At 35.0% G+C, this 71,606-nt stretch overlaps 7 protein-coding genes across 9 annotated transcripts; 4 read left to right on the top strand and 3 right to left on the bottom strand.

The window, feature by feature from the left end:
• On the top strand, window positions 9,989-11,661 carry LOC109721919 (F-box/kelch-repeat protein At1g23390-like). The gene has a single exon (XM_020249739.1). The coding sequence runs from the start codon at window positions 10,176-10,178 to the stop codon at window positions 11,391-11,393; it is 1,218 nt and encodes a 405-aa protein (XP_020105328.1). The 5' UTR covers window positions 9,989-10,175; the 3' UTR covers window positions 11,394-11,661.
• LOC109722012 (uncharacterized protein At4g08330, chloroplastic-like) lies at window positions 26,753-27,476 on the top strand. The gene is made up of 2 exons (XM_020249853.1): window positions 26,753-26,863; window positions 26,950-27,476. Exons 1-2 carry the CDS (start codon window positions 26,832-26,834, stop codon window positions 27,320-27,322), a joined length of 405 nt encoding a protein of 134 aa, XP_020105442.1. The 5' UTR covers window positions 26,753-26,831; the 3' UTR covers window positions 27,323-27,476.
• On the top strand, window positions 31,264-33,082 carry LOC109721977 (pentatricopeptide repeat-containing protein At2g13600-like). The gene has a single exon (XM_020249814.1). It carries the CDS (start codon window positions 31,264-31,266, stop codon window positions 32,752-32,754), a length of 1,491 nt encoding a protein of 496 aa, XP_020105403.1. The 3' UTR covers window positions 32,755-33,082.
• On the top strand, window positions 35,666-36,370 carry LOC109722541. The gene has a single exon (XM_020250632.1). The coding sequence runs from the start codon at window positions 35,749-35,751 to the stop codon at window positions 36,295-36,297; it is 549 nt and encodes a 182-aa protein (XP_020106221.1). The 5' UTR covers window positions 35,666-35,748; the 3' UTR covers window positions 36,298-36,370.
• On the bottom strand, window positions 40,423-45,746 carry LOC109722552 (short-chain dehydrogenase TIC 32, chloroplastic). The gene is made up of 7 exons (XM_020250644.1): window positions 45,604-45,746; window positions 44,809-45,040; window positions 44,616-44,695; window positions 42,405-42,558; window positions 42,231-42,309; window positions 40,854-40,925; window positions 40,423-40,750 (listed from the first exon to the last, which is right to left on the bottom strand). The coding sequence occupies exons 1-7, from the start codon at window positions 45,743-45,745 to the stop codon at window positions 40,574-40,576; spliced, it is 936 nt and encodes a 311-aa protein (XP_020106233.1). The 5' UTR covers window position 45,746; the 3' UTR covers window positions 40,423-40,573.
• Window positions 48,590-57,080, bottom strand: LOC109722550 (pentatricopeptide repeat-containing protein At5g40400). The gene is made up of 4 exons (XM_020250643.1): window positions 57,063-57,080; window positions 53,421-55,925; window positions 51,592-51,931; window positions 48,590-50,672 (listed from the first exon to the last, which is right to left on the bottom strand). Exons 1-2 carry the CDS (start codon window positions 57,078-57,080, stop codon window positions 54,504-54,506), a joined length of 1,440 nt encoding a protein of 479 aa, XP_020106232.1. The 3' UTR covers window positions 48,590-50,672; window positions 51,592-51,931; window positions 53,421-54,503.
• LOC109722505 (farnesyl pyrophosphate synthase-like) lies at window positions 57,056-64,952 on the bottom strand. Of its 3 annotated transcripts, XM_020250596.1 has the most exons (13): window positions 64,770-64,952; window positions 64,444-64,539; window positions 63,105-63,129; window positions 62,905-63,020; window positions 62,710-62,796; window positions 60,316-60,432; window positions 60,141-60,229; window positions 59,867-59,918; window positions 59,011-59,106; window positions 58,867-58,911; window positions 58,628-58,717; window positions 58,470-58,541; window positions 57,056-57,601 (listed from the first exon to the last, which is right to left on the bottom strand). In XM_020250596.1, the coding sequence occupies exons 1-13, from the start codon at window positions 64,791-64,793 to the stop codon at window positions 57,473-57,475; spliced, it is 1,038 nt and encodes a 345-aa protein (XP_020106185.1). In that variant the 5' UTR covers window positions 64,794-64,952; the 3' UTR covers window positions 57,056-57,472. The 3 variants fall into 3 exon arrangements, with proteins under 3 accessions (XP_020106185.1, XP_020106184.1, XP_020106186.1); XM_020250595.1 differs by lacking the exon at window positions 64,770-64,952 and having other exon boundaries at window positions 64,444-64,613; XM_020250597.1 differs by lacking the exon at window positions 64,770-64,952 and having other exon boundaries at window positions 62,905-63,036; window positions 64,444-64,552.

Below are 71,606 nucleotides of genomic sequence, written 5' to 3'. Positions count from 1 at the left end.
CCGATTCAGGGATGAATGACAAATAGAATTAGTAATGAGAGATTCTTGATTCACGATTCTGATTCCGTTTCCGATCTCATCGAACAAACGCCCATAGAGTAGGAGTACTATACTCTTATGATACAGGGCCCTTCCGTTGCTCCATAAGTTTATTTTTTGATGCATAGAGCTTTGAATCGCGATTCTTACTCGTGTAAATATGATCTAGATAAATCTCTCTTTTACTTGATCTAGTATATTTGAAGTATGTAGAAAATAAATTTTGCGATTTTTCGATATCGTTTACTCAGTGATCGAAAAGATTCAAAATCAATAATTTTTAATGGTCAATATCTGCCGTTTCAAGTTTAACGGCGTAGAAGTATCCAAATCAGATGAAATTCTGATAGAAAATTCTTTATACTATCTACAACAAGTTCAATATCTCTGATCGAAAATTTTAGTACTATATCACCACTTTTTATGAGATTTTTATTTTCAGCCATTGATTTTGAACCCTTTCGATCACTAAGTAAACGATATTGAAAAATCGCAAAATTTATTTTTTAAATACTTCAAATATGCTAGATCAAGTATAGCAGAGCCGATCGTCGATTCGGGAGTCTCATCATCGAAAACGGCTCAGGAGCACGGAGGGCTCTGTGCTCTTGAGAGCACAGCAACCCTGCTCTCTCTCTCTCTCTCTATATATATATATAATTATACATTGGCTACTGTAATCATATATTGAGGACAATCAAGATACCTGAATTATATTAAGAGACATTTACTGATATACATTACCTTGTCCAATTGTTCTGAGTTTGTTCATAAAAAAAAAAAAAGAAAATCACTCGTATGAAGTAATAATTTAAAGAGTATGAACCAACTATCACCCAACTTGACCAAATAATAATAATAGATATTTAGTTACACAAACTAGTTAATTAGGCATTCATCATGTATGTCTGTTTTCAAATAGCATTAGGTTCTATATATAATATATAACATTAACAGAAGAAAATATGCTGACATAATAAAAGCAGGAAAAAAAATCATTTTGTGGCCCTTGTTGGTTAGTACGATATTGGCCAATTAGATAAGGAAAGTGAAAACGAAACCCTAAAAGCCTGAACCGTAGATTAATACTATGTAGAGACAGAGTGAGAGAGAGCACCTTCCATCATCCATGAGCTGAAAATAAAATCTCATAAAAAATAATGATAAAAGACTCGAATTTAAAATCAGGGGTACTAATCTTACTCTAAATAGTGAAAAAAATTTCTATAAAAAATTTATCAGATTTGAATTATTTTATATCGTTAAATTCACAAACGAATCACATCGAACATTAAAATTGTCAATGTGGAGACCTTTCGATCACCGGCCAAATAATGTCGAAAAATTGTGAAATTTACTTTCTAAATACTTTCAATAGTATATATTAAGTTTAATAGAGCCAATTATTGATTTGTAAGTTGCATCATTAAAAACAATTTGGTAGCACGGATGCCGATAGTATACCAACCTAGCACTCCCTTCCTCTCTCTCTCTCCCTATATATATATATATAGAGAGAGAGAGAGAGAGTCCTGCTATGGTGCTTTTAAAAGTATCAAATATTTCGTGTTTGTAAGTTTTTCACCGTTATATCTACTTCTTTGACTATTTTCATATATTAGATCATAGTATTCAACTAACCATCCATTCAACCCTGAGGGACGTTTATCATCCTAACCGCACACCCCTTAATTCAAGGACCGAAAACCTACAAGTAGGCATGGCAATTTTGACCCAAATCCGCGGGTACGTGTTGGTGGGTTTCCCGCAAATTTGCGGGTATGAGTACCAACTTTTTCAATCCAAAAAATTACGAGTAAAACAGGTGGGTAATTATTAAGCTGTAGGCATTTTGGGTAACCCGCGGATACCCGCACATATATTTTTTAGTTACAAAATATATTTTCTTAATTAAAAAATATATTTTTATTTATCTATCCTAAAAATTCTAACTCTAATTTTTTATCGCGTCTTTTATATTATGAAATATTTTTTGTTTTAAGACTTTAATAAATATTTTTATTGTATGTTATGATATTTTAAATAATGAATTATGTTACGTTTTTCAAACTTATATATATTTTTTGCATTTAAAAAATATAAAAGCAAAAAAAAAAAAAAAGCTGGTAACCTGCATACCCACCCGCTCACCCGCGGGCGGGTATGGATAAAGATATTAGCTGTCCAAAAATTTGCGGGTAAATTTAATCCATGCCTAAGTAACTCGCGTGTACGATGACCCGTCCACATATTACTCAATCCGTCCGTTTGCCAGATCTACCTACAAGCATCAATAACTTGCTATTTTTAAAAGCAAAGAAGCTGAATTATATATAATAGAAAAGAATTATGTAAAGTATGATTAGTTGCCAAATTTGGCAGTTCTAGATTAGATTTTACTTTTTTCCTTCTCGTAGATTTGAGTCTATCTTAAACCTCTCTTTAGATGTAAAGCAGCCACCGTGAGCTTTGTTTGAACAAATACCGCAACAAAAATCTGATTGTGATTAAAATCTAACTAATTTGTGATAAAAATAAATAAATCAAACTTACAGATAGACGCAAATATTTCAATAAAAATTTGATCTTATCCGGAAGCGTGCGAGGCACTGTCCTAAGACGTATTTCCGTCCTTACGTGCGGGATTAACCGAAAAATAACACCCCAAGCTACGACCGGAATTCCTCCTCCTGTGAGTACGATCGTGAAGGAGGTTGACGGAAATTCTTTCAACACCCAGTGGATAAAGGAAATGTTCAAAAATGAAAGATCAAAGAATCAATAGATAGAGATTAACCAATCATCTAATATCTTTTCTACCTGCTCTGTCTTCAGCAAGAAGAAAAAGAAAAAAATGCATAAAAGGAAAGAGAATTTCACGTTCTTTTTTGTAACGAGAAAGAAGTGGAATTCGCGCAACGGAATGAGATTCCTTTGGTGCAAGAAACGGAACGGAACGGAACGGAAAAAATATCCCATTAGTTTCTTTCTCATTAAGAAACATAAATAAATAAATAAATAAAATAAAATAAATAAAGTAATAAATAAATAAAATAATAAATAATAAATAATAAATAATAAAAAATTTAAAGTTCAAATAAAATAAATTCAAATTCAAAATTTTGAGTTTTTCACCAACAAACTTTACCAAGCACCATAAATTTCTAGATGCTCACAGAACAGCAGAAAACTTCAAGGTTGACATCTTATGAAGTTACAATGCAAAATGGTTATTGATCAGAGACAGGACGCCAACATATATAGTTTTTGTAGTTCATAAATTTCATTACCTCCGTGACTGAAAAAAATGAAGAAGAAGCAGCAGCTACTGTAGTAAAAGTATAAGAATAAAAATAAAAGAAGATAAAAAAAATAAAGAAAAAATGTATAAGGATGATAAATTATATTGTAGCAATAATAAAAGTTGAGGGTTAAAATACCATATGTTTCATAGTTCGAGCCAGAAATTACAATTAATTAAACTTTTGGAGGACTAAAGTGTCGTATGTCTCATAGTTTGAGTAAGAAATTGTAACACATGAAAGTTTAAGAACTGAAGTTTCACACGTCTTATAGTTTGGGGACCAAAAGCATAATTTAACTTTTTTTATATTTTATTTTTATTTCAACGACGATAGAATTGAGCATTGATCGGTTTTGTTCAATTATCAATTTCATGTGAAGTTTGATATTAAAATAGAAATAAAAATATATAAAATTTTTTTTAAGTATGAACCATTTTGAATCAGCAATCTAACATTTCAAAATTTTATTTTTACTATCCAACTTTTTATATGTTAGATTTAAGTCAATCAATGATATTATAACTTTAAAATTTGAATGTATCATTTAGTTTTACAAGTTTAGTTAATATACTTCATGCGATTCTAGCGACTAAATTTATTAAAATAAATAATTAATTTAAACTATATATTAATCTCTATTTTATTTTTTGTTTATAATTTATATTTAAATAATCAATATTATAAAATTAAAATTTATATTTAATACATGTAATCTAAACTATTTAAAAGAATTACGTTAAAAAAATTATAATTTTAAATTTTATAATAAATAAAAAAATTAGATGGAATTCAGAGGAAAAAAAAGACCAAATACTCTTTTAGAGAGAGAAAAGTTAAACTGAGAAAGAAAAAAAAGGGATAATTGCCTATATACCCTTCATACGTTCGGATATATTCGATCTACCCCTACTTTTTTTTTTCTTTCTAAAATGCTCCTCATATGTTCCACCGTTATTCTGAAATATCCATGCAGTTATCCTCTGTTAGCTTAACTCGGGTTAAACATGGGTTAAATGTATACTAGAGTTAAAACCTAAATAAAATACCTATTTTGCCCCTACCATATTATACTAATTTCTTAATTTATCCTCCTCATCCTCCTCGTCATTCTTTTTCTCCCTCCTCTCCCTATCGCCGTCCCCAACCCCGACCCCGACCCCATCGTCGCGGAGAGGACGGCGACCCCTTCGAACCCTCGCTCCTCTTTCCCCCGCCCCGCCCTCGACTCTCTCTTGTCCCTCCGCGACGTTGTCCTCTCTGGGTGCTTCCGCTGGGGCGACCACCTCCGCCCCTTCGTCCCCTGCCCGCGCGCCTCCACCGCCGCCAACCTCTCCGCCCTCTTGAAGCGCAAGCTCCGTGTCCTCCGGGAGCTCCTTCCTTCCAGGACAGGCTCCTCCAGGAGCTCCTCCTCCGCTCTCGTCGTCGTCGTCCTTCTCCTCCGCTGCCTTGGCCGGCGCCGGGAGCAAGAGGCCTGCAGTGACGATCTCACCTCGCCCGAGGCCGTCCACGTGGCGGGAGCAAGAGGGCGTGGTGTTGTGCGCGGAGGGGAGTAGCGTGTGCGCGGTTGACCGGATGAGAGGGCTCATTATATATATATATATATAAAATTTTATTTATAAATATATATTTATATAGTATTTTATTTATATAATAGAAATATTATTATATAATATTTTATTTATAATTTTGTAATTATTTATTAATATTTTTAAATATATAACTCTTATATATTATTAATATATATTTATTATAATTTTAAATATATTTAATCTATATATAAAAATTATAATAATAATATATATAGTATATTAATTATTATATATTTATTATATAGCTGAATTTTTTATCCCGAATTTTTAATTGGTGAACGTATAATATCCGTATAAATCACGTATCTGAATAATTACCGAATTCATTTTTTAGCCGTATTTTTCAACGAATTTAAAAATTAAAAATCGAATTTTATCCGAATTATATCCGTACCGAATTTTTGCCGAATCCGAATTAACTAACTATGCNACCTCCAGCCACCAAGGTTAGTTTAGCTGCGATCGATCTCATCTGTTCATCTGCTCGCTCCCGATGTGCTTTATTAATTAATTGATATTTGAAGGGCAAATTAAAAAAGTATTTGCTATATGAAGGATATATAAAAAAAGTTAGTTACGGTACAAGGGTATATTAGAATGGGCAAAATGGTAATTTTCCAGAGATAACGGCAGCTCACTGACGGAACTTAACTACAAGGGTATATTAGAAAGAATTGGAACATAAGAAGGATATTTTCAATATTAGCCTTCTAAGAAGGGTAAATAAGAAAACCAAAAACTTTTCAGAGGAATATAGGCAATTGCCCCGAAAAAAAAATGGTTGGCCCCACCCCCCAACCCGTCTGGGACCCACCGGTACCCCCGCACCCACCGTCTCCTGCGCTTAGAGCCACGTGTATTGAACTGAGGATTCATTATTTTTTATAAATTATACATACTAGTGAAGGCCCGCGCTTCGCGGCGAAAAATTTAAGCAATTTTTCAAATTTTTCGAACAAATTTTTTTTAATTTTTTAATTTTTAAATATAAATTGAAGAGAGAGGAACATTAAAAAAAAAATTTTACATAGAGAGGGATAAAAAAAACTTGAAGTTTGAAGCGCGATTTATTATATGTATTATTAATAAACTAATTAATTATATTATATATAACATTACTAATAAATTAATAAATTTAATTAATTTTATAGAGTAAAAAAATCTAAAATTTTAAGCCGCTTAAATTTGAAATAAATATTATATGCTAACATCTAAATTTAAATTTCAAATATAAAATATAAAATTNCCCGCCCCGCCATGTGCGCGGGTCCCCTCTCGCGTGGGCGCGCAAGCAGAGAGAGAGAGAGAAAGAGAGAGGGAGAGAGAGAGAAAGAGAAAGAGAAAGAGGGAGAGCCCGCCCCTCCCTCGAAACTGAGAAAGAGGGGGGGTTGCTGGGGAGGCGACGCGTGGCAGTTTAGAGTTCACCTTTTATTATATGTATAGATGTATAGATAAGACAACAAGAAGATATTTTGGGTAATTGTCTCTTTTGTAAAAACTGACAGCAGTTTTAAATGATTTTTTTTCCCCTTCTTGAGCAGAATTAATTGGTTAATTGTTCCACTTTCCTATTAATCCAGATTCAACTCATCAGCATCTTCTTCTTCTTCTTTCTTTCTTTCTTTTCAAGGAATGGAAAAAGTGGATGACAGTAAGGGTGTGTTTGATTCGCATTATAAAAGATTATTAGGAATAAAAAAATGTCCGAAAATTTTATTTCTATTCATTCTATTACTAAGAATGTGGCATTCTTGTGTTTGGTTCTAATTTATTTATTTTTTTAATTAATTTTAGATAATACTACTAAAAATTTCAACATTTTTTTAGAAAAAGGGGAGAGAGAATATAGGTTAGAGAGAGAGAAAGTATAATTAAAGAAATAGAAAGAGAAATAGAGTTGAGATTAGGAGAAATGAGAGAGTTGAGATTTTAGAAAAAGAGGGAGAGAGAGAGCTTAATTTAGAGAGAGAGAAAAAGTTGAAGTTTAGAGAAAAAAAGATAAGTTTAGAGAGAGATATGACATTAGAGTGTAAAAGAAAATAATACCGACTAGCCGGTGGGTAGGGAGAAAGAAAAAAATTAGACATATTATGATTACCCTAATCCATTAATATGAGAATACTCACCCTCCCTCAAGATCACCCTCCCTCAAGTAAATTCAATATTACCAACTAGAATACTTAGTGCGTTTAGCCAAATACCGTCATATTTTTTATTCCTATTGAATTACTAGGAATCTTAAAAAAATTGCGCGAACCAAACGCATCATAATAGTTTTGGTGGATTTTTTTTTAGAGAGAAAGATGGTATACTATTTACTTCGTTTATTTTTTTTTATAAATAAACTTAGCTAAAAATGTGATTAAACTAGGATTAGAACTTGGGACTTCGAGTACCAACCATCAAGTCCTTTGCTATTTGTACTAGGAACGGTCGGTGCATCGGTGGATATTGTTAGTGAAATTCTGCAAGATCCAGGCATTTTTTGGAGGCACATCATAATAAATTTGATCATTATAGACTACAGAAACTCAAACAGTATGTTTGGTTCCCAAACGGCATTTTTTGGCATTTTTTGGTAGCGTTTGGTTCGGGAACAAAAGGGGAATAAGCCCTTGTTCCCCCCTTTGTTTCCAAACGGTATGTTTGGTTCCCGGGAACAGTAGTTCCCGGATTTCTGGAACAAGCGGGTATAAAGTTGGAACTGCCGTTCCACCCGTTTTCTAGAACTAGCTTGTTTCTTCATGAGAACAAGATTAATTAAAATCTAAATTTAATTTTAATGGCAGTAAATTATTAATTAATCTAATTAATATATTTAAATTATTATTTATTACTTTAATAATTAAATAATTAATTAATTTATTATTTATAATTAATTATTAATAATTAGAAATTATTATTATTAATTTATTATTTATAATTAATTATTAAAAATTATTAATAATTATTATTCTTAATAATAATCATTATTATTATTAATTTATTATTTATAATTAATTAATAAGAATAATTAATAATTATTATTATTTATTAATAATTAATAATAATTATTATTATTATTAATTAGATAATCGTTATTAATAATTAATTTATTATTTATAATTAATTATTAATAATAATTATTATTTATAATTAATTATTAAAAATTAATTTATTATTTATTTTTAAATAATATTTTGATGTTAATTAATTACATAATATACTCTTATTCCTCTTGTTACAATCTAACCATCAAACACTATTTACCTTATTCATAGGAACAACCTAATTTTCATCCAAACGTAAAATTGGTCTAGGTCCTACTTATACCTGAACTTGTATCTATCCCTGGAACTAGCAGTTCTTACTTATACCCAAACCAAACGCAGCAAAGGTCCGTGAATTTATGACTTGCTGTAGCGCGACCTTTGCTCGTGGCTGTGAAAGTGATAAAGAAAGCGATCGCAGTGGTAATTAAGGAGGGGTAAACTTCAAATACTACCTCTATGATTTCGCACTATTTCTCTTTAGTATTCTGTGGTTTAAAATGTTTCAATTTAGTACTCTATGATTTTATTTTTCTCTTTTCGTCAGCCCTTCGTTAACTTTTCATTATATCGTATACAAAAAACTTTAGATACCTTGTCTATAGTTTATTGAATATTTATTTTAGTATCCTCTAGTTTTAACTTTGTTACTGATTTAACAAAAAAATTAGTGAAAAAGATAACAAAAAGAGAAAAATAAAACCAAGAGTATAAAAGTAATATATTTTAAACTATAGAGTACTAAAGTGAAAAAGTGTGAAACTACAGAAATGGTATTTGAAGTTTTCCCATTAAAGAAAGACGGCTCCGTTATAATAATGTGAATGAATTGTGGTTGGATGTAAGAAATATTTGTGCCGGACAAAAATTTTGTGGGCATCCGTCCCCAAACAACTCGTTTGGGGACGGAGCCGATGGGCATTGCGTGTTGTGCGGACGCCCATCGCGACCGTCACCCGCTTCTTTCTTTCTCTCTCTCTCTAAAAAATCAAAGACCACAATTTTTATTTTTCATTTCCGAGGGTCGCGATGGACGCCGGCACAGCACGCGGCGCCTATCAGAATCTTCCCGAAATAAATTGTTTGGGGACGATGCCCACAAAATTTTTATCCATTTATGCGGTGTGGATAGATGCCCTTTAATTTGAGAATGAATGCATTGTGAGATAGAGATATTTGCTAAATCTGCAGCATATAATTGAGCCTGATCTGATCCGAACCTGTATTCCTGTGGATCTTTCTCTCCACATGCATGCTTTTAATGCTGAAGTTTTTTGTTTTTTGTTTTTTGGAATCAATATTAAGTGGATTAATTGTTGTTTCAGCGAGGAAGGCGGGTTCGTTGGTCCACAAACTAAGAGGAGTGTGATATTTTGGTCCTCAAACTCTCATTCGTTGTAATTTTTGGCTCAAATTTTTTAAATTATATTATAATTAAAACTATAATCTAATTTAGTTCGCTAAATATCATCAAATTGTTAATATAGAAGTAATGTATAAATATTGTGATTAATGATGCGATAGTAATTAAGATATTATATTTGATTTTACATTGATAATTTGTTAATATTTAGAAAATTATATTGAGCGGTGGGATTTGATAAATTCGTATATTTGGTAGGTGAGAAGTGTGGTTAAACATTTAAAATTAGACATTATATTCAGCTTTCAAATTAATTTTTGAATAAAATAAATTATCGTGTAAATAAAATATACTATCCTATCAAATCATGAATATTAAAATCTTGGGAAGAGTAAAAATGGATTTGCCCATTTCAAAACAGCCGCCGCTCTAGACAGCTTTTCTCAAATTATTCTAATCAGGCACAACATTTTATTTTAAATAAAAGTTTCAAATTATTTTGATCATGATTTTAAATTAGTTTTAGCTCAGGTGAAAGATACGTCGGCAAAAGCAACGATATCAGGCATGCTATTATTCTATGGATTCGGTGTATGGACCAAACTAATCGGTTGTGTAAAAGAAAGCTGATAGGATAAGCATAAAGTAATTGAGGGAGGGCGGGCCCGCTGAGGCCAACTGAAGAAGGCTCTCTTCTCCCAGTCTGTCAACGTTGGCTGCCTCCAGTTTCTCTTCTTCAGTTTTTCCTCCCACTGCTGAGTCTTGACTTTCCGGCTTCCGGCATTTCTCTTCTTTATATATATTCTCACAATCCCAACCAACTGAGCTTGCACAACCACCATTAACTATTATGGGAAGTCGAGCGAAGGCGGAGGCAGAGGAGGAGGAGGAGGAGGAGAAGTTTGACTCGTCTCGTGACCCGCGGGCGCTGTGTCTGTACGGGGACGTGCTGGAGGCGGTGGCGTCGCGCGTGCCGACCCTCGACCTCGTGTCGGCCTCCCGCGTCTCGCGGGAGTGGCGCCGCGCGGTCCGCGCCGCCCTCCGCCGCCGCCCCCGCCGCTCCCCCTGGCTCCTCCTCCGCCTCCACCGCCCCACCTCCACGTCCGCGTCCGCGCGCGGCACCCTCCTCGCCTACGACCCCCACTCCCGCACGTGGCTCCCCCCGCTCCCGCACGTGCGCGGCCCTCCCCCGCCCCCGCACCTCCCCCTCCCCCGCGCCTCCCCCGCGCTCCACGCCGCGTCCCTCTCCGCCATGGCCGTCGCCCGCGACCCCTTCGGCGCCACGTGGCGCGCGGTGGAGGCCCCGCGCGTGTGGCGCGTGGACCCCGTGGTGGTGCGGGGGCCGGGCGGATCCGACGGCTGGGAGCCCTGCGACCCGATCCCGGCCGCCTTCGACGGCTCCAAGTCCGCCACGTGGCTCTCTGCGGCCACGTCGGACAGCCGCGTCTACATCACCGACAAGAACCGCGGGTGGACGAGCTGGTTCGACCTGGAAACCAAGAAGTGGGGCCCGACGCGGCAGCTGCGTCCGGACCCCGCCGCCGCATCATTCGCCATCGGAGTATTATCCGGCTACAACAACAACAACAACGATCGCCACCGCCACCGCCACCGCCACCGCCTGGTGTTGGCTACGGCTGGACGAAGAGAAGGAAGAGTCGAGGTGAGGTTGTGGGAGGCCGACGCGGAGACGCTGGACGTGGTCGAAGGAAAATGCGCGGCGGCGGAGATGCCGAAAGAGTTCGCAAGAAGAATGTTTCAAGAAATAACAGAAGAGGAATCAGACGAGGATGATAGATCATGGGGGAGCAGCAGTTTGAGTGTAGGATTGTGCAGCAGCGGCGACGGCGGGTACGTATACAACGGCTCGGATCTGAGGAAGGGGATGGTGAGGTTCTACGATTACTACTACTACTACCACGACGAGGACGGAAGGACAGCGTCCTGCAAATGGGAATGGATAGGAGTTCCGATGATAATGCAGAAAGAAAAGGTCGTGGATAGGGTCGTGGTGGTGGGCTGCACCGTCGTCGGATTGGATGACTTGGCTCTGCTCTTTCCTTATTAATTAGTCCTGCAGTATCAGAAATATAATCGCCAATTTAATTAAATTATTAAATTATATGAAATAATCGTTGTATTTATGAATATATTTAAGCAATCAGAACTATATGCTAGCATCTGGATTGAGCATTACATTCTCAGTTTTAAACTCCATGTAAACTATTTTAAATTTATTTTATTTTTGTTCCAATTTTTTTTTTTTTTTCTCTGATAAGAGAAGCGTAATCATAAGGTGATGAAAGAGTTGCTAATAAAAAATTGCTTCTTGTATATTTCATATGCTTCTTGTATATTTCAGATCAGAATGTACAAGATACACTTCATCCATCCCCCTAGATGGGTCGGGTGTATGTAAATGGTACACCTCCCCGACCGGGTGTACTATTCCGGGTGTACTATTTACACCCCACCCATCCATGGGTGGGGTGTATGTAAATGGTACACCTCCCCGACTGGATGTACTATTCCGGGTGTACTATTTACACCCCACCCATTCATGGGTGGGGTCTAAACAGTACACTCCGATTGGGATATATCACCAGCATTTGTCGATATTCTTTAGCAGTCTCAGGTCAAATTGCTAAAATAGTAGTAGTACACTAGCAATTACTGTATTTCGCAAAGTACCAAAGAGTTGATATTTTCGACTTCTAATTTTTGGATTAAGAATTATGAGGTTAGAATAATATAATAGTAATTTTCTAAAATTTAGCGGTCTTCTATAAAAATAATGTTAATCTAAGAACTAAAAAATATCAAAAAATTAATTTAAAGATTAAAAAATTAGAAATATCACATAAATGATACATCGGGAAGCATAAGATTACAATTTATTTTTAATTGCATGCCTAAGCTTGTAATTAAAGCGCGTCGCATTATTTTATCCTAAATAAAAACTAATAGTGTACAATGAAACCTTTCTCAATTTTCACACAAATTGCACGTGGAAGGAGATTTTTGAGAGTGATGTGCAATGGGTCCAGTAGAAAAAATTCTTTAATGCACCGGTACAACTTACGACGTAACGTCTCCAATCAATTACATAAATTTTTTAAAATTTATTTTTTTCCTTATAATTATAAAAAAATATTTTTTTTATTTTTTAATAAATAAATATAATTAATTTATTATTGATAATATAGTACAAGTACTGTAAGTACGAGATAATAAATTTTCTCCGTCCAATAGAATCGCTCATTGCGCCAACTAAGATGGTACTATTGTATTCAATTTTGACCAGCAATAATTGAATTTATTTATGATGGGCGATTTGACTAAACAACGACAGTGTGTTTCCAAATTATTTATTTTTTTGAATTTTCTTTGCTACTATTTTTTTTTTTTTTTTTTTCTAATTCAGAGCAACGGTGTCTTTCCAAATTATTTTTATCTTTAAATTTTCTTGGCTACTATTTTTTTTCTTTTTCTTTTTCGTTATTCAAAAAGTCCTGCTTCATCTAATATTGTAGATGACTAACTATCTTTTCCTCAAAAAAAAAAAAAAAAATAGTAAATCGGTCTAGGAATGCAAATAGATTTGGGTTGGTGGAGTTTCTGTCCTGATCTGTTCCGAATAAAGCGATAAGTGAAAAAAAAATATAATAAAATATAATCCGTTCTAAATTCACTCCGATACGCCAAATAAATGAAACGGAAGGTGGGAGACCCTTTTCTTTCTTTAATCTGTTTCGATCCGTCAAAAATCCGCCTCGAATGGAATTCGCCCCGAATGGGGTGGTAAATGGGAGCAAAAAAATAAAATAAAAATAACCCGCCCTGAATCCGCCTGGCCCCGACAAGAAATGAAGCGAGAGATGAAAAAACCCTCCCGCCCTCCCTCGGATCCATCTCGTTTGCATTCCTAAATCTATTTGAATTTATTTAGTAAAAAATGAAAAGAAAATACCATCATACTAAATTGGTATTAATAATTCCAGCAATTTTAAAAAGTAGACCGAATTTATTAAATTAGATTATATTTAATTAACAATAGTGATAAAATTTAATAAATTTTATGGATTAGTATTTAGAGAAGAGTACTCCCCAACTTTAGAGTGTACACAACTTTACATATGAATGCGTGAAAAGAGTGGTTCACCTAATGGTTTTAAAATTGGATTAATTTCGTAAGTTTTCCTGCAAATATAATGAATAACAAATATATTTCTACAAAGTTTAACTTTCACATATTATTTCTACAAAAGTCCTGATGTTTTCAAATATGTTCATATCGTTAGAATCCGTTAGAAAAAACAAGTTAATCATAGGTTAAATATTTAACCCTAGTTAGTTTTTAATATTTTACCCATTTATATTATACTAGTAGGGCTTTTGAAGAAATATATTTATAATGGCAAAATTGAAAATATAAATGGTTCTTTAACGGTAACAAATCAGAGGGACATATTTTAAAATATTAGGATTTTTTTAGGGACATTATATGAAAGTTGAACTTTGTAAGAATATATTTGTTATTCACTATATTTGTAGGGATATATGTGAAATTAATCCTTTAAAATTTGTGCGTTTAGTTTGACCAGGTACATGCTGCTGCTACTGCTGCACCCAAACACAGTTCCACAATTTGATGCCCAACAATAATATTCTAATAGGATAAATTACACATTTTTTATCCTCCTCAAATTATGAGATATGTGACACTTTTAGCTCTTAAACTTTAATTTTATTATAATTTTTTATTTAAATTTTCTTAATTATTGTAACAAGTTCCACCGTGCAATTTAAGTATTAACAAATAGTTACAAAAGAATATTGTTATGTAGCGGAAATGTTCTTCATTCTATTTTCATCGATCTATATAATAGTAATAGGTAAAATAAAATTAGAATAAAAATATATAAAAATATTTTTTATATTTTTTAATGAAGCTGTAGAAAATATATTATCACCGACTAATTCTAACACATAAAATGCGATATTATATATAAAAATAAGTAAGTTATTTTTTTATCGTATTTTCTCACTGCACGTAACATAATTTTTCTGTAATTCAAAACGGAGCCTTATTGCAGATGATTTGTGGGTTCTCTATAAATACATAGCTGGAAAAATTACTAATAACTTCCGGTTGGCAAATTTTTCAATAAGCAGTTGGTAAGCAAGCATCGTATTCATTTGCTAACTAAATGAAGCGGTTTAAGGTCAATTTTTGATTAAAAATAAAAAAAGATAAAAATATAACAATTGAGTTACCTTTGTTGACTCGGGTTCGGCTAATTTACGCCCCCACTTGCACTTGAAATCAAACATGTTATATACCCCTTTGTACTTCGTACTCCTAAGTTATTTTTAATGATGCGGTTTTTAAATCAACGATTAGCTTATTTGATTTGATCTATACTATTAAAAGTATTTGAAAACTAAATTTTATAATTCTTCGACGAAATTTACCTATCAAACGAGTAGTTTAAAAATAAACGGCTGAAAATAAAAATATCATAAAAAATGATTGTAAAAAATTTGAGTTTAAAATCAAAGGTATTGATCTTATTCTAAATAGTGAAAAAAAATTTTATAAAAATTTTATCAGGTTTGGATTGTTTTACACTTTTAAATTTACACTCGAAGCGGCAAGCACCTCCTTGACAATAATCTCATCGCCTTGGTCTGCTCCTCCCTCATCTGGGTCTGCTTCGAGTTCTTCTTCTTCAGCGTCGGTGAAGGTGGAGGCTGAGGCTGAGGCGGCGCTGCCCTTGTTACCGTAGCTAAGAGCTGCCGGCGTCAGCAGAGGAGGAGATGAAGAAAGAGGATATGGCACTGCCCTTGTTACCATCGTCAAGGACCGTGGAGACGGTGGAGGCCAAGCCGATGAGGGTCGGAGAGGGTCGAAAGAAGCTACAAGAAAAAAAGAAAAATCAGAGAGAAAAGAAGAAAATAATAAAATTATATTATTTCAGAGGAACGTTATATTATTTTAAAGAAAACTTACATTATTTGAGAGAAAAATTAAATTTTTTAAAATAAAAGTTGCACTTTTTGAACTAAAGTTGTACTCCTTTGACGAAAATTATACTATTTCTACTCTTCCTCCTCCTACTTCCTCCTTATTTCTGTGTGAAGGAGGAGAAATAGTGTAATTTTCATTCAAGAAGTGTAAATTTCGTTCAAATAGTGCAATTTTTGTTCAGAAAAGTGTATTTTTTTTTAAAACAGTGCAATGTTCATCTGAAACAGTGAATCTTCATCATCATCTTTTTTTCTCTCTAATTCTTTATTTTTTTTTGTAAAAAAAATATATTTTTATATTTTATTCTTTATACTTTTTATTTTATTTATTTTCTATTTTTTTTATTGGCTTCGCTCTTACTTACGCGCGCTCCAAGTCCTCTTTTTCTGGCGCTGGTGTTGGTGCTTGCACAGACAAAGGTGGAGTGAGCGGACGCGGCGCTATATTCATTATCATCGTGCAGAGTCGCGGAGGCGATGAAGGAAGGTCGAAGAGGAAAAAAAATGAGAGAAAAAAAGGAAAGGAAGAGGACGTGGTGTTACCCTATTTACTGTCGTAAAGAGCAGGAGAGGCTACGGAGGAGGGTTAGAGAGGGAAAAAAAAAAGAGGGTCACGGCGCGGCCTCGACGGGGTTGGAGGCGAGGAAGGCGAGAAATGTGAGGGCGAGGGTGGGGGTGCGCTAGACAGAGGTGAGGCGGGAGCCCTCTGTCTCTGCCGCCCTCTTGGGAGAGAAAGAAAAAAAATATAAGAGAAAAAAAAAAGAGGAGAGAGAAAAAGGAACAATAATATTTTGGTCAGCTTTTTAAAAATTCGGTCCGAATTTATATAATCCAAAAAGTCGGCATACTTTTGCAAAAGTTCAAAACTAGTAAATTTTTTTATACAAATTGACCTATCTGAATATTGAAAAATATCTTTAAAAAAAGTTTCATCAGATTTGAATTATTTTACACCGTTAAATTTACAAACACATTACATCGACCATTAAAATTATTAATTTTAAGACTTGGATCACTCAACAAAATATATCGAAAAATTATTTAATTTAGTTTTTAAATACTTTTAATAGTGTAAATCAAGTCTAGCGAAGCCGATGGTTGATTTGGAAGCCGCATTATTGAAATAACTTGATGGCACGAATGTCTCTTTGCTACTGATAGTATTACAGCCTTAAACCCATTTTGAGTCGAATATAAACTAATTAAGTTGAGAACAACGAGTTTTCTTGTCCATCAAGTGAGCGTAAAAATGAATGGCTGAAAATAAATATTCTCTAAAAGGTGATAATATAAATTTTGTAATCATGATCGAGAGTATAGATCTTATTCTAATTAGTTTAAAGAATTTTCTAACCAAAATTCAATTGATTTGGATAGTTTTATACCGCGAAACGAGAAAACCCCTCATATCAACCATTAAAATTATTAATTTTGAAACCCTTTAATCATTAGGTAAATGATGTATCAACTGCTAAACAAGATCTAGACTCTCGGACCAGCATATTCTGGAGCTTCTTTTCATCTTCTCTAGGGTTCTCAGAAGCAAGCACTGCTGCAAAGTGCAAACAGCTAGCTAGACATAAAAGAGCCTGTCAACTTGCAATTATTTTATTTTATTTTATTTTATTTTCTGCATTAAATGTGCTGTCCTGCAGGCTGCTGCAGCCCACTTGCAAGCTGCCCGAGCTGCCCGTGCTGCCCTAAACCCTAATCTATACCATGTCTTGGAACAACTCTTCTTCTTCTTCTTCTATCCATCCCATCTATATAACTAAATAAGAAGAGCTTCTCACAAGTCCCTCAACACCCTCTTCCTCACCCCCATGGTTAATTTTCTCCCTTAATTTTTTTTTCTTTGTGTTTATATAGTAATTCTTTTATTATGTTTTTCTTTTTATTTTTTTTCCTTTTATGATAGCTAGCTATATATCTAGTTGGAGTATATATATATATAGAGTTGAGTCGAATACTCTCAAAAGCACCATTGAGGTGTTGGTTTTGAATTTTTAGCCATTGGAGAGATGTGAGGTTGAGATGATGGTGATAGATGGTGGTAGGTGGAATAGTGTTTGATCCAAGGGCTATTAGTAATCAAGAATTAGATCCAAGGCTAAAAACCTAATAATACCATTGGAGTGATACTTCTAAAAATATTATAGCTTAATTTTATATATATATATATATATATTATTATTATTATTATTATTATTTTGAGCTTTTATTTGCAGTGCAAAAACTTCCAATCCGAGTGTGATGCGTGTAGTGAGCAACTCGGCCACCCTTTGCACAAATTAAAACGTAGAATACTAATAATAATATTATTATTATTAGTGTGCGACCTCACTTAAAATAGTAGATGAGAGTGTTGCACTTGTCTATATATATATATATATATATATCTACGGAAATTTCTCTTTTTTTCGTCTGGTTTCTCTCTCTCTCTTTGGTTAAATTTTAAATACCAATTCTTATAGTTTGGTACTTTTTTCATTTTAGTAACATTGGTTTAAAATGTATTAATTAAGTATTCTATAATTTTATTTTTCTCTTTAAATTAATTCTTCCGTTAACATTTTGTTAAATTATATATAAAAAACTTCAGATACTCTATTTAGATTTATCGAATATTCACTTTAGTATCTTTTAATTTTAGTTTTGTCACTTTTTTAATAAAAAAAATAATGGAGGCAAGGGATAATAAAATAAAATAAAAATTATGGGGTACTAAATTAATACACTATAAATCATAGGGTACTAAAAAAAAAATGCAAAACAAATAGGGGTGGTATTTAAATTTTTTTTCTTTTTTTGTTGGGGGAAGGGTGGGGGGTTGTATAAAATGCACAAAACTTATTTCAATATGAACTATGTTTAGTCGACTATCTATTTTTTTTTAAAATTTAATTTTACTACCTAAATTTTCAATGTATTTAATTTGAGTTAGTTAATAAAATTTTTAATTTAAATTTTAGTTAATTGCTTATTATAATGAATTTATATTTATGAGACTTATATAAAGTATGCTAATTAAACATGTGAAGATAAATAGTATATTTAAATTTTAAATTTGAAGTCCTTGGTTTGATCGGTTCGTCCATATTTTTTATTTTGTTTGGCCTAATCTCTATTTTTACTTGCACCAACAACATTTCTATGTGATTGATATAATAGTTACAGTAAACATTTTCCATCAAATGAAGGTCAAATAAAATACAATATTACTAATTTTATTTTAGAAATATATGCTAAACAAATTTATTTATTTTATTTCTATACAAGATATATGGCAATATATTGTTGGGTGTTATTAGATTTAGAATAATCCAAGATTTGTAGATCATATGGAGAATTATAACTTTACATGCAACTCCACAATGAGTCAATAAATGATAGATTATCAAAGACGAAAATTAATATTTTTATATTTAATAATAAAAAATTTTAATAGATGTCAATGAGTCAAAAATAAGCGAGTTAGGACCATCTCAAGATCGACTCGAAACTATTTATTTGGCTCGTGATCAAATTATAATTTAACGAGCTAGCTCATATTCGACCGATCATTAGCTTGGTTGGTTTACCAAGCTAGCTCCACTACAACAAAAACGATCTATAGCGACACTTTTAAATGTAGGTACATGTCAANGGTTTACCAAGCTAGCTCCACTACAACAAAAACGATCTATAGCGACACTTTTAAATGTAGGTACATGTCAAAAAAGTGCTGCTAGCTAAAATTACCGACACTTTTAAAAAGTGTTGCTATATGTGGGGTCGCTAGGTATATAGTGACAGTTAAAGAGTGTCGCTATAACCTAAAAGAGTGCTGTTAATTTATCAAAACTTATTTAAGCATTTAGCAACCGTCGAAATTTTATCTCGTCGGCTGAGGTAGTGGAGAGGACGACAGGGAAGGCTCTTCATTTAGAATTTCAGTGGATTGAGTGAAGAGAGAAGAAAAGATGGTAATTGATTTTTCTTTTTTTTTTTTTCTTTTCTGTTTGTAATCGGGCCAAATGGACTGGGTGTGGTGAGTTGAGTAGAATAATCTTTTATTTTTGGTTGGATTGGGCTTTATATTTAGGCATTAGTAGATGTTTTTTTAAATTTTAGTATAAATGGGACACTTATTCAAAAGTGTCCCAAACTTGTGTCCCTATAACCTAATTCTGTTGTAGTGCTCATATATAATTAAAATTGTTTGCAACTAAATATTTAAATTTTAGATTAATTAATTTAAAATTTTATCAGTTTTGCATGAAAATTTACTTTAACATGAGATAACAACTTACAGAAATTAACTAAATCAAAATTCAATCTACAAATAAATCATTTTGTAGACAAACTAACTTATAAGCATGAAATATACGTATGTGCACTATATTGAGCCGGAACATGAGCCAATTGGTTCAAGCTCATGTTTGGCTTCTTAAGATATCAAATTAAAAACTTTGAAATGTTTGAAATAATATTAAAATTTTGAAAGATTGTGTAATTAATTCGAAAAGGTTTATAGTTTAGCTAGGTTTCATATATTTTAGTATTTTTTTTAAAAATAGAAGCCCGTGGTCCATGGGCATTCATTATTAATAAATGATGAATATTACTGCAGCAAAATACAATCACTTGCAAGAAAAATTCCCCTTCAAGACACATTTTACAATTTTATGTGGTCGAAAAATTCCAGATATGCCAATTTAAGAGATGGCAATGTCTAGGCTACTATTAGTAGCAAAATTTTATTGTTGCTACCAATTTTTTAGCATTTGGATCAACTCTTTTTATTATTTCTAACAATTGGATTAAATACTATAACCCTGTGGGGACCACTCAACTCTAGTGGTACCACTCAACTTTAACTGACTAATATCATCCTAACCCTACAATTTTTCATCCAAGGGTTAAAAACTTGATAGCAAAAAGAACGTTTTACTATTACTAGTATTCCAGCCTAATTCATATATAAATATATAGTTCATCTACTATCCTATTAATAGGATTGAGGACATTGTCCTATCAAGCCGTTTTAAATGATCGGAACTTCAAATTGATAATCGGCACCGTTGAAATTGATCTACACAATTAGTAATATTTAGAAACCAAGTTTTGTAATATTTAAAAATCATTATCAAGTTCATCGAAAAGTTGAAAAATGAACGGTCATAAATGAATAACCTTCTTAAAACAGAGGTTAGACTTTTTCAATTCATAATAAGAGTTATCAAACATTACCTAAATAGTATAAAGAATTTTCTGTCAAAAATTCAAGCATTTGGATTGCTCTACACCGTTAAACAAGCAAACGGCTCATATAGGCCGTCAAAAATTATCGATTTTATGACACTTTGATCACCATGTAAATAATTTTTAAAATTTATGAAATTTAGTTTTTAAATATTTCAAATACTCTAGATCAACTTCAACTGGCTTCGATCATCGTTCGGATTTTTCTCTAAGAGACAATTGGATAGTAAATATAGTGCTCTTCTATTTAATTAGAGATAGTTAGCCCTAACTAATATTCATAATAATATATATATTTAATATATACTATATATTATATGAGGTACTATGCTATCGTAAGCACGAGCGAGCTTCCGTGCTTTCAGCTCGTTTTCAACGTTGCGACTTTCGAATCTGTCGATGCGCTCCATTAAACTTGATCTAGAGTATTTGGAATACCTAGAAAATAAATTTTATTATGTTTTTTATATATTTGCCTAGTGATCGAATGGGCTCAAAATCAACAAATTTCAATGGCCGTTAGTGAGCGGTTTGCAATTTAACGGTGTAGAAATATCAAATCACGTAATAATTTTGGATAGAAAATTCTTTATACTACATAAATAAGATCAATATCTTGATTTAAAAAATTTTATATCATTTATTATTATATTTGTAAGATTTTTATTTTCAGCCTGTATGATTTTGAGCCACTTCGTTCACTAAGGCAAATGATATCGTAAAATCATAAAATTTTCTACCTACTTCAAAACTCTAGATCAAGTTTAACGGAGCGATTGACGATCTTCGAAGAGTCGCAATCGAAAACGAGCTGGAAGCACGGAAGGCTCCGTGCTTCCGATAGATAGTAAGCCTCACTACATATATATATTATATATATATATATATATTATATATATATATATATATATATATACTATATATATATATATATATTATTATATATATTTATAATTAGGCTACCTATACTATCTAGAGTATCGGAGCTCCGGTACGATAGTCTTGTTTTTCGATTTAGGGGTGCAAATTTAACTGATCCACACGCGTTAAATATGATCTTAAGATATATGAGTTTTAGGATAAAATTTAGTTTTTTCGATATTGTTTACATTGTAAATAATTATTCAAATATGAACGGTGGATAATTGATAATTCTTTAAAATTTGATACATGACTTTAAATTTTTTATACTTATATAAAACAAGATCAATATCTTTGATCAAAATTTTATGTCATATTATCGCGATTTTGAAAGATTTTTATTTTCAGCCTGTTGATTTTGAGCCCCCTTCGTTACTAGGCAATAATATCGAAAAAATCACAATATTTTACTTTTCTAGCTGAACTTTAAATAAGCTCTTAGATCAAGTTTAACGGCAGCTGATCGATGATTCGAGAAGTCGACATATGGAAAACACCTGGATTCCAGAAGGCCTATAGTAGCCTTCTTATTATTTAAATATTATATGATAGTAATAATATATTATATATATATATATATAGAGTCCGGTACTATGGCTATTATAGCACGAAGCACTTGGTGCTATCAAGCATTTTTCGCCGTTAGATTTATCCTTTTGATCATTTTCCCACGTTAGATCATAACTATTCAAACCAACACACCACTCACCCTGGTGGGGCCACATCATCTCTAACCACACATCTCTTAATCCAATCGCCAAACTTGATAGACCAATGCATTGGTGCTATTAAAGCTATTATCGCTAGTTCTATATATATATAAATATATATATAATATATCATATATATCATAAGTTGAGTAGAATACTCGGATAGTTACACGGGTGCGTTATTACTATCAGACGTTGTTTTTCGAATGACTCAGAGCTCTTCCAATCGGACGAATCGGCTCCGGCTTTGCAAATGATCTTACCACTTTGAATGTTTAGAAATCACATTTTCAAATCTTTCGACATATTGCCTAGATATCAAAGGGTTTCAAAAGTTGGTATTTTAATTGGTGGATAGAGACGTCTTTCTCGTTATAACGGTTGAAAGTAATATCAAATCAATTGATTTTTGTTAGGAAAATTCTTTATATTTAAAACAGGGGGATCGATTATATTCTGGATCTTGATTAAAGAATCTATCATCATCTTTTTAAAGAATTTCATTTTTCGAGCCATCATTTTTGTCACTAGATGGATAAAAAAAATATCGAAGTGGCGTGAAATTTGTTTCTAGGGTAGTTTAAAATCGGGTTTAGATCATATTTTATCGGGGAGCCACTGTCATTTGAAAGCTCATATCCAGAAACAGACATCGATGTAAAACGCCTCCCCGTTTACTAATCGAGAGTATATCTAGTCAACTCTCTCTCATCTCTCTCTCTCTCTCCTTCTCTCTCCTCCTCTCTCTCTACTCTCATATATATATATATATATAGTAGAGTTATTATGCTATCGGAAGATAAATAGTTGTGCTTTCGATTTTTTAGCCTTAAGATCAACTCATTCGATCATTTAACCCTTGGATTAATATTATTAACCAATGGGAACCATCAACCTAGGGGGACACTTCAACCCTAAGGAGGACGCTATCATCCCACAGTAGAATCTTTGACCAAGGCTAAAAATCGAGAAGTCGACTAACTTACTTTTATATTCCGATAGCCAAGACTATACAATTATATATATATAGTATATATATATAATATATATATAAAGTATATATATATTATATATATATAGAGTCCGGATGCTATAACTCGATAGCACCAAGTATTGGTGCTTATCAGTTTTCTGCTGTTGATTAAGTCCTTTGATATAAGCCATTAGATTCATACTATTCAATCCAAACCCCCAACTCAACTCTAAGGGCCACATCTCCTAAACCGAACATCTTTTAATCCAAAGGCGGAAAACTTAATAGCATCAAGTCATTTGGTGCTATTAATATAGGGGTTCAACCTAGTTTATATATATATATCCTAGCTAACTCTATATACTAATATACCTAATATATACTATATATATAGTATAGGAGGTCTGTGTCTATTAGGAGACATCGGAGCTGACGTCGCTAAGCTCGTTTCGATTGATGGCTTTCCGAATCGACGATCGACTCCGTTGACTTGATCTAGCATATTTGAGTACCTAAAAAATACAATTTGGGACTAGTTGATATCATTTACCTAAACGATTCGAAGTTCAAATCACGGCTTAAAATGAAAATCCACAAAAATGGTGATGTAGCATGAAAATTTTCGATCAAAGATATTGATCTTATGTGTAATAGTATAAGAATTTTCTATCAAATTTCATCTGTTTGAGATACTGTTCTACACCATTAAACTTGCAAAGTATACATCAACCATTAAAAATTGTTAATTTTGAACGCCTTTCGATGTTAGGAAAATGCAACTTAGAAAATCACAAAAATATTTTCTAGTATAGTTCAATATCGCGTAGATCTAAGCCTAACAGAGCCGATCGTCGATGTCGTGAAAGCTTATCATCGAAACGCTTAAGTAGCCGAGGAGACTCCGTGCTCCAGAATAAGCACCAAGAGGAATCATATATATATTATTATATATATATAAGAGGACGAGATTAGAGATGTCGAGAGAATGAGAGAGAGAGAGAGAGTAGAGAGACGGACGAGAGTAACGAGACGAGAGAGTGGGATCGCTTGAGAGAGAGAGGAGTTGAGAGAATACTCTCAAAAGCACAAAGGATGTGGTGCATTTGAGTTTTTAGCCATTGGATGGAGAATGTTTTTTAAGGGTTGATATGATGGTGGTAGTATGGTAAGGTGGAAAATTTTGATCCAAGAACATATTCAGTATGAAAGGGTAGAACAAGGGCTAGAACTTAGAAGCACCAGAGCTTTGGTGCGTTCTAAAAGTATTCTAGCTCAATTAATGTATATATTATAGTCCAAATCCCTCTGATTTGCTTTAGAAAGTACCGGAATCTCCGTGCTTGTAAGTTGTTTTTCGATGATAGGACATACTGATCTGCGACGATCGCTCCGTTAGGTATAATTACCTATTGAAACTATCGTAGAAACCAATTTCTAATTTATTTTGACTCATTACTAAGCGATCAAAGGTCCCAAAAATGATTTTTGTAACGGCCGATGCGGCACGTTTTTAAGTTCAACGGCTGTAGCCAAAACTATCCAATTAATGAAAAATTTAATAGAAAATTCTACCCTTAACGTATAATAGCCAACTCAATACTTACCGATTGAAATTTGAGTCTTTCATTACCTTTTTTATGAGATTTTATTTTCAGCCCCCGTGCTCTTTGCAGGCCTACTCGGTTCACTAAGGCACAACGAAGTAAAAATGTGAAAGTTTGGTTTTAAAATAGTTCCAATAGCTTAGATATGTATAACGAACAGATGTCGAATCGGACTACCCATCATCAAAAATAACATTACAATTACGGAGGCGCATGATACTTTTCAGAAGCATAGGCCTACCTCTATATATATTTATAATTATATATATAGCTAGTCTCTTATATATCTATAGTACTGGAGCTCCGTAGCTTAGTTTTTCGATCGTTAGGGTATTCAAATCACGATCCACACGTTACAAACTGATTTAGGGTATTAAAGTTTTTAGAAATTAAAATTTTTAAATTTTCGACATTAGCTTACTTTATGCTCCAACATTTCAAAATTTGTTCATTTTCACATGGGTCTACTATGGCGAGTTTGGAGTTTAAACGTGTAGAACAATCTAAATTTTTCAAATTTTGAAGAAAACTTTAAACAATCTTAGATCAAGGTCAGATCAACTTGATCTTGAATTAACACAGTCCTATGCTCAACATTTTAAAGATTAATTTAATTTAGCCGTCCATTTTGACATAATTTATTTATAAGTAAAGCATGATCGAAAAAAACTAAAAGTTTTTTCCCTAAGACAGTTATATACCTCCCAATCATATTTTACGGTGCTGGAATACGTTAATTTGAACATCTACAATCAGAAACAAACTACAGTACCGGAGTTCTGGTACTATAGCTAGTATGTACTCATTCTATATATACTATATATATAGTAGAGTTACTCTCTTATCGGAAGCATAAAGTGGTTCTTGCTTCCGATTTTTAACCCTTAGATGAACTCATTGTACATTCTAACCATTGGATTAATATTGATAACCAATGGAGACTCATCAACTACTAGGGACAATCAGCTAAGTGAATACATTTATCCCTAAACATAGAATTTTTGATCACAAGGCCTAAAAATCGGAAGCACTAACGTCCCTTATGCTTTCCGATAGCATAATAGGCTCTACACTTTTATAGTAATTTTATATTATATATATATATATAAATATAATTATATATTTATATATATATATATAAGTGTAGAGCTACTATGCTATCGGAAGCATAGAGTATCCGATGCTTATAACTTTTTGACCATTGGATCAAATATTATACTGTTGGGGGAAGCACCAGATCCTCTAATCTTCCGATAGAATAGTAGCTCTAAATAATGTTTAATGGTATGGATCATCGATTCGAAAGCTCTATCATCGAAAACAACTTATGAGTACGATGGCGATCGTACTCATAAGAGTATAGTAGCCGGACTCATATAAAGTAGGGCTAGTATACTCTTATGAGTATTGGGCCCTTCGTACTCATAAGTTGTTTTCGATGATGGGGCTTCCAAATCGACTATCCACTCCATTAAATATGATCTAGAGTATTTGAAACTTCTAAAAAATAAATTTTGTAATTTTTCGAAATCATAATAAAGTCCATCAAACGAGCATAAAATGAACGGTCAAAATCGAACGACGTCCTAAAAATGAATGATCGGATGCTTCAATTTAGGATCGGAGTTATTGAACTTTATCTAGGTAGTGAATAAAATTTTCTATCAAAAATTCAACCTATTTCAATTCTTTTACACCGTTAAACTAGCAAGTATCGCATACCGACTATTAAAAATTGTCAATTTTGTGAGCCTTTGATTGTAAGGTAAATGAAGTCGAAAAATTATGAAATTTGATTTCTAGAAGTTTTAAATGCTCTAAATAATGTTTACGGTATGGATCATCGATTCGAAAGCTCTATCATCGAAAACAATTTATGAGTACGAGGGCGATCGTACTTATAAGAGTATAGTAGCCGGACTCTATATATATATATATATATATATATATATATATACGAATCTCAAAGCACTCTCCACGTTCCACCTTTGTCTCTCTCTCTTATTCCAATTCCCAACTCCCAAATGTCCCACTCCCTCTCCAACGTCGCCTACAGGTATGAAACTCTCGATTCGCCTTCAAATTCCGAACTAATTTGGTCGATTTAGGGGTTAAAAATCGTACCTATTGGATCCAATGCAGCTGCGGATCGTGCGGATTCGACCTGTGTTTGAGCTCCTCGGATCGGAACACGGCGAGCATCGGATCGGCGAAGTATGGGAGGGCGATGAGGAAGGGGATCGTCGCCTTCTCCGCCATTAACGAGAGCAGGTTCGCGCGCGCGGAGGGGATCCGGTGCCGACCCTACTTCGAATCGAAGGGCTCGTGGGGGTTGTTCAGGCGGAGGACCGAGCTCCGGTGCCGCAAATGCGGGAGCTCGATCGGGTGCGCGTACGCGACGTTAGGGTGTGGATCGGAGAAGGGTGCGGTGTACTACATTAAGATCGGCGCGTTGCGACCTTCGTGTGGCGAAGACGACGATGGCGGATTCCTTGGTTCGCGTGATGCGAGGTAAGGTTTAAGGGAAAGCTTATGGTGGGGGGGAATAGTCCCGTGAATGTAAATTGTAAAGATTTTTTTTTTTTTTTTTTGACTGTGGAGAATTATTCCGTGCTTTGTTTGTAATTTTGTAGTCGAAAGTTCATGTACAAATGTTTGTTTCCAGCGTATCGTCGGTGTTCTCTCCTGCAAGTTATGTAATCGAATGCTAATCCATGATGTCGGAGATAAAGTCTCTTCTTGCTCGTTTACTAGTAAAGCGTTTGAGGCCCAGCTCCGTGATGTTGATCCATGGTGTCGAAGATCAAGTCCCTATTTGTGCGTTTACTAGTGAAGCGTTCGAGGCGCAGCTAAGTAGGGGCAAAAAATGATTCTTAATCCTGAACTGGAAAATATAAATATTTGAATTATAAGTTGCTGACTCGAAGGCGTTGTGATCTGTGACGGCGAATGCAGTAAAAGATACCTTAGTCTGTTTCCTTGCACCACAGGGAGAGCCCAAGAAGTTCATCACTTCATCATACTGGCGCCTCTTTTTTGAAAAAAGACCTGGTAATCCGCCGTCGTGTGTTTGAGATGCAAAGACGATTCTACTTGGTACAATTGTCATCTCGAACAGTTAACTATAAAATTTACACTTGAAGAAATGGTTATTAAGAATTTGCAGGTAAAACAGCTAATGATAGCTTATTNTATATATATATATATATTCGAGCTTTTCGAGCCTAATTCGAACGAGCCGAATAATATTCAAGCCCGGCTTGAAATAAATTTCGAGCCTTTTATTTTATTCAAGCTTGGCTCATTTAATTTCGAGTCGAGCTCGAGGGAGCCGAATATCGAGCCGAACACGAGTCGAACGCGAGCCGGCTCGCTCGTTTGCCAGCCCTAACTGCTGTGCTCTCAAGAGCACGGAGGCCTCCGTGCTCCTGAGCCGATTTCGATGATGAAATTTCCGAATCGACGATCGGCTCCGTTAGACTTGATCTAGTGTATTTGAAGTTTCTAGAAAATAATTTTTGCGATTTTTCGATATCATTTACCTAGCAATCGAAAGGATTTAAAATCAACAATTTTTAACGGCTGAAAATAAAAGTCCTTAAAAAAGTGGTGATATAGCACTAAAATTTTCGATCAGAAATATTGATCTTGTTGTAGATAGTATAAAGAATTTTGTATCAAAATTTCATCTGATTTGAATACTTCTACACCGTTAAACTTGAAAACGGCAGATATCAACCATTAAAAATTATTGATTTTGAATCCTTTCGATCACTAGGTAAATGATATCGAAAAATCGCAAAAATTATTTTCTAGAAAGTTCAAATACCCTAGATCAAGTCTAACGGAGCCGATCGTCGATTTGAAAATTCCATCATCGAAAACGGCTCAGGAGTACGGAGGCTTCCGTGCTCCTGAGAGCACAGCACCTGCTATTTATATAGTATATTGAGCAGGATGCCGTCAGGGGGGAAAACGGCCGGAGCTCGAGCTCTAAACGATCGATTGAAATTCTCGACATGCTATGATAATCAATAGTTTAATTTTTATAGAACTACCTAAATTGATGAACCATGTCCAATAGTTCAAATTACTAAAATAATTACAGAGAAATGTAGTCCAGGGTGACTGCTGACCTGGTGAGGGTCTGAGAAGGAGAGAGAGAGGAGATGAGAGCGGTTAGGGGGGGGGGGGGAGATTATGGGATTTGAGAATTTGGAATATTATCATGTTTTAGGGTTATGTGCAAACATGTTAAAGTCTGAAAGATAGAGTTATTGTATTAATTTAGAGTTTGCTCATTGCAGATTGTCTTGTTGGTTTATTTTACAGCCAACAATAATAGCCAAATTAAATTAAGCAAATTAAATAGTTTATTATAATATGATATAATATATTAATTAATATATATATATTATATAATATATAATATATATATATATATATTATATAATAATATGTGGCTCTGTATGCTTATGGAAAGACGGAGCGCTCGTGCTTCCACTTTGTTTTCAATGTTCGGACTGCGAATAGACGATGGCTCGTTAGATCTTGATGCTTAGAGTAATTCGAAGTATCTAGAAAATAAAATTTTGCGATTTTTTCGATATCATTTCTGCCTAGTGATCGAAGTGGCTCAAAATCAACAGCTGAAAATAAAAATCTTACAAAATATGATGATATGACATTAAAATTTTATATAAAATTATAATCTTATTTTATATGGTATAAAGAATTTCTATCAAAATTTCATGCGATTTGGAATTTTTTCTACATATCCGTTAACTTGCAACCGGCTCACACGGCATTAAAATTTATGATTTGAGCCCTCTTCGATCATTAGGCATATGATATCGGAAAAATAAAAAATTTATTTTTAGGTACTTCAAATACTCATAGATCAACTCTAACGGAGCGATCGTCGTTCGATCGAAAGTCCGAACATCGAAAACAAAGGGTAAGCAACGGAGGGGCTCCGGTTCCTATAAGCATGCCAGCCTACTATATATATATTATATATATATATATAATAATATTAGTTGACTGGGCACTATTAATAGCAAATCCTATGTTGCTACCAGTTTTTAGGCCCTTTGGATCAACTTTTTCTTATTTCTAAACCGATTGCTTAATATATAACCAGTGGGGACCACTAATCCCTAGGGAGACCATTCAAACATCTAACCGACTAATATCATTCCTGACGTCCTACAATTTTTAGTCAAGGGTTAAAAACTTAAAGCAAAAGAGCGTTTGCTAGTTAATAGTATTCCAGCCTAATATATATATATATAATATTATAATATATTATATATATATATATATATCGAGCTTTTTCGACCTAATTCGCACGGCCGAATAATATTCAGCCGCTTGAAAAAATTTCTGAAGCCTTTTAATTTATTACAGCTGGCTGCATATTAATTTCGAGTCGAGCTCGAGGGAGCGAATATCGAAGCCGAACACCGATCGAACGCGGAGAGCCGGCTGCTCGTTTGCCAGCCCTAATGTGTCTCTCAAAGCACGGAGCCTCCGTGTCAACTGACGATTCGATGATGAAATTCGAATCTGACCGATCGGCTACGTTGACTGATCTAGTGTAATTTGGAAGTTTCTAGAAAAAATTTTTGCGATTTTCGATAATCATTTACCTAGCAATTCGAAAGGATTTAAAATCAACAATTTTAACGGGCTGAAAATAAAAGTCCTTAATAAAAAGTGTGATATAGCACTAAAATTTTCGATACAGAAATATTGATCTTGTTGTTAGATAGTATAAAAATTTGTGTATCAAAATTTCATCTGATTTGAATACTTTCTACACCGTTAAATTTGAAAACCGCAGATTAATCACATTAAAAATTATTGATTTTGAATCCTTTCGATCACTAGGTAAATGATATCGAAAAATCGCAAAAATTATTTTTCTAGAAATTTAAATACTAGATCAAGTCTAACGGAGCCGATCGGTCGATTTGAAAATTTCTCATCGAAAACGCGCTCAGAGTAGGGGGCTCCGTGCTCCTGAGAGCACAGCACCTGCTATGTATAGATATATAGTATATATTAGTAGTATATTATAAGTAGGGCTCTGTTACTATTAAGAGCACATCAGTCCTTATGCTCTTAACTTATCTATGCACCCAATCAAGTTTTGATGGGATCGTTAGAAGAAGAGGAAAGAGATACTAGTTGAGTATACGTAACATGCATGTAACAATTTTTTCAATTTATTCTAAATAATATTAAATTTGCACATTAATATTATTTAAAATTTTATAATTTATAATTTGATATGTTATATTTTTTAAAAAATATTTGTAATATTCTATATATATTTTTTAATATACATTAAATATTTTTATATATTATTTGAGTTTCTAAATACTGTGTTTTAATAAAAAGCATAAATTTTAATTCATATTTATTCCAAATTTAAATTTATTTAATTTCAGAATGGGCGATTTCTGGTCGGCCATGAGGGTGTTCGACGAGATGGAGGAAAGGGACGTGGTGTCGTGGACCACTCTCATCGACGTGCACGCCGAGATGGGCGATTTGAAGGGAGCCCGTCGGGTATTGGATGAAATGCCTGAGAGAAATGAGGTCTCGTGGAGCACCATGATCGCGAGGTACGATCAGAACGGGCATCACAATGAAGCAATCGGCTTGTTCGGCCCGATGCTAGACGACGGCTGTAAGCCGAACATGTCTTGTCTCTCTAGCGTTCTTTGCGCTTCTGCCGCACTCGGGGATTTGCAATTTGGGACTCAGATCCACTCCCATGCTATAAAGATTGGCTTCGAGAGCAATGTGTTCGTCGCGAGCTCTCTAATCGACATGTATTGCAAGTGCGGCAAATCTGAAACCGGGCGCCTAATTTTTGACTCGCTCCCGCAAAAGAACGTAGTTTGCTGGAACTCGATGGTTGCGGGTTACAGCAGCGACGGACGGATAGAAGAAGCCGAGCAGCTGTTCGAGCTAATGCCTGCGAGAAATATCGCATCCTGGAATGCGATCATCTCCGGTTATGCACAAAACGAGCTTTTCGGCAACGCGGTGGAATTGTTCGATGCCATGTTGGCTTCAGGGCAGAGGCCGAGCCTAATGACCTTCTCTAGCGTTCTTCATGCTTGTGCTAACCTGTCTTCTCTAGAGAAAGGGAGAAGCGTTCACGCTAAGATCGTGAAGCTCGGAGTACAGCGTGAGGTTTTCATGGGGACGGCGCTCTCTGATATGTACGCCAAGTCGGGTGATATAGAGAGCTGTAAGCGAGTGTTCTCTAGGATGGCCGAAAAGAACGAGGTTTCGTGGACCGCAATGATCCAAGGGTTTGCGGACAATGGCTTGGCGAAGGAGTCTATACTCTTATTCGAGGAGATGACAAGTGCGGCGCAAATTTTACCGAACGAACAAACGTTTCTGTCGGTTCTTTTCGCTTGCTCTCACTGTGGCTTGGTGGATGAAGCTTTCCGTTATTTCGACTTGATGCAAAGGGAGTATGGCGTTTCGCCAAAAGAGAGGCATTATACTTGCATGGTCGATCTACTTGCTCGAGCCGGTCGCTTACGAGAGGCCGAAGAGTTCCTCCGTGCAATGCCGATCAAGCCAGAAGCCAATTCCTGGGCGGCCCTCTTGAGTGCTTGCGCCGTTTACGGTAACGAAGAGATAGGCGAGAGAGCGTCTACGGAGCTTCGTGAATTAGAAAAGGAGAACACGGCGGGCTACGTCTTGCTCTCGAACATGTACGCTTCTTGCCGGAAATGGAAAGATGCGGCTCAGGTGAGGAGACTGATGAAGGGGGCAGGGCTCAAGAAGGGCGGAGGGTGCAGTCGGGTTCAGATACGGGACGAATTCCATACATTCTTCTCTTGGGACGTAAAACACTTCGAGTCGTCACAGATCTACGAGGTTTTAGAGCTATTGATGTGGGAATTGACGGCGTAAACGGAAAAGATCTGCAGAGTGGAAGTAATTAGTTGAATTGATCCATTATTTCATTCCCTCATTTGTTCATGTTAGCAACTTAAAAGTGAGGGCCCTGTATCTATCTTCTGCTAAGATACCCTGATACAAACACTAAACTGATCACTTTTGTTGTTGTTAATGTTATCTTTTTCTGAATCGCTTGTCTTATAAGATAGCAAGTCATTTTCATAGGCTGACACTGCTGCTTGTAATGTGAGGAAAGGAAACTTTAGGAGAGTTTCCTCTGATCAGATTAGCTAGAAAAAAACTTGTATTTATGGTTAATGCATTTGTTTTTTTGCCTTAAGAGTTCCACAAGGTCTTCTGGAGTTGTTGAAATTTGTAAAGTTACTGGAGTTAAAAAGCTACAGTACTTCTAGAAATAAACATGACCATTTAGTTCCACGTCATTTTCAAAGTTGGGACATCCGAGTCGATGATCAGTACTTTAAACTTGACCTTGACAATTTGAACCTTCTAAATTTTTGAATTCTACGATGCCTTTTCGACATTTATTTACGTAGTATTCAAGTGATCTCTTATCCGCTAATATAAAGTAAATTTGAGATTACTTGCTTATCAGGCAAATAATATCATAAAATTATAAAATTTGGCTTGTAGGAAAGGGGTGAGAGCTCTTGAATTAACGAACCAATCCAAACTAATTTGGCAAAAAGATACTGTTGCGATGAGCGCATAAACAGGAACGATAAAAGGCGATCGCAAAGAAGACAAAAAAAACCACGAAAACGGTAAAATAAAGGGAACATAAAGATTTACATGAAAAATTCTTTATCAGGAAAAAATCACGGGCGAAAAGAAGAGAACTTCACTAAGAAAAAGAGGGTACAAAGTTTGTGAGTACAATATGCTGTATCGCGTCTAGGGCAAAAAGAAAAAAGAGATTTCTTAACCGGTTTCAATCCGATCCGTACTGCATGTAGAGGGCGGAGGCCCCCGCACCCCCCGTCCGACGTAAGTGGTCGGCTATGAGCTCGGGCTTATCGGTCTAAGCCCTTTACTATCCACCACAGACATTCAATTTTTCCTTCACATTTTTTTTTTCAAATTTGTCGCACCGCGAAACTGTTAACAGATGGGGGGCTCAAAATTGAATTCGATAACTAAATTTTGCGGCACATCTAACAGATAGATACGGTTTGACCGGTATTTCCGTTTAAAGTGTTTCGATTTGACCTAAAAGTTTGATTTTTGGTGTTCGGTTCGGTGTCTAACTTGAAATCCGAACCGACCAAATTAACCGATTAAATGAGACAAAATATTCTTTTGGGATAAAAATTGAATTACATATTGTTTTTTAAAATATTTTAAAATGTAAACTAAAATTTTCCATTTAGTCTAATAAAATTTCTACTATGATTTCTTTTCAATTCTTTAAATATAAATTAAATTTGAATATAAAGAATTTGGATTCTTTAAACCAACGAATATAAGTTATTGGCTATATTATAATTTTATTGAAGGTCCAATTTAGGGCATGTTTGGTTGCTCGTAAGTGAAACAATAAAAGTCGTATTTTAGCGAAGTGGGATTATTTTGATTATTTGGATTATAAAAGTAAACATGCAAGTGACTTTTGAAGAGTGTGAACCCGTGAAGTAGATTATAACTAAAATTCACTTTTTTGACTTCGGCAAAAAAAATTCCGAAGTCGATGAAAGTGGGCCGCCTACTCCACATGACTTACGAACCGCATCCAAAAACTTTTTTTCATACCATCTACAAAAAATAAAAAATAAAAAATAAAAAAAAACCACCCTATCTTAATAAAAAAAAAAACCAACATATCTTTTTTTTTAAAAAAAAAAAAACAAAGAAAGAGAGTGCCTTATTCCATACCATCTCCAAAAAAAAAAAAGAAAAAGAAACTACTCATCTAAAAAAAAATCATTTTATTTTTTTATTTTCTTATATAAAATCAAACAATAGAAGTCACAAAAATACACTCTTTCATTTTTTTGAAACCAAACACTTGAACTCAAAAATGACTTCTATAAAAGTTACTTTTGAAAAATAACTTTTTTCACTTCGATCACTTACGGACAACCAAACATGCCCTGAAAAGACCCAAACCGACCAAACTGGCCAAACTGAATCAAACAATTTTGGTTCGGCCGATTTTCAGTTTGGAGTACTAGTTCAGTTGATTCAGTTCAAAAAATAGTAAAATCGAAAAATGTGATTCGATCTATATATCATTCCACAATAACCGAGCGAACAGACCGAATACTCTCCCATATATAAAAAGTTCAAATAATCTAAATAAAATTTTATTGTACTGATCATCAATTCATAGATACACCACATATATTTAAAATTAAGGCAATTGCTTATATATATACTTCTGAAAAGCTTTCGAATTTTTTATTTATTCCTCTTAAAAGTTTAATATTAAAAATATCCTTCTAACATTTCAAGTTATTTCAAATATACTTATAGAGTTAAATTCTATCAATGAACTGTTACTATTTTATGCTTTCAAATATACTCTTTTATTTATCCTTAAGTTATGGACAAAATAAAAATTTCGACTGCTCTAGTAGAAATCTAATTACTTGTGCTTAACTAGAGATAACATAATAGGCACTAATAGTGGAGTTATTTTTGAATAAAAAATTAAAAAGTATATAAAATATTTTAGAAATTTGAGAAGTATATCAGGTGTTATCCGTTTTAAATTTATAATCTCAATTTGATTTAGCTATATATATGGAAATTGCAGCTAAAGTTAAGGCGAGGCCACGAACCATTCGTGGACGCACACGCCTCTAACATCGCAACACTCCCAACGACCCTAACGGTCACAACCCCTTTTTCTATATATTTTATTTATTTATTTATTTTATATTTATACTTGTAATTAACAACACCCTCATCCCTCTTCTTCCTAGCTCTTTGGCTCTCCCTCTCCCCCCTTCTCGATCCCCTCCACACCACACAAAAAGAAATAGCATGGCGCATTTTCGCCGCAGCACGCTGGTTCCGTTGATCCTCGCCGTCCTGGCGCTTGTTCCGGCGGGCGAGGCGCGGCGGCTGCACCGCGTGAGCCGCGCTTTCGACGCCGTGGGGCTCTGCCGGCAGACGCACTACGCCAAGCTCTGCCAGGCGCTGGCGGCTTCGACGGCGGTCAGCTCGCCGCAGTCGCTGGTGGAGGCGTCGGTCGAGAGGGCGGCGCTCAAGGCGGAGCACGCGCAGGCGGTGGCGGCCCAGCTGTCGGCTGCCCCGGGCGCCGAGAAGGTGCTGCAGAACGTCCTGCAGTCGTGCCGGGACAGCTACGGGTCGGCGGCGGACGCCCTGCAGAAGGCACTGCAGCTGGTGCGCGGCGGCGGGCGGGCCGCAGACATCAACAGCGAGCTCACGGCCGCCGGCACGTTCGTCGATACCTGCCAGGACTCGTTCGACGAGTTCCCGGACGTCGACGGCTCGCTCCTCACAAACGTGCAGACCAATCTCAGCAGGCTCGTCAGCAACAGCCTCAACCTCGCCGCCGCCTTACACTAACAAACTAGCAGTATATATATATATATATATATATATAGCAGCATGCATGCATGCATGCATGCATGCACTTGATCGATATATATATATTCGTGCTATATATATATATATATATATATATATATATAGAGCTGCATATGCATGGGTAATTATTTCTATGTACGAGGTCGATCGAGTTGTAATGAGTTAATAAAAGTGGAGTCGAGGGAGGAGAGGAAATTAAACCAATCTTAATTAATTAATTAATTAATTTCTCTAAGTTTTGAGGTTTGTTAATTTGAGCTCTAGCTATACTATATCTATTTATTGTTATCTACTATCTATTTATAATCCACAATCTAGATATATATTATATATTTAGAGAGAGAGAGAGATGGACTGGACTACTATTAGTAGCAAAATCCTATTATTGCTACCAGTTTTTTAGCCTTTGGATCAACTCTTTAATCGACTAATATCATCATGACCCTATAATTTTTCATTCAAGGGTTAAAAACTTGATAACAAAAAGAGGATTTTACTATTAATAGTATTCCAGCCTAATTCTATATATATATATATATATAAATATATATATATAGAGAGAGAGAGAGAGAGTGTCCGGCTATGGCGCTTGTAAAAGCACCAAGCATTTGGTGCTTGTAAATTTTTTACCGTTAGATCTCTGCCTTTAATCATTTTTATCCATTAGATTATACTATTCAACCAACCACCCACTCAACCCTAAGGGGCCCACATCATCCTAACCGCACATCAATTAATCCAAAGGCCAAAAACTTACAAGCACCAATAACTTGGTACTTTTAAAAGTATAGGAGCTCAATTATATATATATATATATAGTGCGGCTAGGATGCTTATGGAAGCACGGAGGGCTCTGTGCTTCCACTTTGTTTTCGATGTTCGGACTTTCGAATCGACGATCGGCTTCGTTAGACTTGATCTAGGGTATTTGAAGTATCTAGAAAATAAATTTTGCGATTTTTCAATATCATTTGCCTAGTGATCGAAGTGGCTCAAAATCAACGGCTGAAAATAAAAATCTTACAAAATATGATGATATGACATTAAAATTTTAGATCAAAGTTATTGATCTTGTTTTATATGGTATAAAGAATTTTCTATCAAAATTTCATGTGATTTGGATATTTCTACACCGTTAAACTTGCAACCGGCTCACCACGGCCATTAAAATTATTGATTTTGAGCCCCTTCGATCACTAGGCAAATGATATCGAAAAATCACAAAATTTATTTTCTAGGTACTTCAAATACTCTAGATCAACTCTAATGGAGCCGATCGTCGATTCAAAAGTCCAAACATCGAAAATAACTTAGAAGCACGGAGAGCTCCGTGCTTCCATAAGCATACCAGCCCTCTCTCTCTCTCTCTCTCTCTCTCTCTCTCTCTCTCTCTCTCTCTCTCTCTCTATATATATATATATATATATAGAGGGCTACTATGCTCTCAAAAGCACCATGAAAGTTGTGCTTTTGAGCTTTTATCCATTGAATGGAGAGATGTGAGGTTGAGATGGTGGTGGTAGGTGGTGATAGGTGGAATAGTGTTTGATCTAAAAGTTATTAATAATCAAGGAGTAGATCCAAAGACTTAAAACTTAAAAGCACCAGGAGATGGTGCTTCTAAAACTATTATAGCTCAACTCTCTCTCTCTCTATATATAGAGGGAAAGTTGAGCTAGAATACTTTCAAAAGCACCAAGGGAGTGGTGCTTTGAATTTTTAACTATTAGATGGAGGGCTAGATGTAGGGTTGAGATGATGGTGATAGGTGGTGGTAGGTGGAATAGTGTTTGATTCAAGGAGTATTAGTAATTAAGGAATAGATCCAAGGGCTAGAAACTTATAAGCACCAAGAGATTGGTGCTTCTAAAAGTATTATAGCTCAATTATATATATATATATATATATATATATATCTGAAAAAAAAATATAAGGAAGTATATGTACAAAAACCCATTAAAAAAACTCAACATTGAGGAAACTATTTTCATGAACTACATGAAATCACAATAGTGTCCTTAGAAAACTAACTAACTTTACAGTCGTCGTGTATCTAATTAGCATCTAGTTCAACTTACTTTACGGTCATAGAGTAAACTTAACAAGCATTAAATTTACTTGATGCAAATAAACAACAGGATCAAGCTAGCTTCTACTTTAGAAATTTCAGAGGCCAAAAATCATTAAAAAATTACTTCAAATTGAATCATGCACTCACCTTGAGCAGCTCCGCCTCCAAAACACTAAACGAATCGACTTGATCAAGCTAGTTCCTCAGATGTTCTTCGCTTGCCAGATGATGGATCGCGTTGCTATTGCGAATAATCAATCACAACAACCAAAATGATGAAACATTGNATATAAAGATAGAGAGAGAGAGAGAGTCCAGCTCGGATACTATCAATAGCACGGAGCATTTGGTGCTATCAAGTTTTCTACCGTTAGATTTATCTCTTTTATCATTTTCATCCATTCGATTATACTATTCAACCAACCACTTACTTAACCCTAGAGGGTCCATATAATCCTAACCACACATTTCTCAATACAAGGGGTAAAAAACTAATATAGAACTAGACTGGAATACTATCAATAACATCAAACTATTGGTGCTATTAGGTTTTCAGCCTTTCTCCCCAAGAGCTCTCTTGGCAAACCTTGGGGGGGGGGGGTGATTCTTGGTCAAATTTGCCAAAGAATTTTGGTCTATTGGACCAAAAGCTTAACTTTTAAAAAAAAATAGTAAAATTTTAAAAATGTGTTATTTTACAGTTATTTTTATAAATTTTAAAATTTTTAATCAAAGTACCAATTTAAATAGAAATAATTTATTATTATTTTTTTCAAAATTTATATATTTTTAAAAAAATTTAAGGGTTCAGCTTGGAGCACGGCCCGGCCTGTGACTTCCAGGCCGAAAAGCCGTCCTAGGCCGGGAGCTAGTTAGCTCTGGCCGGCACGGCCTGGCTTGGATTTAAAGACGGTGACTGATTTCGTCCCTAAAAATGTGGGCCGTGCCAGCCCTAGGTGAGCTAGAAAGAGGTGTTGACCTTTAACTGCCTAGGATTAGTGCCTACTAAGATGCATCATAACCAATGACTACCCAACAAAAATAGAGAGAGAGAGAGAGAGAGAAAACAAAAAGAAAAAAAAGGGCTGTTTCTAGTGCAAGTGGTAAAATAGTTGGTGGTTGGTATTCGAAATTTTAAATTTCAATACTAGTTGATTTATATTTCCAGCTAAATTTATTTCTAAATAAAATAAAAGAAACGAGTAGCATGCTACCTTTCTCTCTAAACTAGGCCTTCAAGCCAAGATGAATTAAAGAAAATTGGGTAAACTTCAATTTCTCCCACATGGTATAGCTTATTTACATTTTATCATACTGTTGTTCAAAAAATCATACTTAATTATTTCGTAATCTTATTTTTATTTTTATGGAAAAAAAATCTACAATCAAATAAGATAGCAAGGTAATTTTTTTAATAATCACAACATAATTTAAGTATAATTTTTTAAACAACAAAGTGATAAAATGTATATAAGCTAAACTACAGGGTATTTAAATAAAATATTTTGAACCACATATTGCAAAATGAAAATGAGCTAAATCATATGGAGCAAACTGTGGTTTACCTTAAAAATTAAGGACAATTGTGACAGAAAGGTGAAATAAAAAAATGTTAAACCAAACCAAAAGAAAAATGAGCACACATTAAGCTCGAGAAAAGGAGGGCCTAAACACAAGGACAAATCAAAATGAGATACAAAAGAGAACAAGATAGTTACAGGGGAAAAAAAAAAAGAAAAAAAAAAGAAAACAAGAAACTAACATGGAAAAAAAAAAAAACAAAAAAGTATTACTACTTTGACAGGGAAAGAGTATATCAAGAAAACATTGAATATTTCATCCCTATCAAAATCACATCTGTTAATATCAACCCATAAATTAATACGGAGTGAAACCATTATGTTTTTCTTATGCCTGCACTTTGAATTTGCGTGTATGATCCAAATTCCAAAATCTTCACAAGAAATATATATACAAACTTTGGAGGGAAGGATTGTAACTCTTGGATATAAGCAAAACTGACACATGGCGGCTGATCGAGATCTCCTCAACGAGGCTTTGTTCGGGAGCTCCCCACTAAAGTTTTTTCCAACAAGAGTGTTTACATACAAATTATACTCTTCGTACATCCAAGAAAACCGCTATTTTTTTAATTATTTGTATTCTTTTAAATCTAAAAACATATTACGGCTTGCTGATTAATCTGCGAACGAGCGTACGCGTTTCCTTCCAAAGATTCTGGGCTGCGATCTCATCATCTGCTAGGCTCGAGCAAGAACTTTCATTGCAATCAACGAAGTATTTTCCTGATATTCCTTGAACTTGTGGGTTCAGAGCAACATAACATGTGGTGGAAGCACCCTAGAGGAGAGAAATAAACCATGTTTTGTGATATACTTTTGTCGTAAAACCAAATTTTTACTTAGAAAAAGTTATTGTATCATCTGAGAAAGCGAAAACAAACCTGTGATGGTGTTTTCAGTAGCCTTGATGTAAGGAAAAATATACAATCTGTTTCACAATGCATCAGGAACACACACACACACACACAAACACACACACACACACACACACACACACACAAAAAAAAAAAAAAAAAAAAAAAAAAAGGTGTTAGTCATCAAATGAAGCTTCCCAATTACATCAACTCATGAGCTTAAGTGGTATAATTTGGTTTCTTTCAATAATTCAATAATGAAATGAAGTAATAGCTGAAACAAGAATCAAACATAGGTAAAAACGTACAAACTTATCTGAACTATGGGTCATTTTAAATCAGCTACTCAGCTTTGTAAAATTCTGATTTTACTGTCTAAAACTTTCGATTTGTTTGATATAATTAAGTTAGTCAACGACACTTCAATTTCAAAATTTAAACTAATTGCTTACTTTAATAAATTTATAGTTGTAAGAATTGTATGAATTATACTAACTAAATATATAAAGATAAATGATGCATTCAAATTTTGAAGTCAAAGTGCTATCAGCTAACTCAAATCAAACAAATTGAAAGGATGGGTAGTAAAATTAAAATTTTGAAAGCTTGGATAGTTTATTCAAATGATTATTAAGTTCAGATTAAGGTATGTTACGTTTTTCGCCTTAAATATTTTCAGATATATCATAGAATTTCTATATTCATAAGTGGCCAATTTAACTGCATGATTATATTTTCAAAGAAATTTTTTTTATTCTTGGGGTTATTAGTTTTTAGACTATTTTTCAACTAATGAAAACATTAGTAACTAAACCTACACATATATTATATATATATATATATATTATATATATATATATATATATATAGACAAGTTAAAACTTGCCTGTGCATAATCCTTTGTGATTCTCTAATTATTCCTTTTCAAATCCCTGAGGTGAACTGTGTTGAGTGGTATACGTCCTTTCTGCCTGGAAAATGCTAAACAAAAATATTTTACCAAAACATATAGGCTAATTATTATTAGGTAGTAACACACACCACGACACACACGCAAATATATATATATTATATGATATATATATATTATATTATATATAAAGATTGACTGGAATAATATAATAGTAAAACGCTATTTTGCTTATCCAAGTTTTTAACCTTGGATGAAAAATTATGGAGATCCAGAATAGATATAGCAGTTTAGCAGTAAATGTGGTCCCCCTTTAGTAGTTGAGTGGCACTGGATCTATAGTATTAATACACATCGTGTAAGAAATAATAAAAAGAGTTGCATCCAAAGGCTAATAAAACCAGATAGCAAAGATTTGCTACTAAAGTAGCCACAGTCCAACAATTATATATAATATATATATATATATATATTCTCTAAGTGTTCAATTGCACCTTCAATTGCCTTGCTATTTCCTTTGCATGCATAATGTTAGCCAATTTCGATTGTGCATAAGCAGTGGTAGCATTATAACTGCAAAAATTTCATAATTAGTTATAAAATTATAATAATTAATTGTGACTACGATAATCCAAATTTGCAAATGTTAAAAAGTAAATATGTCACACTCTTTGGGCTTGAGCATATTTGAAAGGCGAAATCCGTCTCTTTTGACCCATTTATGAATTATCGACGAGACGTTGATTATTCTCCCCTCTATTCCAGTTTCCCTCGCCGTCTCGACCATTTTCTCTATCAAAGTCTCTGTCAATATAAAATGACCTGCAGCGCAAATTATCATCTACGAAATTTTTCGACAAACTAGTTAACACCATCGGGTACAAAAAGTCACTACAACAAAAACGGTGTATAGCAATATTTTTAAATATCGGTATAAATAAAAAAATGTGATGCTGACTAAATTATCGACACGTTATAAAAGTACTGCTATATGTGGGGCCGCCTCGATGTTTAGCATTCATTCCTACGGCGATGCGGCGGAGGGATATGTAGCAATCGTAATCCTCTACGGTCTCTATAAGATTCTCGCGACCAAACTCCAGCTGCCGGAATCCTACCTCGTCGGCTGCGGAGGCCGAGGAGGAGAAGGGGAGATGTTGATCAATTTTTCATTCTTTTTCTTTTTTATTTGTAATCGGGCCGAGTGGACTGTGTTTGGTTGGTTGAGTAGATGAACTTTTTTTTTTGAGAGATAAGTAGTATTGCTACCCGCTTCGTTTATTTTATTTAGAAATAAACTTAGTTGAAAATGTGAATCAAGTAGGATTCGAAGTTGGGATCTCGAGTAAAGGAACTTTTTACTTTTGATTGGATTGAACTTTATATTTAGGCATTAATAAATTTTTTTAAAAAAATTTATCATAAATAAGACACTTACACAAAAGTGTCCCAAAAATATATCCATATAACATAATTTTGTTGTAGTGATTAGTACAAAAATTAGAGATCACTTGGTAATAATTTGACGAATGCTCTAAATCATGAAGAATTAGAATTAATTAGAACATAAATGAAAAATGCTCTACCATTAACTTATTGCCAAACTATTGTTTTTATTCATGTATGTATATGGTTGTGTTGCATTTCGTACTAGTTTACTTAAGAGGTTATTGGTATAGCCCACAAGAGGCAGTTAGACGAAACCAGATGAGAATCCGAGGAAGCCAGATTGAAATAGGATGAAACTGTGGATTGTAAGCGCTAACCAACTATTCTAAAAGTACGTGGTATCGTATTTAAGAGATCGACCACATCACTTCGATCTGACTAAACCCAACCAGACATTAGATCTATTGTTGGACATCTTATCGTTAGGTTTATAGTGGACTGCATACCTGTTCATGCTCTTACGCTCATCCAATTCAACTTATTAATCTCCGTGACATATTATTATAGGACAGAAAATTGGACATATTTTAGTCGAAAACAGAAGCAACCCTAATTCCGAAGAAAGAAGAGACAAAGCCCGCACCCGGTGCATCCGTACATCTCGTGCACCGCGCTCGAGAAAAGAGAAAAAGTTTGTAGAGAATGATGGAATTACAGATGAAATAAGAAGCATCTTCTTGGACCACAACAATGCAGCATCATGTGGTCATGGCCATATCTCTGAATCAATTTTTGCTGCAGGGATAAGGACAAGTCTCAGTTGTCTTGCCTTCTAAGTGCAAAAAACAGAGCACCAATTCCCCTTTTCCCCTTTTCTTTTTTTTCTGTATCATGAAAACACCAAAGGACCACCCAAAAAAGAAAAATAAAAAAAAAAGAAAAAAGAAAAGAAAATTGAGGCACCTCCTCTGGTTAACACATGCAAATTATGATGCATGGTCCATTGAAGTGCATTTACACAAATTAACTAATTAAGTTGATGGTTGCAGTATTAAGCTTTTTGCGTTTTTTTAACACTGTAACGACCTAGGCCCAAACCACTAGTTCCAAAATACTTAAACCCAGTTATTATTACTAAATACTTGGCCTCTTATATTCTCAATCAGAACCTCTTTCCCACCTGATGTGCGTCTAGGATACTTGGATTTAGACACTAACATCTTTGTCAGATCCAATTTCGGGATACGTGGGTTTAGATCCTAGCATCTTCGTCAGGTCCAAATCCAATTACAGACATATAGATCAGAATTATCAGACGACGACGACGTAAGATTCTAAAGCACTACTTACGGCTATAGTATTCAGTTTTGATACCAACTATAATAATCCGATCCACTAGCAATAATAATTCAGAAAACTCAAATAACTAGTCCAAAATACTTAAGCCAAGTTATTAATGCTAGAAATGAGTTTTTAAGGAGATTAATTACCCAAGTAATTTGTAGCAAAAGTCATCTCATATTTGTCGTCGGTAAACTGCGGCCTTCGGCAGAACTTCCCAGCATTATTTCTACCAACACATGTTTAAAATTTAAAGCTAGTTAATATATAATTAGCTACCACATAAATTAATCTTGGAGACTAATTAATCTCACATAAATTAAGCTTAAATTTGGGACTCACATGAGGATGTTGAGAGGCAATCCAAGGGCGAGGAATCGAGCGCAGAATCTCCGAATCGAGGCGATCGAGCTCAAGTCCATCTCGATCACGACGATCTCGGCGGTCGGCGACTCTCGCCGGATTCTCTCTCTAACCTCAGCTGCTCTCTTCACATCCCTTGCAGGGATTATTAGCCTCAACCCTCTCTTTGCTAACACTCTTGCGGTTTCTGCACCAATACCTGATGTTGCCCCTGCAACATACAAACATACATTTCATATATAAACATGATGAAGATATATACTCTATTTAAGAAACTAATTTGGATTAAAAACCAACAAAATAAATAAAGGCACTAGCTACATGAATTGGATGTGATATATTAAAAACCGTTTTTGTCCGTAAAAAACTTAAATCTGCTGTAGACCAGTGCAATAATATTTTGTATTATGTAAGATTTTGGTAGACACAGATGTACGTACGTATTTCCTGTGTAAGTATTAATTTCTCTTTTCTGACGAGAAGTTCTTACTATAAACATCACGCGAGAGAATATTTTTGCATGAATTGAATGATTTGGACCTCACGTACTCTCGCGTACATATAAATATATAACATATAATTGTGTTCAACAACACGTATACTAGAGGCACTGTTTACTTGGCAAATCACTAGAAAACACAAACAATAGAACTAAATATAAAAGTTGCAACAACAGGAGAGATAGAGATAAACTAAGTAGAGAGATGAGAGAGAGAGAGAGAGAGAGAGAGAGAGAGAGAGAGAGAGTAATAGAGTGATTAGTAAATTAATTACCAGTGATAATTGCAGTGAGATTAGGAGGGATTGAGTGAGAGGAATCCTGAGCAGTGACTTGATCAGCAGTTGAACTGGAACCAAAACCACTTGGGCCAGCAAAACCCATTAAATATCTCAATGCTTCCTTTATGGACTGCATCTCCATGAAGATATATATTATATATAAATATATATATATATATATATTGACCATGCATATGCTAAATTAATATTCCAAAGCCCCCCTCCCCACCTCTGCGTGTGTGTGTGTATATATATATATATATATCCATTCTATTATATATTGCAACAAGGTATGGAATATGTAATATAGGAAACATGCAACTGTTTCCACAATAATTGCAAGGGTAAATTGCCTGGGTAGTCCCTGTACTATTCTGATATCGCAACTTGGTTCATGTTGTAGTACTCTTCACTTGTACATTTTAGATTTTGTTAAACTTTTACATATATATATATATATATATATATGTACAAGTGAAGATTTACCGTATTTGGAAAAAAAAATTAAAGATTTAAAAGTCGAATATCTTTTTCCATTCCAATCATCTGATCATACTTTTAATTTACCAAATACATAAACTTTTCGAATAAATTAAAGAAAAAACTGATAAGGATATCCATGCATTCAAAAAGAACCTAAAAATATAATATATAGGAAAAAAGTCAAAAATTTTTTACAAAAAAAATATAAAAGCCAAGTCACAAAACTCAGTCTACTATGTAACAGACACACCGTATTATTTATATTCAGCTAATCATATTTCTGAAGTATAATAAAAATATGTTTTAAAAAATATTTTAATAAAATAAATAAATATTAAAAATATAATTTGATTGATTGGAGATGGCATAAACGTTATCCACGTCGCAGCTATATTTTTAGTAGACTTTTGGACCAACTTTGCATACCATTCCTGGTGCTTTATTTACTGATGATGTGGAGAGGTACCAACATGGTAATGACAGGTGTTGGGTTGGATGGGGAAGGAGAGGGGAAACATTGATGAGGACCTCTCATTCTCAAGGATGGGGTTGTAATTTCAAGGGACAAGGTGGGCCCACATGGTGACCAGTAGGACAGCAGGGGATATTATTAATTCCTGCTGCCTGGATCAGCAGCAGCCTGCACACTACACCGGGAGTTGCTACTAAGTCTTCATGCACCACTTGCAGAGGCACCCGCGCATTACGACAGATTGATTCTGAAAAGATAAATAAATAAATAAATAAATAAAATTATAAATAGATGAAACAGCACAAAAAAAAAATGTAAAAAAGAAGTAGCAGCTGCTAGAGTAAAAATAAAAAAATAAAATATATGAAGGATAAAAAAAAAATAAGAATAAAAATTATAAGAATAATAAATTATATCTATAGCAGCAGTAAAAATTGAGGACCAAAATATCATGTACCTCATGATGCTAGTTGGAAATTGCGGCTAATTAAAGTTTGAAAACTAAAGTGTTACGTGCCTCATAGTTTGTACCAGAAATTGTAACGCATTAAAGTTCGAGAACTAAAGTGTCATGCGCCTTATTGTTTGAGGATCAAGAGCATAATCTTTTTTTTGTTTATTTTTATTCCAGACGAAGACAGAGCTGAGCATTGATCGATTTTTTATTCAATTAGTAATTTCATTCGGTGAAAAAAACCTGTTAAATTATCTAATAAGTTTTAGAATGCCTAATTATTAAAATTAAAAGTCGACCAATCATATTTTAGATATTATAGAAAATTTTAAATGTAAAGTTGATGGCTCATCAAACTATAAATATTGCATTAAAGTTTGAATTAAAATCAAAGTAAAAAATATAAAACCTTTCTAAAATATGAACCATTTTAATTCAATTATCCAACATTTTAAAATTTTGGTTTTATTATCCAGCCCTTTAATATACTGAATTTGAGTTAGTCAATATTACTTTGACTTCAAATTTTAAATGCGTTGTTTAATTTTACAGATTTAGTTGGTATACTTTATACAATTCTCACAAATAAATTTATTAAAATAAGTAATTATCTTAAATTCTATCAATCTCTCTCTTTCAAACTTTATTATATAATTTATATCTAATTGATCAATATTATAAAATTTTATATTAATATATGCAATCTAAATTATTTAAAGATTATGTATAAAATATTATAATATTTTAAATTTTTAAAATGAGAAAAATAAAAATTAGATTAGATTAAAAAAATTTGGGCCCAATCCCACCGTCCAAATTAGTGGAGGGAAAGAGTAAGGAGAGAAGAAGAATAAAGGTTTTAAAAAAAAAAAAAAACCCCACCCTCACTGTATTGTATTGTGTAGATGCACTTTTACTGGTGAAGAAAGTTGCTTGCATGCCCAAAAGTTAGGCTAATTTGCACTTTTGGTTCTCAAACTATAAGATGCCTGGCGCTTTCGTCTTCGAAAACTTTTAGTTTACTGTAATTTCTAGCTCGAATTTTTTATATAATTACGATCAAGTTTTACAATGCAATTTTGTCGGCTGAATGATGATGTATCGCCGATGTCAAAGTAATATTTCCACGCCATCAACCATAATACTGCTATATCACTGTCAACATTCAACGAAATATTACTATTTAGTTAACTAAATTGCACATCGGGACTTAATTGCAACAATCTAGAATTCAAGAACTAAAGTATCAGACGACTCATAGTTTGACGACCAACGGTGCAATTCAGCACTGTGAAAGCTATGATCACCCTAGGATACACAAGGCACATTTTTGATCAAATATTACTCAGTATTTTCACATCAGAATAAGTGGTTTTATTTGTAATCGCATGAACATCTTAACATTGCTGTTTCTGTACAGATCTCTTGGATTCATCTATTTGGAATCCGCGGTCCATGTATCGTATATCAATACAAGTTCTCTTGAGATCTGCACCGGATCAAACGAATAACTATTTTAAGATGATGATTACATACTTGGCTATGATATCATGTTAACTAAAAAACTGATCTGATAGGAAACGATCTAGAAATGTATTTTACACCCTCGTTACAGTACAGGACCCAAAGATCCGAGTTGCTTATAAAGAAGAGGGAAAAATATATATATATAAAAAAAAAGGCAATAATGACTGTTTATCTAAGCTGATGATCAATTTTTGTTTTACATGCCCAATTAGGCAGGCCTACAAAAGCAAAAAAATTCACTAGGGACATGAAAAAGTATGCAAAAGAAGCTTCTTTAATACCTCAGTGGCTTGTTTCCTTTTTGTCTGGTCTCTCTATCTTTAACTTTGTTTTGTGTCTCCATTTGATGACAACCCAAACAAAAAGAGGGGCAAGCTCTGTTCATACACCATAGCACCATAATTTATGGTAATTTATTTATGTAGCCCCCATATAAAAGAACTCTTTTTTGCATTTAATTTTATTTTATAAAAATTCTATCAAAATTATAAATGCAGCAGAAATGATCCTTCATTTGTACACGTAGACGCCACGTGGGATAAGAAAAATATATTTTAAGTAAACACAGTGGCGATTCATTCAATAGATTTAAAAAACGGCAGTTCATTCGCCTTGTTTGGAATAATGTATGAAGAGTTAAAAATTTACTTTTAACAATATACTATATTATTTAACTAAACACGGCGAATGAATCACCGTATCACTTGAAATATTTCACGTGGCGCCTACATGTACAATACAGAGCCATTTCTATATTTACGAATTTGATAGGATCATTTGCAAGATAAATTTGTTTTGCGGGGGACAAGTGCAAAAAAGGACCAGGAGTAAACTCACTAATGTTGTTACCATTCACTGTTCTCTCTTTCAAAAGGTGGGTAAAAGAAAGAGCAACTCTGGTTAATGGTTACTGAATGAGTTAAGAACCATCAGATCCAACTCGAATTACCGAACTGAACCGACTCATTTCGATTGATTAGACACTGTTTTGTTAGAGGCTCGATTCAATTCTTAACAAATCGAGAACCAAATGAAACGAATAAATCTAAGTTAACCGAAGTTCAGGTGATGATCAAGCAATTGCAGTGCTTCTACCCACTTAAATCAATCATACGATATTTGATAAATACTAGCCAAGGCAGAGTTTTCTATTCAAACAAAATTAAAAAAGAAAAGAAATATATAAAACCGACTAATCAATAACATAGATTGACGGTTCAATCTAAATTGTTTATCACTCTATAAATGGTTCACATTTAGCCTTCGATTGAAACTTGTTGAGGAAGGGTGAGTTAAGCACTCTCAATTACATTTGTTTCCTCGCATTGTTTCAGCAATTCTTTATTCCTGCAGTTTATTTGGAATCCAAGGACAACATTTGTAAAAACATAGTTTCAAAAACTATATAAATATATATCCACTCCAAGCAGGGATGATTGTGATTCAATTAACCGCGCCGATTTATGTACTTCTCTTCCGTAGCGGTTTTACTCGGCATGGCAAAACTTTGTACTCGTCCCAGACCATTACGGTATTCATAGATGTGAGTATAGGTCAGTTTGGTTCGGTTTATTTGGTTTCAGTAAAATATTTTTGTCCAGTTTAAATCTTTTAAAACTACTAAAAACTAACATATAATCATAATTAATTTTATGTTCAGAATCTTTAGTCTAAATATAACAATGATTACCATCTACTTTTTTAAAAACTTCTCCATAGCTAGGGACTTGCTACAATAGGATCCATACGCAAAACCGAACGAACCAATACATATTTTCTTTTTTAGTTTTAAGACTCTTATACAGTAATTTTATAATTTAGGTTAATTCAGATTAGTGGGTTTTTCCGGTTTTCAATTTGTAAAACCGAACTGAACCGAATCACACATTAACGACCGAAACGAGACGGTTCGGTTCAATAATTTGGTTTGAACCGAATAGTGCCTTACCCTACTATTCAGTTTATCTTGTATGAGTGACTATCTCTGTACCAAGTGATAATAACTGTACCTCCAAGAGTTTCCAAGACTAGGCAATTGAACTGTGGCAAAGCAAAACAGGCCAGTTGCAGCTTGGTGAGGAGTGCAAGAAAACAAGATACAGATGCTGGTGGTCAGCTATCCTGCAACTAAAGAAAGGCAGCAATCTCTGATTATGCAACAAAAGACCTGAATACTACAGAGCAATGCATATTATGAGAGAGAAAATAACGGAAAAGAGTATGTATATATATATATATATATATATATAGAGAGAGAGAGAGAGAGAGAGAGAGAGAGAGAGAGAGAGAACCTAAAATACTACTAATAGTAGCATAATAGTATTTGCTATCTACTTTTTATTCCTTGGATGCTTAGGATTTACTATTTGATGGTTGTACTATTATAACGAACAAAAGTAAACTATTTGAGATAATTATCTTATCTCTTATCAGTTTCAAAGGAGGAAAGGAAAAAAAAAAAGTTTAAAAAAGATCATCAATTATGAACAATCAGTTAAATTCATGAATTTCATGAATTTGTATTAATACTGTATATCTAAACTGGTACAACCATTAGAAAGCAACATGTAGACTATCGAATCCGCAAGACAAATAAGGTTTCGCGTCTAGAAAATACAATTAGGACAAAAATAAGGATCAAGTAATATAACTCAAATCAGCTTGAGAAACTACAACTACACACTTCATCGTTCGTAGAATATAAATAGAGAAGGCTTAATAAACCTTTGAAGCATTTTCCCAATGAAGCGGGTTTCTCTGTAGTCTGAAACCATAGTAATTTTTCATGCTTGCTGATATCATCATGGACAAGTGCAAGCACATCATGCTTCACTAAGAAGTAATAAGATGTTTGCTGATATCATGGTTTTCATGTCGCGACAAAAAGAATACCACATTTACCTGGATCTAAAGCCATTCATCAATGACATAGAGGGGAAAATATCCAATACCAACTTATTTTAAAAAAAAGGAAATATTACTATGCTTCTAGTGTAGAAAGCAGAACTTCTTAAGAAATTCATGAAGGTGCATTGCTCCTACATACCTTAGCTCCAAGATATCGCAAATTGCAGTACAGCAACTAGGACTCCTGCCTCGACATCATAGATTTCACTTGATTCTGACTGAAGAGTCTCACAGGCCGGCAAATGGCTCCAGCGCCGCACGGGCTTTGCCTTACAAAACAGTGCCGAGAGGTTACTTTTTGGCAATTACGGTTGCCTGGGGTTTTGATGCGTTCCGTTGCCTTAGAAAATGAGACAATTACTTCGCAGAACAACTTCAGTGGCTGTGAAGCACCAACACTTATAGTAGGATGCAGCCATACAGATGGAAATAGATTCCAGTTATCTTATCACTAGCACAAAGAGCACACGAGGCAAATTCTGCAGATTACAAACGCATGAACATTAGTTTATCTTTTTCTTTCCTTGTTTAGTCTTTTATTGTCCAATATGTTCATCATGAAGCCAATAAAGTCACGGATCAGTTTGAGAAATTTCACTGCCTATGTTCTTCTTTAGTTATTTCCCAGTCTGACTTCAGTGTGCTTGTCTTTTACAAAAGGAAAGAAATACAATCAACTATGGTCGTCGCTCTAATGTAATCTCATTGTCCAGCAGAAAAGAGTCTGCAAAACCCACTTGCCGCATAACACTACGTAGCAATTCTACAAGCTAAAGATATGTGAGAATACATAATACTACTCGATTTTATCAGATATATAAGATTTTTTTTCGAGAGAAAGGTAGCATGCTACCTGCTTCATATATCAGATATATAAGATTAGCATACTAAAAATACTATGAAAAGTGAAAAAATAAAAGAAAAACAAAATGTGTATATGTAAACAAAATGAGAACATTACTAGTTATTAAGTTCCTTGGCAAGGTAATGGTGTACATTGTACAACCATCTACTTCTCATGGTCGACCAATAATATGCCAGAAGATTTGTTGGAAACTCTTTAAAAGATATGTGACTGGAACTCCTATCTCACACAAAAATTGAGCGAAAGGCTTACATTAGACTAATAAAAGCTTAAGTAGAGTCAACAAAACACAATGTTAAGATAGACTTAAAATTGACTTTGACCAAGCATGCAGCTGTAACAGCCAACGACTGGGCACTACTGGATCATGAGCAATCAAACCATATTTAACATTTTATAATTTTCTTTGTACAATTTCAAGTGCATCGATCCAATTTCGCAAAGCCTATCCTACCATTCCTTTTTAATGGATAGTCTATAATTTTCATAACACAGTAACCACTACCTAATATAAAATTGTCAAAGGCACTTGCAGAATTAATTAGCATAATATGTGGATGATTTAATGTTCTTGATGAATCTTTACGATATTTTATCTGAGCAGTAATGAAAATTAGGGACCGGCAATAATAGGTTCCATACACTAGTCATTTAGTTGAGAACTTACTTAGGGACACATTCTACAGAAAATGATGACCAGTTTACTATCATTTCAGCAATAAGATCAGTTAAATAATATAAAATAATCATTGTTCTCCAAAAGCTTAATCTACCAAAGAACATAATTTTTTTATTTTATCATCAACATTCGCCCTTACGTCTGGGCTTGACGCTTTTTAATAGGCCTAAGACATGGGCTTGAATTAAATGAGAGAAAATTAAATGAGACTACAAGCCTGCCGGAATTCGAACTCTGGACCTTCTAGTTCAGTATCATATAAAAAAATGTGAAACAATCATTGTTCTCCAAAAGCTTGGGCTACTAGGGAACGGTGTTTTTATAATTTATTTTCAACAAAATCTTACATACTTCTATCAGAAAAGAACGAATGAGAACAAGGCCTGCATATATTCTTCTGTACAAACAGGAGCTGAATGCTAACCTTGGGCAAGAAATTAGATACGGCTTCGGCAACTTATACACAACTATTGGAAGCGCAGGGATGTGAGAAGCATAATAAAGTTCCATTTTGCAAAATACTTGAAGCAGTTCCACCATCATAAAATCAGAGTGATGTCCTCTGCACCATCTATCCTTCTAAATGAAGTAGAATCATCTTCAGGCATTTGTAAGATCCAAATAATTGTTAGGAGTATCAAATTTTTATCCTCTCCTAAGAACTGAGCTTCCAAATTCATCTATTAAAAACATATTTTACTTCTAAACAGTCCATAGATCAGCGGCCTGCAAGACTCCATGTTTGGATCAATATCATGAAACTATGTAGAATCTCAGCCACCTCACAATTCTTGCAGTATGACCGATTATGATCATTGCGACTTTCACATGCAATCACAAATTTCTGAAACACTGAAGCTTTTCACTTAACTGAAGCTCCAGCTCGCTGACTAAGGCAGAATATACAACATAGAGAGGATTGAGGACAGATTTGACCATCTCCGTCATCAGAGCTACCCACCATATTTACTGCCAAAACACTTAGAAATCCAATAAATATTTGACATGGCACCCCCTCGTCTGCCGCCCCAACAGCCTATCCTATTTCCGACAACATATTCAGCCAAACTACAGAATTTGTAAATTCCATATGGAGAAAAAAGGCCAAAATTTAACTTGAGATGAGTCATTGAAGACCCATTCGACATATGATATACAGCTTATGTGATGCACAACAATGTATGATCATAATAAGGCTCTGAGCAAAGATCCAACTTCAGGAAAATGACTATAATGGACAATTGATCATGGTCTAAAATGCTTAGTTACCTCGCAGCTAAGTAAATAAGTATTTAAAAAAAAAAATCATATCCCCTGTTTCTAATAATATATGACAAAGAAAGCTTCCGTATCCTCCATAACCTGAAAATAGCCTCTGAACGACCCGCTCTGGCAGATCAAACAGAATGCTGACCTGACACTTTAATACCAGATCTCCTTTACAGGAATATCAGTCGTGTCACCCCTTGAAGAAGATGGTTAATGTCAACACAGTTTACTTTTCCTGCTAGCCATGAATTTCATTTCTGGAGAGCGTATAGATCATAGACTTGCATGTCTCGCTACTCGGAACAAAACCCAACGTAAGTAACCTATCCTGCAGCTCTAGAGACTCAGCCATGTCATTCTCCTCACAGTATGCCCTCATTAGAGCATTGTAACTCTCATTGTCATAAATCACAAGTTCCTGAGAAAAATACGTCAGGAGTGATTCTGCCTTACCAAATTCTCTTCGCCGACAACAGCAATGAACCAGGGCACTACAAATAAGAGAGTCAGGCATGAGACCTGAATCGATCATCTCTGCCATTAAGATCTCGCCCTCAGAACTCTTGCCTAGCCTACAGAGACAACTAATAAGTATCCGATAAGTCTCCAAATTAGGCCGGATATCTCTCCCAACCATCTCATCCTTCAATTCAAGTACCTCTTGCACACAATCACATTTACAAAAGCAATCGACGATCAAATTATATATCTTCAAATTCGGACTATACCCATCTTGCAGCATCCAATTCAGTAGGTTCCTCGCCGCATTCGGCCGGTCCTCCGCACACAGTGCACTGACTAGTTTCTCGTAGCTATCCAAAGAAATGACAATCCCATATTTCCGAAGTTGCACGACCAGATTCAAGCAAGAAAGCAACTTCCCACACTTCACATGTCCTTCGACGACCACCCCGCAGGTAATGCTATCGGGCACCAACCTGCTCGAAATCATCTCATTAAGCAGAGCCCTCGCCTCCCTCATCCTGCCTTTCTTGCAATACCCAGCTATAAGAGCCCGGTAGGCGAGGCCGTCCGGGCTGAGGCCTCTCTGAAGCATTCGATTGAACAGCCGGCGTGCTTCCGCCACGCGCCCATCTCTACACAACCCATTCACCAGAACAGTGTAGGAAACCAAGTCGGGCTCGACCCCTCTGCGGAACATTACGTCGAACAGGTAGAGCGCGTCGCCCAATCTCCCTCTCCTGCAATACCCATCGAGCAAGGTATTGTAGGTCACGATATCGGGATCGAACCCATCGGATTCCCACTCCTCCAAGAACTCCCCGGCCTTCTCCGCGCCCTCTCCCCGGCACAGGGCACGGATCAAGATATTGAAAGTGTACGAATTCGGGTCGACCCCGGCGCTCCGCATGCGGCGATAGAGCTTCCACGAGAGGTCGAACTGGCCCGCGTTGACGAGAGCGCAGAGGAGGCAATTGAAGGCGGCGGCGTCGGGGGGGAGGCCGATCCGGAGCGCGCGGCAGCACGCGCGGAGCGCATCGGCGACGCGGCCCGATCGGGCGAGGACCCTGACGAGGAGGCCGAAGACGGCGGGGCTCCAGTTGCACTCGGCGGCGGCGGCGGCGGCGGCGAGGGAGGCAAAGGCGTCGGCTGGGAGCGGAGGAGGGAGGTAAAGGCGGTGCGGCGGCGGGAGGAGCGGCTGAAGGAGGGGGGAGAAGTGGAGCGGGAGGGGGAGGGGGAGGTGGGAGGGCCAGCGGAGGAAGAGGAGGGAGGGGAGGGGATTGGGAGCGGAGGAGGACGAGGGCGACCTCGCGGGGGCCGAGGAAGGGAGGAGGTGGATTCGCGACGGGTGGAGAGGGGGAGGTGGGGGCAATGGCGGAGGGCGGAGACGATGAGGTCGACGGTGGAGCGGCGGGTTGGGGAGAGGGGGGAGAGAGAGGGGAGAGATGGTGATGGGGGGAGATGGTGAGGGCTTTGGATTAGGGTTTGGTGGAGGAGGAGGGAGGAGGAGAGGAGAGGAGACGAAGAGGAGGAGAAGGTCCTGTAGAATTTTCGGTGCATGGATGGATCACCACCATCTTTTGCTGATGAACGAATGAAAGGAAGAGAGATACAATCACACAAACAAGAATGAGTCGTTTACTGGATAAATTGCACCTTTGGCCCTTAACTTTTAACATACCGACAATTTGGTCCTCATATTTTAATCTGGCCTGTTCGACCCTCCTAAAACTCAAAATTTCGGAAATTTTGTTGACATCATTTACCTAATAAAAAAGTGGTGGCCAATTCACCCTATGTTAGCCATTATAAATAGTCAATTTTAAGACCGAATTCTAGATAAACAATATCAAAAGATTATAAAAGTTAAAAATCTAAAAAGTTCAAACTAATCTAGATCAAAATTTAAAACACCAGTCATTCATTCAGATATTCCATCGTCGCATACCAGACGGAGACAAACATTCATTCAGATACTCCTAGAGAAGAATTCTAGCTTTCCATATATATATATATCAAAAGAAACTTTCTACGACCTAGCCTTTTTTATTAAAACAGGATTTTCATGTGATGGGATGATGCATCATGGTTAGCTTGCGATGAATCAGAGATAGAAGCCACTCCTCTGTTTTCTATTATTAGTTAGATGGATCAAACTAAATGCAGAATGATGCAACCTTAAATAGCGACATGGACAAGCATTTGATTTTCACAGGCGAAAAAAAAATAATCGTAATAAAGAAACTTGATTGTTACATTTAGCAAAGGAAACACACAAATAAAACTAATTCTTAACAACAATGAGAAGCTGATTGTTCAACCCAAAACTTAAAACCTCATGCTTTGATACCATGTTAACGTGAAATAATTATACGTCTCTAAAAGCGTAAGTTACTAAAAAAAAAGATGCTTCTAAAATTATATATTCAGTCCCATTGAATCAACGCTGGATCCAAATCCGGCTCTTATAACCCATCTGATTCTTATTCAGGCTAGATCCAACTTTTGAATTCAAATCATATAAACTGAAACCCAAACCTAGAGAAACATAAGAAGTGTACTCTAATCATAAGGGGGACTAAATTAGAGAAAAATCCCAAAGAAACATCGAGTAGTTCGATACTGCGTGAAAGAAATAGGGTGCATGCATGCAGACATAAATAGCAGCAGGCGAAATAGGATTGATGGATGAAGAGAAACAATGACGAGCACTTCCCGACCGGTTGTCGATTTTCGATGGAGCTTCTACTTCTGCCTCTTGTAGATCTTATGCAAGAAGGACTTCAGCACGTCCTGCACGGCTTTGCTCGGCTGGGCTTCGATCGACGAGATTAGCTTTTCATAGCTCTTGCTCTCGTAGTCCGCAAATACACCCTGGAGATTAAAAAAAAGTTAAAAAGAGAAACAAGCAGAGAAGTATATCATGATTAGATAATCAGATACTATTCTTGTTTCATGAGATTTGCGAAAAGGATGTGAGTGAGTTTACATTTTAAATGACAAGATGTAAGAACATGTTATTCAGATTTCAGATTTACGTAATCGAGCAGGAGAACAACCAGATAACATTGCTTTGAAACCAGTTTTTAAATACATGGTCCAATTCTCGTGAGAAAAATAATGATTCCGTAAAAGAGTTTGTTACTACTATCAAATAGCATAAAAAGATAGACCACCTGGCATATCCAATGAAAGACTAGACAGAGTTGATAGACGTACTACAGATCCACAAATGGGAGAGGGAGGATTCTGTTACAACATTAGGAGTCCTAAATAGTTGTTGATTTCACCTGGTATACTCTATAAAATGTTCATTATTGCACCAAGAAAGACCAACAAGAGTTGAGGGTCAATCGAAATTGTTTTGAAGTAGGGAAAAGGTGCTAAACAAGTAACTTTCAGATGTGGGTTATCAGATAGATGCTTTGTGGTTGTTTGAGAGATGAAGAATGCCATAAAGGTTTAGATTACAAGTTCCAGAGTCCAACTTAGTATGGTCTAGCCAGTACGTCGGGGAACGTCTACGGTTTAGGTGTCTTAAATGTTGGAAAAGGGAAGTGAAAACAGTAGAGGAACGAAGATAATACATTATGGCCATTTGTAGATTCAACCATGGTTAAAGTAGGAGAGCGAATATCGATTGTATTTGTTAATCTTGACAAAAATTATGAAAAAAACTAAGAGGAAATTTTCAATTATTATCAAGAAACTAAATAAAGAGGGGTATATCCTCAGTTCAAACCTCAAGATTGAGATCCTTATACAGAGCCTTCACTTTTGCAACGCATTTTGAATCTGCCTTTCCATAATTCTCCTGAAGATTAGCATGAATGTTACACCTTTACCCTTTCCATGTCATTGCATCATTGAGAAAGAAAGGAGCAAGATGGTAGGCCTTACAGACAAAAGTTTCTTCTGGCTCTCATCAGCACGCTCGAGAGCTTGCACGACTAGCCAAGAGCACTTGTAGTCTTCAATATCAGTTCCAATCTATAACACAAAAAAAAAAAAAATCAAGTACAATAACTTGAACAATCCTTGATCATATATGGAGCACCCAAGTAGAATTAGAAAAGAGAATCTTATCTTCTCACATCTGCTGGGACATCTATATACAACAAAGAGGTACATGGACTAACCTTACCAATAAATTCAGGATCACCAAAACAATCTAGGAAATCGTCCTGAAAGGAAAACACAACCATCAATGACAGAAAATAACAAGGCACATGGCAGTTAAAAGTGAAACAATTTGCCGATGTTATTATATATGCAAGAGTCACCTGAACTTGAAAATATGTTCCCATATCAACAAGAATGTTCTTGACGTCAACAAAGTTGTCCAAATTTTCTCCAGACATTAGCAGCGCACAAGCAACCTTCACAACATAACATAAGGTAATTTAGTTGTCCCAAGTAACCTTCTTCTTGATACAACCGGTAGAAGGGAACGAATACAACAATTGCTGTATTAATATAGTTCACTGCGTAGTTCACACTGGAGATAGATCCGGTAGAAATATTATCATTAGTATTCAAGTTTCACAAGTTTCTTAGTTCATTTTCTTCTTTTTATACATTAGTAGTAGTACTAGTGAGAGGTCAGGGCATGAGGTGGGAAAGTAACAAACAAATTAAATTTCCAAAGTAAGGTTACAATACAATCAAGTTTTCCACAAGCAAGCATCTAAGCATCATGAAGTTGATTTTCACTATGTAAGATAAAAGGTAATAGCAGTATATCATCTTAAGTCGGTGACTCAAATATCTCTGAGAAGGGCTAGATCATGTCGTGCATTCTTTCATGATTATCCCTTAAAAAATGGACATAAATATCTATGAAAATTATGTGACGCACTCATTTCCGAACAAATAGGCATAACAGCAGCTAAAACTTACTTGCCTGGCTGCTTAAAGTTACTGCACGGTCCACAACATAAACAAAAATGGATAAATATTAAAAAAAATTTATTTTGCAAGGCAAGAAAATTAAAAATCAGAATAAAGAATAGCAGCTCTATGATGGGAACAAAATTAAATATATGCAAATAGCAGCTCTATGATGGGAACAAAATTAAATATATGCGAACAGTTATATCAACAGCAGCACACTGAACTATTTATTCATCTCAAACTTACCGGAAGGTAGAACGAATAGTAAGCTGTTTTGTATTGAACAATCCGGCGGTAACTGCACAACATGTCAGTAACCTTGATGATTAGCAATAGCTTTGCAGCAGGACATAGCACTAGCAAAAGAAGTTAAAGAATCGAAATGTCTCTAAGTTATGAAAAAAGACAAATGACGCTTGTAAAACAAATAATGACGTATGATTACTCCATCGCCTATGTCTTAGCAACTATACTAGTTCATTGTTAAAATGTTCAATCAAATGTTAGCCCTTTCACATACACCGGCAGTGTGTATTTTGATAGATCTTTTTCTCCTTCGTGAGTTGTAATCAGATCTAGCATCTGTCCGGATGCCGTCTGGAACTCAACCTAGAAGAAAAAATATATGAAATTACAATAAAGTAGAAAATTCTGGAGTAAAAACCAATTACAAACACAAGTGAAAAGATAAGTACCTCATTGAACAGATCAAGGAGATCTACATAGTAAGGTTTTCCCTTGAAATGCTGTTTAAGGATTCGAGGAATGTGGTTGCGAAGTATAATCCCATCATTTACGGCAATAAGACCAACCTACGGTAAAATATAAAATGAATTGGTTACTTCTTCCAAGAGTATGATAGAATTATAGTTAATAGCGCATAATTGTTCAGCAATATGTGTAGTCAAATGACACGTCTAATTAAGTTAGCGACGAACTAATCACACAATTCCCAAACCAGAGAACCAGTATACTCACAGTCAGGTTTGACACGTGCCTTACTGGTGCTGTGTCAAGTTGTGGTTACAATCTATCAAACAAAGGCAGTAAGATGTATATCATGCCCATACTAGACCTAACACTGTTGCAATATCTGCGTACTTCCTCTATTCGTATTTACAATGTGTTCTCCACATATTTTGAGATGGAACATGAATATCTACTACTAATATTTAGCTGGAGAGCTAAGGTTCTGTCTGCACAAGTTTCTACATAAGTATAATTTCTAGGAGAACATCAAAATATTTCCCTGCAGCATTAGCCTGATTCCATTTATGTCCCTGCTGTTCAAAGCATAGCAGTTTGCCACAACCAGAGGACAAAGTGCTACACTTTTTGCTCGTGCCAGAACACATGGGATTTTGCACTTCCTCCTTATTTCTTTTTTTCTGAGAAATAGTAGCATGCTACCGCTTCATTCAATTAGATAGTGAATTAGGCTACATGGTGAGGCAGCCAGGCCTCTAGAAAAGAAAGAAAAAGTGAAAGAAGAGAAAAACGCTCACAAATAGGGGATATGCTTCAAGAAAATAGAAGAAAAAGCCGCCAGCGACCGAGAAAAATAACAGGTTACAAAGCACAGTATTTGACCGAGAGGTCCCGCAAAGTGCGGGCCTCGGCTAACATTTGGCTCTAGGTGTGTTTTCTCACACTTCCTCCTTATTTCTTAGCAACTGCAATTTGTTATCACAAACATGTCAATGATGCGAATTAGTTAAGAGAGATGATAGTGGAAGAAACAAAATAAACAAAGTCAATGATCACTTTCTTTCAAATTTAGAAGCTCTTAGTTTTCTTGGTAATGTAGCTAGTGCCTTAAGTACATCACAGCAATAGAAGTTTAGTTTATCTATCAAGAAACATGCTGTCAAAAATTGAATTTTGATGCTAAAAACTTATTATCACTGCGTGAAGTTCTATCTGCAATGATTTTTCCATGCATAACCTCAACAACTACCAGAAGACAGACATATTTCGCATATTTTAGCCACAAAATACCAGCAAGGTTAAAGCTCAGCAAGAACAGATCAGCTGGGCACTATAAGGAATACATTGTCTTCGAATTCTCTTCCAGAAGCTTATCCATCCTTTCATTCATCTTATTTCTGCTTATACAGATTCTAGTTTAATCTGCAAGGGCATAATATAAATTCTGCTAAAAGTTGCTGAAAAATTGCAGCAAATATATAGGACCACCTATCCCCGTGCGAAGAAAAAGGGAAAGGAGGAAAACTTATGGAACAAAAGGCCACAGAAATGAACAACTACCCAAATGTCCTTTCTATTACTGAGGTAAGTGCTGTTCAAATTATTAAGGAAAATAACAATAATTTGCCTAAAGTTTCAATCAAATTTGAAGTTCAATATCTGGACATGCCAAGCTAATTTTGAGTTTTCCCATACTGATAACTAGCGATAAAATGATGAGATCAAATAAGTAACTAGTAGTCCCATTACTTTCAACAAACTACATGTCTTCAAAATTGCTTTACATTTGACCTAGATTGTGAGTACAATCTAGTGGCATTCTTGGTCAAGAAATTTTGCGCTTTGAACGGGACAGGGACAATCATCTCCCATGCCAACCGCTTGCCAGAGAGAATCACATTCCAACTTTCATCTCAAGGTCAAGTGGAATTTGCTAAATCCTGTGATCTTTAATCTCGACTCATGTTAAATCGCAATTACTCATTCCCTACCCTGTTCCAATTGCTAATCAAATAAACTAAGGGAATTGTTCATCCCCATTACTTTTCAAGCACATTCCGAATCTGTCTCCTATCTCCAGTTCCAATCACAAACCGAACATGCCCTAAGATATCAATGAAAGCACAGACCCAACAAACAGAAAAATCAATTTGACTGAAGATCACAGGGAGAAAATAATAGAAAAATGCTGCTATGAGATCGCCATAAGATTTGTTGTTTCCAAGTTTAGCTGATATTCAAAGTTTGAAGATTATGCAAAAACACGACCATGATGACAGTGATGATCAATCAAATTTGAAGTATTTTAATGTCCTACATATTTAGCAATAAGAAAAATTCATATTTAGTATAATATACAAGAGAGGAATTACTAAACTAACCTTGGGAACTCTAAACCAACAAAGCTGACCACGTCTTGTATGAGAATTGTCCATAATATCATCAAGTACAAGGAAATATGCTTGAAGCTGCAAATTGCAGTTGTAAAGGGATAAGAATTGAACCATGAGGATGACTTTATAAAATAGATCGTATTTTCTAAAGAAGAGTTTCATAAGAAAGAAAGTGCTTTTTACCCATTCAATGCACCAACCAAGGGCACACCCAAGAAAGATTTCATCTTCAGTGACCTCAACACCGGCTTTTAACAACTTGTAGCTATCAATCACTGATAGTCCACGGTTTAGTTTCCCTACCAGTAGTCATATCTGTCAAGTCAGGGACTGCTTAAACATATGCATTTCATCATTTCCTCAGAAATAGAGAATTCTCTAACCTCCAGGCACATTGTAGTCCAACATCTGTATCAAAATGAAGTTATAAGAGCATTAAATAGGGTCAAACTGTAATTATTAATAAAGAAAAAAAAAAATCTGAAAAGCCATTCATGCTGCTATGGAACCAGATGACGTTAACTACAACACGAGAAAAATGAGGAGCATGCCTTCTCCTCTGATACACACTAATTGGACAGCTTAGTGACAGTAGGTAGACTATATCCAAATAAACAACTGCAGTGTCAATGAAGCAGAGCTATTAGCCATAACCAGTAAACAGATTATGAGTCAAATTTTGATCATTAGTGTCAGTTTTATGTTTCAAATGTAGGGATTCAAGCAGCAGGACCAGTACATGCATAAACGAAATTCAGAGTCCTAATACAATAAGATGAGTGTAGGCCGTCTTGTACTTTTAAGTGAGAATAAGCACATTTAAGTTCCAGAGACTTTGCAGCCAAGCACATTAAACTTCTCAATTGGTCAAAGTTCTAGCTATGCTTTAATACAAGTAATGTGGCAACAGAACAGTTTGTTATTGAAGTCCTATACCTAAAGAACAGAGCAAAAACATAGAAACACAAATTTTCTCAGAGAAGCCTACTCGCTACTATGTGATCCACAGCCCATCATTTGATCAAATGCACCATCAATACACAAAAGAAGATACAAAAGCGACAGCTGAAAAGTTCCCAATTCTTTATGAAACAATCTTCAGTTGTTCGAACTACACAGCTTCTGTTTAATCGGCGAAAAACTACACTGCTTCTATTTAATCGGTTTCTGAAACTTTTCTTAAACTATAAATTCAGCAATAAAGAAACATTCTTTGTTCCAATCTTTGACAGTTTCTATTGAGCAAATAAAAAAAAAAAAAAAAAAAAAACCCTAAATTCTACCTAAGACTAACTTTTGAATGGTGATAGCAGCATTTGTCAACCTACCAACTTAGCTGAAGTTAAAAATGCACTGTAAACTTATAGCAACAAGACAAAGCATTGTCCCTTTAATAACCACCACTCCTCCCTCCAAACCGGATCTAATCCGTCCTTCTCTTTTTCCTTTTCTTTTCTTTTTGTCGGGGTAGTAAATTAAAGAGAATCCAATTCATTATACCACAATCTACTACCAGATCACTAAAATTGCACAACCAACGCAAATGCTTGTCCCAGCAAGGAGATCGAACATCTAGCAACGCAGAATCTACATAAAACCCCTCAAATTTGGCCAAAAGACACAGAGATCTCGGAATCGGAGGAGTGATCCATCCCGAAACCCTAGATCACGCCGAATCGATGGAAGATCGAGGCAATGCGGGGGGAGGATGCGCGCACGTACCCGATCGATCCATTGGCGCGACTCGTCGGTGAAGTCGAAGGCGGGGTCGTCGAGGAGCTCCGCCTTGAGGCGGTGGTAGATGTCGCGGAACGTCGCCTTCACGTCGATCGCACTCCCCATGGCCGAAACCCTCGCCGCTCCCCCCCTCCTCTCTCTCTCTCTCTCTCTCTCTCTCTCTCTCTCTCTCCCTATGTAGACGTCGATCGGAATCAGAGCGACCTTAGGACGAGCGAGGGGCGAATAGGAGTATTTATATCACGTGAGGGAGCGGGAGCTGAGGGGAGAGAGAGAGAGAGAGAGAGAGAGAGAGAGGNGCGGAACGTCGCCTTCACGTCGATCGCACTCCCCATGGCCGAAACCCTCGCCGCTCCCCCCCTCCTCTCTCTCTCTCTCTCTCTCTCTCTCTCTCCCGCGCGCTCGACGAAGACGACGATGGGAATAAGAGCGAGAATAGGACGAGCGAGGGGCGAATAGGAGTATTTATATCACGTGAGGGAGCGGGAGCTGAGGGGAGAGAGAGAGAGAGAGAGAGAGAGAGAGAGGGGGGGGATCTGAGGGGGAGTGAGAGGTTGAGAAAGAGATGGGGAAGGGTAATTTTCACAGAGGTCCCTCACTTTTCATATATTGTCAAAAGCGTCTCTCTGTAGGTAAAATCACCACGAATTTATCTGAACTATGGACTATTTTGAGTTGAGCAAAGAAACCAACCGAAACTATATACTGCTTTGAGTTCATTATTCAATTTTTTAAAATTTTTATTTTATTATTCAATTTTTTAATTTTTTTGATTTGAGACTGTCAATAATACTTTAACTTTAAAATTTTTACAAATTTAATTAGTATATATTTTATACAATTTTGACCATTAAAACTTTATTAAAGTAAGTAACTAGTTTAAACTTAAAAGTCAAAATTTTATTTACCGACTTAAATCATAAAAATTAAATAGTCTATAGTTCACGTAAATTATGTATATTTCCACATTTAACTTTTAGGCTAATTGCATTCGGCTTTGGTCCGGAACTACTACAATTCTTTACCGCTAGTCCCTAATCTTTATATGTTGTTCATTTTAGTCTCTAATCCTTTTTTTGTTACTAAGTTCTAAATATCTATATTTTATTTAAGTGAGATTTTTGCTATTTAAACTTTTATTATTTTTGACAAAATAAACCTTATCTTAACTTCAATAATTCTTACTATTCTTCATATAGATCATGACTATAGTCTGACAGCTTTAGATTTAATTTCAATATAAATTTTTTTAATTTAAAAGAATTTAGTAGCATATTTAGCTCAACACCGAAAGTATTAGATGCTCTAAAAAAGACAGTAAATATTGCATACTATAGAAAAAAAATTATACAGAGGTCGATCACTTATGTTTTAGAAAATTTTTTAAAAATAGAAGGATAAACAAAAAAGTAAAACTGCACTAAAAGAACAAAAAATAGAAAGATAAAATATTAAGCAGTAAATTTTATCCCAAAAAAAAAATCAAGATTTGAATTCTTGAATTGTACAATAAAAAGCTAAGTGCCTTTTGAAAATAACTTTGAAAGTGAGGGACCTATAAAAAAATTTTCTATCAACGGGAATTATAGGGCGTGTATGATATTATTGATATCCCCGGGGACCGGAATAGATTTTGTACGGAAGTATAGTTGGAGGGAACTGGATTTACAATTATGCCCTTGTTCGGGACGATATTTACGGTCGTATGCCACTGGGGCGAATCGGGCGTTGGGCGTTGGGAACCGTGGAGTTGGTTTGTTTAATATATAATTAATGAAGTAGCGCTCAACCAATCAAAATAAAAGAAGAAGGGAGATTACCTGCGTGGACCCGGTTCACCACGTCATCCCTAGACCCTCTGGTGCATCTCCGTCCGTTTCTCCGAACTTTCGATCAGAACGGTTAATTAACGCCTTTTTAAGTTCTAATTATTTTATTTGCTTTTTCTAATTAATTAAGTCAATTTATTTTAATTGAATTTTAAGGCTTGATTAGCTATTAGCAGTTAGGGCATGTTTGGTTCATGATTAGAATAGAAATGAAAAATAGAATTGAATTGTTTTGGAATAGAAAATAAAATGACGAATCAGCCAAAAATATTTGGTTCATTATTGGAATGAAAATTTAAAATTTTTGAGAGAGGGTTTTGATTAAGAAAGAAAAAAGCGATGAAGAGAGAGGAGATTGTTGGTGAAAAAGGATTTTGAATAGTGTACTTTGGAATGAGTCAATCCGGAATTCAAAGTCGGATTGGATCATAAATGGATTTGACCATTCCTATTCCGGAGTGGAATGGGAATCGAAATCTGATTCCTATAAAATAAATGACAACTATCGAAATCAATAAATTACATTCCGATTCCATAGTCTAAAATAAGTGAACCAAACATGCCGTTAATTTTTTCAATTGATTTGTTCACTATAAGGTATTTTTATTTCAATTGATTGGGCTAAACTTCCTTGGTTTCAAACATTTAAAAGTTGAGCAGGATTAATTTTAAAAAATAAATAAATAAATGCATACAACTTCGTGCAAAATAGGGTGCTAATCCAGCTCGCTGTTCGCGAGCCAGCTCGTGTTCAGCTCGAAATGAGCTCAAAATCTGATCGCTCGTTTATAAACAAGCGGAGCACAAACTAAAATTTTCAATTCGTTAATACACAAACGAACACGAGTTGGGTCAGCTCGTTCGTGTTCAGCTCGATAAACATCGTATATATCTATTTTATATTTAATATATAAATAAATAATTATATATGTATATAAATAAAATTTTATTATTTGTTTTTAGGCCAGCCTAAATATAAAGCTCAATACAATTATAAAATGATTCATTTATGTGTAAAATAATTTTTTTTTTTTTTTGAGAGATAGATAGCACGTCATCCGCTTTGTTTATTTCATTTAGAAATAAACTTAGCTAGAAATGTGAATCGACTAGGATTCGAACTTGGATCTCGGGTACAATAAAATGTTAACTATTAGATCAAAGTATAACAGGTATGATCTTATAAATTTATTTTTTATATATATTTTTTAATCTTTTTAAATTTTTATTCATAAGTCAATTCGTATTCGGCGCGTGTTTGACTCATTTATAAAACAAGTCGAACACGAGCCAACCTCAGCTTGCTCATGTTCAGCTCGATGACACCCCTAGTGCAAAAGTCTGTCTTCCCAAATTTATTCCCAAAAATATATGTGCTATTAGAAAATAGTGGTAAATTATGGGTTAAATATCTAATTCCAATTAGTTTAGATGTAAAAAAACTATTTTGCTCCGCATTTATATTGTGATTTCCATCATGCCCCACCACTGCATTGCCGCCAGAGCTGCATGAAATTTTTTTCATACAGTGGAATAGCAGATATATTCCTATAAAGTTCAAAATTTTAAATTTATTCCTTCAAAATCCGGTGATATTCTTATTTGCTCCTCTAATTTATCACCGTTAGCTTAGTATTTATTTTTTAACAGAAGATAAGTGAAATGTCAATTTTTGTGATTACAAATATGTTCCTCCAAAAGTTTCTCTTGTTAGAATTGTACTTAAATGTCCTTCCAAAAAAATTTTCAACGGTCATCTTTTTCCTCTATAAAAACTAATCTAATCCACTATTGTCGCAGGCTCTTTTCTACCTCTTCTCTTACTCCCTTTCTCCTTTACTTATATAATACTTATTTTCGGCGCTCGACATGAGCGAACAGCATGTATTGTAGATAAATGCGAATAAAAAAATCCGAATTACAGATTTAAAACTAGCATGAAAAAGAGAAAGGAAGAAGAAGAAAAGTTTCTATTTATAGATTTTTGATCGAATTAGGATTTTGATTGAGAAAAGAAGATATATAATATCAAGAGATATATAATATCAGAGAGATAAAAATATCAATTTATTCCACTCACTAACCAAGATTAAGTACTTTACTTATGGTTAACTATATTTTTCTAACGGACATTAACAGAAGAATTATTTAAAATTGTTAGGAGTTTTTGAGGGATAAATCTGAAAATCTCAACTTTATATAGATATATTTGATTTTCAGTATGTTTATAGGAGCTATATAAAATTATCCCTATTTTTATATACTATCAAAACATAACATTCTAAATACGGATCTCATCAGGCTGCTATTCTTATTTAATTTTCTGCACTCAATTTACACCCACATTTTCGGTCTATTAAAAAGTTCTAAATCTAAAAGTGGAACAGAAAATATTAAAAATATCGTTCATACGGTTTCGACTCATGACTAATGCAAATTGTCATTCCTGATCTCTTGCAACAACTTTTCTCTTCAACTTTGACATGCTACTCACACCAAATTCCCTTGAAAGTCTGAAACAACACGAGTTCTTTGAGCTCCTCCTGAGTTCAAACTCCGACTTTTCACTTCCAAACAAGTTTTAAGATCTAAACTTATATCCATCTGAAATTTTTGACAACTTCTTTGAATTTTTAGTATTAAAAAAGCTAGAAACGTTATAAATTAAAATTTGTCTTGAAAAACATATCTTGAGATGCGAATATTGTAATATTTACGTCTATTTTTTTTGACGCACAGCAATGCGAGAGAGTGGTCCACGGATGATGTGGTGAACATGGTCTACCGAATAAATTCAATGGAGACAGGATTCTTCCCATGCATGTACAATGGTTCGAGCTTGTCTTATTAAATGAAATTCCTAGACCTTTCCCCCTCTTTCATTTATTGTATAGCTCCAAATTTTTGTACATGCGTGCAGTACAGTAATGCGCACAAAGTACTTTATCTTTTCTTCTTTGATTATATATTTTTTTTATTAAAAGGTGAAAAAGTATGGTAAAAAAAATACTCTATTTATTTCTGTACGTAATATTGCGTTCCGCGATAAGTCGATTACGATATATTTTCTGTGGTCCCATCGGAGAATGTAGAAGCATATCCTTATATGCTTTTATTCCAATACCAAATTAAGGCTTAGTTTAGTATTAAAGTCTATCTAACATTATTAGATAAAATGGAGTTGAAAAAAAAGCATATAGGGATATGCTTATATGTTCTCCGATAGACCGCAGAAAACATATCGTAACCGACTCATCGCAATATGCGGATTTCCACCACACCCGCAATTCCAAACAAAGCCTAAGCCTTAATAAGTAAAGTAGTTGTTCCAGATAAAGGCTAAAAGCTACGTTCTTTGATGGGACCGCAGAAAAATATATTGTAACCGACTCATCGCGATATGCAAAACGTTATATTACATCCCAAATGAAGCCAAAATTTTCTTTCCGATCATTATGCGTAGAAGGAAGAATCATCTCGATCAAAATCCAACTGCTAATATAGGTTAAATGGAAAAGTTGAGGACGTATTTCATAAATCATATATAGTTGAGGACTCCGTGCATTTTTAGTATTTTTTTAAGAAATATATAGTTGTAATCCTTGCAGCCTAGTGTCGGATCGTTGGCGCTAACCATTAATCCCAAAAGTTCGAACTGTTAGAAATACGCAATTAATTCACTTAAAGCGTACAGAAACAGCGCCCACGGGTCTCGATTGTGACTCGGCTCATCTGGCCTCACGCCACTTGGAACATGACTCGGCCCAACCCAGCCTCACGCCATTTCAAACATGATTCGGTCCACATGGCCTCCTGCCACAGGGCAGAATGCTGGCCCATTTAAGCCAACACCGAGTTCAAAAGTTAAAAACCTTCATAAAACACAAATTGAGTTTTTGTTATTTAAAAAAAAATTGATGGGATAGGAAAGAGAAAACTAGTTCTTCAGTAGATTAGTTGCATAATCTACTATCAGACTTTTTTAAAATTAATCTTTAAAAAATTTATAATTTACTAAATAATTCTATCAAAATTTTTAATTGGCAAACTAATCATATTTTATCTAACCCAGCATTACAGTGAAAAGATAAGTGAAAGACAAATAAGCCTGTAAAAACCGTAAATCATATTCATTATTTTTTAGTTTTCTTCTCTATTTTGGCACTGGATTAATTAGACAAAATATATTATTTGGCTAAATAAATTTTTAAAAAATTTGTTTGACTAAATATAAATATTTTTAAGGTATATTCTGTAAAAAATAATTCTACAATTTAAAATATGTGGCTTTCCTTTTTTTTAAATTTCGAAAAAGCCCTGGTCAACTATTTTTTTTGCGATAATATCTAATATCTAATATACCAATAAAAACTTATGAAATACCTAATGTATTCTTTCTATTTTTATTTTAAATATGCCTCTTTTATAATTTTCTTTTATTCAAAAATATCTCGTTGTTAATATCCGTTAAGTTATCTCGGAGTAAATTCAGGTTAAATTTCCACTGGAGTTAAAAAAAGTTTACTCTTTTACCCTAACTTAAGAGTAAATAAAAAAAGTTCAGCGATGATAGAAAAGTATATTTGAAAAATAAAAAAATAAAAATACTTCTTTCACCCCTAACTTAATAACAAGTAAGGGACAAAATAGTAATTTTGCAGAAATAATGTACTTAAATAACCGGAAATGTTAAAAACGTATTTTTAATATTAACTTTCTAAGAAGAATAAATAAATAAATCGAAAATATTTCAGAAGTAAAGATGTCAACGGATCGGATTCGTGGTGGATTTTCAAAATACGAACCCAAACCCGACTCCAAACCCAAAACCCGAACCCGACCTCCAAATCCGAACCCGACTAAAAATTCGAAACTTGAACCTGAACTTAAACCCGAAAATTCGAACCCGAAACAATCATTTCTCTTTCTAATATTTCAAAATATATTACATAAAATCTAAATTTTTAAAATATAAATTCAACTTTTATATACATATTATATATAATGTAAAATAAATGCGGGCTTGAGTGGAGTTCGGATTCGGATATGATACAGTCAAAATCCATATCCAACTCCATATCTGTCTTGTTTTTATTTTTTATACCCATATTGGAAATCATATTCCTCTAGTATCAAATAAATTCGCTCTATTAAGATTCGAATTCGGATAAAATTTCGCATATCTATTGAAATCCCTATTCAACAGTATATAAGCAATTGTCCATATTTTTTTTCACTTAATAAAATTTAGATTTAGTAATTCCTGGGTCCTCGAGAGTAGAGATATCAACGGGTCGGATTCGGGGCGGAGTTTTATAA

This window comes from Ananas comosus, linkage group 16, assembly GCF_001540865.1.
Source record: "Ananas comosus cultivar F153 linkage group 16, ASM154086v1, whole genome shotgun sequence".
Classification (NCBI taxonomy): domain Eukaryota; kingdom Viridiplantae; phylum Streptophyta; class Magnoliopsida; order Poales; family Bromeliaceae; genus Ananas; species Ananas comosus.
This window is presented reverse-complemented; position numbering and strand designations above follow the sequence as displayed.

Coding starts and splice junctions, on each gene's coding strand:
- LOC109721919 (XM_020249739.1), top strand. CDS start 10,176: ATGGGAAGTCGAGCGAAGGCGGAGGCAGAGGAGGAGGAGGAGGAGGAG.
- LOC109722012 (XM_020249853.1), top strand. CDS start 26,832: ATGTCCCACTCCCTCTCCAACGTCGCCTACAG. Junction 26,864..26,949: donor CTCTCCAACGTCGCCTACAG/GTATGAAACTCT, acceptor GATCCAATGCAG/CTGCGGATCGTGCGGATTCG.
- LOC109721977 (XM_020249814.1), top strand. CDS start 31,264: ATGGGCGATTTCTGGTCGGCCATGAGGGTGTTCGACGAGATGGAGGAA.
- LOC109722541 (XM_020250632.1), top strand. CDS start 35,749: ATGGCGCATTTTCGCCGCAGCACGCTGGTTCCGTTGATCCTCGCCGTC.
- LOC109722552 (XM_020250644.1), bottom strand. CDS start 45,745: ATGCAGTCCATAAAGGAAGCATTGAGATATTTAATGGGTTTTGCTGGC. Junction 45,041..45,603: donor TCTCACTGCAATTATCACTG/GTAATTAATTTA, acceptor TGTATGTTGCAG/GGGCAACATCAGGTATTGGT. Junction 42,310..42,404: donor AATATGCTCAAGCCCAAAGA/GTGTGACATATT, acceptor AAATTTTTGCAG/TTATAATGCTACCACTGCTT.
- LOC109722505 (XM_020250596.1), bottom strand. CDS start 64,793: ATGGGGAGTGCGATCGACGTGAAG. Junction 63,021..63,104: donor GGACTACAATGTGCCTGGAG/GTTAGAGAATTC, acceptor GACTACTGGTAG/GGAAACTAAACCGTGGACTA. Junction 60,230..60,315: donor TCCTTGATCTGTTCAATGAG/GTACTTATCTTT, acceptor TTTTTCTTCTAG/GTTGAGTTCCAGACGGCATC.